Source organism: Electrophorus electricus, chromosome 2, assembly GCF_041902795.1.
Source record: "Electrophorus electricus isolate QZ-2024a chromosome 2, ASM4190279v1, whole genome shotgun sequence".
Lineage (NCBI taxonomy): Eukaryota > Metazoa > Chordata > Actinopteri > Gymnotiformes > Gymnotidae > Electrophorus > Electrophorus electricus.
The window spans coordinates 41,499,939-41,555,505 of NC_137498.1; the positions used below are offsets into that span (position 1 = coordinate 41,499,939).

A 55,567-nucleotide genomic window follows, 5' to 3' on the forward strand; every position below is an offset into this window, starting at 1 on the left:
ATTTACTGTGTCAAATGATTTGGAAATGTTCACAATGACAAAGAGCATTTCATGTTTCTGTACTTGAAGTTGCAGGTTACATACATTAAAGATGATGTCTACTGTGCTTCTATTGTTCTTGAATTCACACTGGTATTTCTGGGAGTGGCTCTGGGTTAGTGTGATGAAGGAGAGCTTCAAAATGTTCACTTCATCTTTGTCAAAATGGCCTATGTTCCCCACACATTTTCATGGCTTGAGTCATAGATATCCTTGACAACTGACCATTAATAACAACAATACAAACATCCCTGAGACTTTGAAACAAGAGAGTCAAACAGGTTCAGACATTGCCCGGGTCAATAATGTCCACATCAGATGATGGGGAACCAGGGCAAAGTAATAAAAAGCTACTGGAACAAATATAAGACACTCATGGATGAGAGTGGAGAATAGAGGACTATTGGAATGCTACTACACATGCAACCTCAGTGTGAGAGGGTATATGCAGAGGGTATGGATGCTTACCCTGTCACACCTAGAGAGTGATGAGTTAGAAGACAAATCATCATCACCCTCACACCCCAAAATTGTGAACCAAGATGCACATTGTCAAGGAACATTGTCATGGAGAAGGAGGTTGGAGGCCAAGATAAGGGCAACATGAAAATAAGCAAAAAGGTGTGATGAAGGTATTTGAAAAGTACAACAAGCTGTCCATAGCTGAGGCTTTGGAACGCACTGGCTGCCCATCTAAAGAAGTACACAAGAGAAGTAGAAGGCAGGAAAATATACAGGATGTTTTCCCACAAGCCATCCCGAGTGTACTCTTAGATAACAGCATAAGGACAGACCCACCAAAGATGGAAAATTAACAACACTGGAAAAGCATATGGGAGAAGGGGGCATCACACAACAACAACTCCTAGTGGTTACTGAATCTGAGACCAGACCACAGCAACCTTCCTAAAGAGGATCTAGTTACTGGAGCAGACATGATTCAAATATGAACAGTTGGACAGCTCCCTGATAACCATCAACATTTACTGAAGCCCTGTACCTTTTGTAGTTCTGCATAGCTTCCTGAACCCTCTCAGTGAAATGTTGAGGACAGCAACAAGTACATTGGAATCCTACAGACAAATAGCAATCATGAAGAGGCCACAAAGAAAGCAACTACAGCCAAAGACCTACAAAGAGAGGTGAGTCCTGAGAGGACAGCTGAATGAGGATAACAAGATCCAGGCTATCAACACCTTTACATCAGATACTCCACTGGCATAATAAGATGGCCAAAGAACGAGATAGAAGCCACTGACATCAAGACAAGGAAACTCCTCATGGAGGGTTTAATCCCAAATTCAGCACTCAGACTGTATACTAAGCAGAAGGAGGGAGGCCGAGGATTAGTGAGCATCAGAGCCACTATCCAACATGAAACAACCAAGATCCAGGTGTACACCAGGAAGATGGCCCCAAGTGATGAAGTGCTTAGTGAATACCTCAGACAGCAGAAACCCAAGAAGGATGTGAATGAGGAGGAACAAGAACCATCATATGGGGATAAACCCTTGCACGATCTGTATCACCAGCTAATATTGGAAGTGGCTGATGTGGAAAAATCCTACCAATGGCTGGAGAAGGCTGGATTGAAAGACAGGACAGGATCAAGCTCTGAATACATGATCGATAGAGGCTGGGATCTATCACACCAGGCAGGACTCCAGATGGAAGCTGTGCAAAGATGTGCCTGAGATAATCCATCAGAAAACATTGTGATGCAAGATGCTAGCAGGCAGAGTGTATATGGAACACCACAACCAAGTGGCTGGCATAGTATACAGAAGCATCAGTTCCAAGTTCCAAGATCAAAGTGGGAAGTTCCAAGATCAAAGTGGGATACGCCCTCATACATGGTGGAGAATGACTATACTAAGATCCTATACAACCCCAAGTAACAGGAACATCAGGAACACAGAAAATGAAAAGCTTGAGAAATAACAATGTGCAAGAGAAGAGCTGGAAAGATGTGGAAGGTGAAGGCAATAGTGGTTCCAGTAGTAATTGTAGCATTAGGGGATGTGACCCCCAAACTGGGAGAATGGCTTCAGCAGATCCCTACAACAACATCTGAGATCTCCATCCAGAAGAGTGCAGTCCTGAGAAGATACTACACATACAGTTAAGATACTATGCAAGACCTTGAATTTCCAAGGCCTTTGGTATAGGACCTGAGCTTGAAAGAAAAGAATGCATGGACGAGGGCAAGTGGTGAATTTTGTTTTTCAAAAATTAAATATTCCCCCTCTGGGTGGTCACTTTTTCCTTCTTTTTGCCTCATCAATCTCTAGTTGTGACAGCAGTTGCCACTTGTGGACTGTGACAACGGACCCATCAGCACTGATGGTCATGGCTGAACCCCGGCGTAGCACTGATTATGTCAGTGAGTTTACAGAGGCAGTAGTGGGGTTTATTGGAAAACTGGTGGACGACACGATTCCAAGAACCACCATCAAGAAGTTTCCCAACCAGAAGCCCTGGGTGGACAAAACCATCCACGAGGCTCTGAGCTCTTGCACTGCTGCCTCCAACACGGGTATCATCAGCGGGAACATGGACGAGTACAAGTCTGTGGCATACGGAGTGCGCAGGGCGGTGAGGGAGGCGAAGCGACGCTACGGGAAGAAACTAGAGACACAGTTCCAGCAGAGTGGCTCTAGATCCCTGTGGCAGGAACTATGGATGATCACGGACTACAGGAGCCCACCCTCTGGACTGATGAGTGCAGATGAGTCTCTGGCAAACGAGCTGAACACACTCTTTGCTCGCTTTGGGGCTACATCTAGCAGCGCTAATGCTAACAGCGTTTATGCTAAGAACGCAAATGGTGCTATCGGCACAGCCAACATCGCATGCGCAGAGCCCACCATAGAACAGTGCCCTCTCATCATCACGGAGAGTGACGTGAGGGGAGTGTTCAGGTGTGGGCAGCGGGACCAGACGGTATCTGCGGGAGAGTCCTCAAAGCCTGCGCAGACCAGCTAGCCCCCGGTATTCAGCAACATCTTCAATCTCTCCCTGATGCTCGGTATCGTCCCATCCAGCTTCAAGCGTTCCACCATCATCCCCGTACCGAAGAAACCTCCACCCTTCGGCCTCAATGACTACCGCCCTGTTGCCCTCACATCAGTCGTGATGAAGTGCTTTGAGAAGCTAGTCAGAGATTTCATCACATCTTCACTGCCAGCCTCCATGGACCCACTGCAGTTTGCATACCGCCATAACTGCTCCACTGATGATGCAATTGCACATCTGCTCCACACCACACTGATCCACCTGGACAAAGGGAGGGGTAATTATGTTAAAATGCTGTTTGTAGACTACAGTTCAGCATATAACACCATCATCCCCTCTCTACTCACTACTAAGTTGGAGGATCTAGGACTGCATACATCCCTGTGCGACTGAAACTTCCTAACAGACAGACCACAATCAGTATGGGTGGGCAACTGTGTCTCATCCACCCTCAGCCTCAGCACTGGAGCTCCTCAGGGTTGTGTCCTAAGCCCCCTGCTCTACTCACTACTCACGACTGCGCAGCCACTTCCAGCTCCACCATCATTGTTAAGTTTGCTGACGATACCATTGTCATGGGCCTGATCTTGGACAACGATGAGAGGGCCTACCTGGAGGAGATTAAACATCTGGAAAACTGGTGCCAGGAAAATAATTTCCTCCTAAACATCAGCAAGACAAAGGAGCTAATTGTGGATTGCAGCAAGAAGCAGAAGCGGCACTGCCAACCTGTGAGGATCAGTGGAACCACGGTGGAGAGAGTAGATAGTTTCAGGTACCTTGGTGTTCACATCTCGCAGGACCTGTCCTGGTCCCGCCACACCAACTCCCTGGCAAAGAAGGCTCGTCAGCGTCTTTACCACCTCAGATGCCTAAGAGACTTCAGACTGCCCTCTAAGGTACTGCGGAACTTCTACACCTGCACTATCGAGAGCATCCACATGGGGAACATCACAGTCTGGTTTGGGAACAGCACCAAGCAGGACAGACAAGCACTCCAAAGGGTGGTGCATTCAGCAGAGCGCATCACTCATACGGAACTTCCTGACCTGCAGAGCATCTATTACAAACAGTGCCAGACCAAGACCAGGAGGATTGTGAAGGACCCCACCCATCCCAACAATAGGCTCTTCTCTCTGTTGAGGTCAGGGCTTTCGCTTTCCCTGAGGCTTTTGCTCCCTGATGACCAAGACAGAGAGACTGTCATTCGGGCCCTGAATCAGGGAAACTGATAAACTGTGGGGACCACCACGACCATGCAACTGTAAATATTCACTTGTAAGCTGGAACTGTACATTGTGTACATACATTTATACATATCCATATATACATTGTACATTGTGTATATAAACATATTATACATATATTGTACATACATTGTTAATATATTTTGTAAAGATACAGATATATATTTCCCTATACACCCCTGTTTTTTTTCCTCAGTTTGGACAGAGCACTCTCAAACCATTTCACTGGGAGTTATACCATGTATGACTATGCATGTGACAAATAAACCAAACTTGAAACTTGAAACTTCTATTCTCATCCTTCTTTGATGATGTTTGAACACCACAGACGTCTGTGGATAAGGTGTGGCACATTGTTTTCCCCCCCTCCCCATAGTCGGCTCCAAGTGCCAGGACGGTGGCAACACGACACACCAACTGCAGCAGCCTTGTGCCTAAGTGCTATGGGTTGGGGAAAGACTTGGTGACCTACCCGTAAAACCTTCACCGTGAAACTCTATGGATCAGAATACATGTGCTTCAAGAATGGAACGTGAGAGGGATGAGCATCGGAAAGCTGGATACCATCAAGAGGGAAACGGAAAGGATGAGCGTGGACCTAGTGGGAGTCAGTGAATTGCACTGGATCGAATCTGACAACTATACCATTTACTACTCAGGAAGCGAGAAGAAAAGGAGAAAGGGGGTTGCCATTGTGGCCAATAAAAGGATTGCAAGGTGTGTAGAAAGCCCTAAATATGTCAGCAATAGGATCATGTCTATCTGCATCAGAGTGAAACCTCTGAACGTGACCATTATCCAAGTCTATGCACCAACAGCAGATGCATCAGAGCAGGATGGTGTCAGCAAGATCCCCATGCAAAATTGTCATGGACTGCTCCCGCCATGTGCAGGGGGATTCACAAATGTAATGTGTCTCTGTTTTGTAACCACACCCCCCGGGATTGCACACACATGTATAGGGTTTAATGTTAATGTCTTGTTTGTCTATTTAAATGCCTGTCCGTGTGTGCTCCCTTTGTTGGTTATTGTCACTACCAATGTCTCTACTTGAGTCGCTAATGTGAACTATAGCTGTAGCCTGTAACATCTGTGTTTGTTTTTATCAATTCGTGTTTGTGTATATCCTAAATGTTAAATTTTAATAATGTTCACCTTTATAATTGTGAGTGTCACTTGTGTTGTCTATGTTATATGTCAATAAATATCATGCATGAACGAGGAAGTCTGTGTGTCCTGCACCGCGCCCTGCGGCACTCGGGCCAGCAGCATTACAAATATGCAGTCGAAACAAGGAACATATTTGGGCAGAGATGACCCAGATGAACCGTGGGCAGAGATCAAGGAAATCATCACTGACATTGCTCAAGACACATACCATACAAGAAGCCAGTGCATGGTGGGAACTGGCTAACTGCAGCCACCCTCCATATCGCTGATAAAAGAAGTGAGGCTAAGCTAAAGGCTGGCAGGACGAGGTGATGTGACTCGATGTTGTCTTCCAAAGAGAAGCCAGGAAAGACAAGAACAACTTCCTGAATGCCCAAAGCACAAACTGCAAAGAAACCTATAAAAAGGGCCACAGCTGAGAATTACTTGCCACCGTGAAACATGTGAAGAAGTCTTTTTCTGTCCACCAAGCAACCATCAAGGACCATGATGGGAATGAAATCAGTGATCAGCAGGACATCAAGCAGAGATGGAAAGAGTACTTTACACTGGCACCAGGTCTGACTACTCAGAGGAACTTAATGGCCAAGAGGAACTGGAACCAGACCTTTTTGAAAGTGAAATGGTGTGGGCACTGAGGCAGCTGCCAAACAACAAAGCACCTGGCATCGATGGAACCCCTGCTGAGCTGCTCAAACGGGTCCCAAGAGCTGCACTAACAACACTATGCCGGAAGATATGGAGGACCTGTACATGGCAAAGGACTGGAAAAGATCCATTTTCATCCCGCTGCTGCAGAAGGGAGACACCAGGGATTGCACCAACTATAGAATGATTGCCCTGGTCCCTCATGCCAGCATGGTGCTTCTAAAGATCATCCAGAAGTGCTTGGGCAACATCGTTGATCGAGAACTTACTGATGTCCAAGCTGGATTCCACAAGGGCAGAAGGACCCGTGACCACATCGGAAATCTGAGATGGATCATGGAAAGGGCAAGAGAGTATCAGAAGAAGCTCTACCTGTGCTTCATTGACTACACCAAGGCTTTCGACTGCATCGAGCATGACAAGCTTTGGGTAGCACTGAGAGAGGTAGGAGTGCCAATGCACCTGATCAGGTCGATCAGGTCACTCTACGACAATCAAGAAGCCACAGTGTGAACCAGGTATGGGGACACGGAGTGGTCCAAGATCAAAAGGGGCACAAGACATACTATCTCATTTTCTTTTCATCCTCTATGCAGAGGTAATTATGAGGAAGCTGGACTTAGACAATTGGAGCACTGGGATGAAAGTAGGCGGAAGAACCATCAGCAATCTGAGATATGCAGACGATATGACCCTGTTGGCAAAGAATGAGAAGGACCTGAAGAAGCTGATCCTGAAGCTGAAAGAAGAAAGCTAGAGATGGAACTTCAGCTGAACATCAAGAAGACCAAGATCATGACCACCGCTGACAAGGAAGTCCACATAAAGATCAACAATGAAAATATAGAAGTGGTCGATAGCTTCATATTCCTTGGGACCCTCATCGATCACAGTGGAGGCTCGAGAGCAGAGATCAAGCGTCGATTAGCGCTGGGGCGTGCAGCCATGATGAACATGGACCAAATATGGAAATGCAATGATGTCGTGGTCACCATCAGGCAAAGGCTGATTACAGCCATCATGTTCTCAATTGTGACATATGGCTGTGAGATGTGGACACTGATGAAAACTGACAGAAGAAGAATTGATGCCTTCGAGATGTGGTGCTGGAGAAAATGCCTACGAATCCCATGGACAGCTAGAGTTACCAATCAAGCTGGAAGATATCAACCTAGAGGTGTTGCTGGAAGGCAACATAGCATAAATTTTTTGAAATTTACTTATGCATTAATTACAAAAACAAAAGACCCTCAATTAGAGGCCATAATGGAGTCTTTGCAATGAAAAACCATACATGTCCATTTACTGTTTTTCTACATTCAACAAAATAAAAATAATATAAAGGAGTAATGCAAGTTTATTTTTAAATGCCCACATGAAAGAAGTAAGGTATGTCATTTTAAGGTAATTTTAATGTAAAGGATGTACAAAATTAAAAACCTAAATAAGTGATTATGCAAAAAGGGGAAATTACATTCAACATCATTATGAAATCAAAAAAGTTTAAATAATGTGCATAATTATGTACAGTACATTACAGTACACTTAACCATAATCATATCCACACAGGTACTTTAGGACGATATCTGCAATCATGCAATTGTACTCTTTAGGACACAGACAAACCTACAGAAGGGCAATGAAATCAGATTTATCTTTACACATCTTATATCATATATGTATGTATGTATGTATGTATGTATGTATGTATCTATCTATCTATCTATCTATCTATCTATCTATCTATCTATCTATCTATCTATCTATCTATCTATCAAAAATAAATAGAAAAAACTGTATGTGTCTTTCTTTTTCAAACTATTATTTTAATCCTGTTCAGATTCTATGGCACTTCCATTCCATATTTAATGGGATTAATATATATGGAATATACAGATTCTCGACTGGCATTATCATAGCAATAATATTGGCTATATTTAATTCTAATCGCTATTGATAACTTCACATGAGGTGACTGACAGTGAGGGGGCCTCATGAGCCTAAAGATAATTGGGCTGCCACTACCCTCTTTGTCCTCCAGAGGGCACCTGTGCCTCTAATTTAAGTTTCCGCTAAGGTCAATCCGCAATGGGTGGAAACACGACACAACTCCTTAACTCAAGTAAAAGTACAAATAGTCTAGTGAAAATACTCTGGTAAACGTTGAAGTATAGTGTATTTTTTTTAACTCAACTGAAAGTATAGAATTGCATGCGCTTATATGTACTTACAATAAAAAAAAGTTAGAAGCCTCCTTTTATAAAAATGTTTCTTAATAAATATTTGAGTGTTTTTTGAGTGTTAATTAGATGTAAGCCACAGAAAACCTTGCAAATAATGATTTATACTAGACCATCTGCAAAATTTCATAAATGATAAACGTTTTAAATGATTATTGTTTTGAATTAATGAATTAATGCATGTGGATTTGGGTCCAATATGAACTAGAAAACTGGAGAAATACAGGGATTAATGCTGATGCCTAGAAATACAAAACACATAAGCTCTATCTTAGGCAATGATAAGTGCAATAAACAATAAGTACTAGTGTTTGTTAGTCAACATCAGTGTAATAAACAATACCCTACAATAAGTACTAGTTTCAGATAGTCAACATAGGAGCAGGCTCAGTGGTCATTTAAATATTTCACATATAGATGGGTCTTCAGTCTGTGTTTGAAGAGTGCAAGGGACTCTGCTGTCCGGACAGCCAGAGGAAGTTCATTCCACCATCTAGGAGCCCGGACAGGGAATAGTCTCACTGTTTGTCTTCCATAAGACTGGTATGGTATTTCAAGCCGAACTGTACTTGAAGTTCTCTGTACTCTGGCTCTGACCATAGACATCATGTATGGAGGGGCTGGTCCATTTTTGGCTTTGTAGGCAAGCATCAAGGTTTTAAATCTGATGTGTGCAGCTACTGGAAGCCAATGAAGGAAACGCAGCAATGGAGTGACATGTGTGAACTTCGGAAGATTGAAGACCAGTCATGCTGCTGCATTCTGGACAAGTTGTAGAGGTCTGATGGCTTAGAGGAAGACCAGCAAGTAGTGAGACACAGTTGTAGTCAGTTGCCGTAGTCTAGCATTGAGATTACAAGAGACTGCGCAAGTACTTGGGTATCTTCTTGCAACAGAATGTTCCAAATCCTTCGTATGTTACAAAGGAAAAATCTGCAAGACCAGGTCAGATTTGAAACTCGAGCTGAGAACAACAACTGGTTGTCCAGTGTTATGCCCAGGCTATGGGCAGATTCGGATGGCAGATGACAGTTTGGCAGCTTTAGCAGCATGAAGTTTCTCCGTCACTGCTGTGGGGCTGTTTCTGTAGAATGTGCCTGTTTGTAGCCAGATTGATTGGGATCATGCAGCTGGTTCTGGGTGAGGAAAAGAGATAATTATAAACTGCTTGTTCAAGGGCTTTTGAGAGGAAAGAGAGAAGTGATACTGGTCTGTGATTGGTAATGTTGGAGCCATTGAATGCAGCCATCTTGAGGATTGGTACCACCCTGGCAGTTTTGAATGCAGTTGGCACATGTGCAGATTGCGATGGAACACGTTGGAGAGGTATATTTGGTAAGAGAATGATGAAAATTTGGGATAGTATGAGAAAAAAGATTAGATGAGTTTGCGAGGTCCAATCTTAATGTAGGTGAGGAACTAATTGAAAAGCACAACAAAGCCTTTTAAAAGTGTTGCTCACATCTGTAGCAGAGTCATCCTAATTTAACAGTTCAATAAGTGCTGAGTCTGCTCCCAAATTCACACCTAAGGCCAAGGTGAAACTACACCTGCAGTGAGTAATTTCAGCTAACAGCAAACAAGCAACTAGGTTCAGACAAGAAGCCTTGAATTTAGTAGAATCAAAGGCAAAAATAAGTAATCACCGAGCTACCTGAACCCACCAGAGGATGATCCCAGAGCAAAACCAAAGCATACTGTGCTTTGTTTTTGTTTTGTTTTTTGCGTGTAAATGTAAATATAAATGCTGTAAATGTAAATTATTCAATCTTGATCCATCATTTTGATTTAACTGTGAATAAATGTTGAAATGCCAGCTGGGTTATTTTAATGTTACTGAAAAATGTTATTTTAACATGACTGCAAAAATGTTTATATGCTATTCATAGAATGTTTTATTTATTTTATTTTCATTTTAATGTTACTGCAAAAAATTAGTCAGAGAATGTTATGTTAGTATAACATTATATACCAAAACATTATTTTAATGTTATTGCAAAAACTTTAGTATATCATTAGATAGGGAAATTATTTTTAATGTTATTGCAAAAATGCTAACATTTTTGCAATAACATTAAAATAATTTCCCTATCTAATGATAGAGTTAGTCTGAGAACAATATTTTAACATAAGTCCAAAAATGTTATTTCAGTGTTATTACGAAAACATTATTTTAATGTTAATCCTGGAAGGTTAGTATAACATTCATCTGGGAATGTAATTGCTGTTGAATCTTTTTACCAAGTTTGATGGCTATAGCTTGTAAGTTTTCAAATAACAGGGTTTTTAGAGGAGGATGGAGGGCTGACCGAAAGGACAGAAGTGGTGGACATCCAAGTGGCATTGTGATGTTCAGTTTGTGCTATGGGGCATTTGGCTGTGTGGTACTTGGAGCTGAGGGGTTATTTAGCTGTTATTGTAGTTGCTGAAGACTATTGGGTAAATGAGAAGTGCTTGAGGGGTATTTTGGTGTGGGGCTAATATTGATTGAGAACTAATTGGATGTGGGGTGTCGAAAAAAGTAGAATTTGGCAAATTAAATATACAAGAATAAGAAGAAATAGAAGATCAGAATTTTGTCTTTGTCAAGACCACATAAAAAAGACTTTTACTAGTAATAAAAAAAAAAGTATTTACTAATTCTAATGACTAATTATAGAACACCCTTCTGGGTAAAACTCATTGTGTAATCATTCTAAAACAAAAGAGATGACCAGGCTGAAGGTAGCATTCACGCCCTGAAAGCTGAAACTCATTTCTTTACCAGAACATGTTTGTATCTGGATGTACCTTAACACCAGAACAAGGACTCCTTTGTTTCTCAAGTACATACCACCAAATTCTATGAAAATGTTTATAAGTGAAAATACAACATCTGGATTTTCCAGTGATGACTGACAAAAACAAGCCAGCTTGTTCAGCATATTTAACTTGCAACAAGTAACAGTATTTTTGGGTCCTTTGTCGGAACATAATATGAGCATATTTTTCAAATTCAGAAGAAATGTCAAATGTTGATCTTCATCATGTTAATGAAAATGTAAGAAACAGCATCATTTTAGTGTTTAGTAGAGGGCATCTGAAAAAGAGTGATCAGTTTCTGACCATAGTTTCACTCCTGACTGGATATTATTTGGATATCTGACCTCTTAACCAAGCAGTAATGTTGCTGAAGTTCAACTGGTGAAGTTGTTAAATGTGTCATTGTAACCCCTGGTTTGAGTGCTGTGCCAATAAAAAATATCCAGCTAACTTTTAATCAGAAATTGACTACTGATGAAGAGTTAAGAGGATGACTAATGGCACATCTAGGATACTTCTAATAAATAAATATTTATAGTAAAGTGTGGTGTGAGATTATGATTATACATTTATTGAATTATCAAATTGTGTGTGATGCAAATATACCTTCACAATTCATAAGAATCACCTACTAGGGATTTAAATAGTAAATAATATGATATTTAATAATATGTTGAAATTTAAAAGATACAGTAAAGTATCTTTATAATGACCAAGGTCTGGATTGTGCTTTCTTGTTTCTGGCCACAGATTACTCTCAGTGTTTTCAGAAGGTTGCTAACAAGTACAACACATCTGAAACTGCATACAGGATAATAAAAAAAGATAGAGTGGACTAATGACCGTATTATTCATATTCTTGTCCTAATTAGGTCCCTTGTTAATTTGTATAAATAAAAAAAATCCCTTTATTCCCTGTCTGTCCTACCAGCTTTTTATCTCTATAAAACTGCTTATTTCTTATACTTATTTACTTATTTCTGGATAGGTAGGAAAACTATCATCAGCAATAAAAATATTTAAGAGCATAGTATTTCTTCACAGGAAGTGTTGCAGAAACTCACATTGAAAATGTGATTTTTTTGTCAGAGAAATGTACTAATGGATTTGAAAAATAACACAAAATGTAACTTATTATGGGGTACCATCAAGTAAATATATTTTTTAAAACAAGCTTGGGCTTCATAATATGCACCTAAATTAAGCAGGTAAATTAAGTTAAAAGAAAAACTACATTTCAATGTTTTCTTGCAGGAACCAACATGTATGATCACTATAGCAACATTGATTACCAGAATTATGAAATTATTTTTCCCTTTGTAGAACTGAAACACATCTGACCACATTAAATCTAAAGGGACTTAATTACAATTGCTCTGATAAAGTTGTAAAGAGGCAATGCTTACCTCCTTTAGTAATTACAGCATACATTCACTCCTGAGATTAGTGGCCTAAGTGTCTCCCATGGGGTTGAGTGTGGACTGCTGCCTTTTGTCTGTAACAAACATGTTTACCAGTGCTTCATGATGTCATTAGTAATATTTTTGAGGGAATGTTGAAGGGTATGCATTTCTAAGGCCTTGTGTATCCAGGCCATAATCCTTGGCCACATTGTTCCATTGTCTGGACAATGTAACCTTTTTGCCTCAGCATGTAGAAGCTGGTGCTTCTTCTGTACATGCAGTAATACTATGTGATGATTGGCCACCTCTTAGCGTCTCTGTTTTATTATTTCCCTCTCATGTCTTTGTTTTCCTTTACTTCCTAGTTCCGCTCCTTGGTTTCGTTGTCTTCGCCCCTCATGTGTTCCTTCATTCCAGTCCGTGTTTTGGTTCTCCCTGTTCCCATGTTCACCTGAATCTGTCTAGGGTCTGATTGTCTTGGTTCTTTAAGCCCTGTGTTTTGCTTCTAGTTTGTTGGTTATTTTGGTAAGTTTGGTTCATTGTATTGTGTCTTGATTATGTTCGCCATATTTGTCGTCGACCATGCTGTTTGCCGAGTTCATGTATTACCTGCCTTAGTGTTTTCCCCTTGCCTCTGTTTATTTTGGCCTTCGTGTTTGTTTTTCCCACATTTACTAAACTGCCTCCTGCATATGCATTCTTCCTCTTGCCTGTTCCTGGTGGGATCATTACAGAATAACCAGCTTTAAAAGGAGAATGCAGCAGGAGGGCGATGTTAGGTCACATTGCGTTCCATCTGCATAAGCCCAGGCACCTTCGCACAATGGTTTGCTCCCAGATGAAGACATGGATTATATCAAGTCACTACTCAATACACTTGGAGACAGGAAACCTTTGGCTCTACCTTCACTTATGGCAACTCCTAGCGAGTGTAATAGGGAGGATAAGTCAGTTGGAACATTCACTATGCAAAGCCAAAATTACCTTCAACACCTGACCTGCCCTAATCCCCCGGGGTTTGTGAAGGTAGTGTTTTTGAAAACATTTCTCCGGGGTAAGGCACAGGAATGGGCCGCAATGGGCTCAGGAGGCTATGACAGGGGAGGGTTTTCTTCGGTTGCTCTCCACACAATTTGTTCGACCAAAACAGCCTGCTGTAGCTGCTTCCCAGACTCCTTATCAATCCCTGTTTCTGGTGTGAAAGAAACCACCCAGCCAGTTCCTGCCCCCAGCGAGAGAGATGCCGCCCAGCCATTCTCTGGCAAGAGAGATGCTGCCTGGCCAGTCACTGCCTCCGATGAGAGAGACGCCACCCATCGTGATCCGGTTACAGTCCCCGATGTGGGAGATGCCGCCCGTCCTGATCCGGTTACAGTTCCCGGAGCAGGCGACGTGGCCTGTCCTGATCCGGTTCTGGTTCCTGGCGCAGCAGACGGCACCCGTCCTGTTCCTCTTCCTGGCATGATGGATGCCACCAGTCCTGTTCCTGTTCCCGGCCTAGTGGTGGCCACCTGGCCTGTTCTTACCACCCAAGAGGTTTCTCAACCTGTTCCTGTTCCATGTATAAAGTCTGTACTTGTAGGTGCGCCCCCAGATATCCCTGCAGCACCACTGACCACTGCAGCCATGCCTCATGACCTCCTGGACCCCCTGCCGCTGAACGGCACAGCTGCACCTCCAGACCTCCCTGACCCACCGTTGAATGCCATGGCCACGCCTCCACTTCTCCCGGACCCGACACCGTTGAACGCCGCGTCACCGGACGAGCCAGTTCCTGTTCCTGGAGTGGAGGAGGCCACTCCACAAGTCTGTATGCCTCGTGTCAGGCCTGTCCCTGTGCCTCATGCCAGGGATTTACATTTATGGCATTTAGCAGACGCTCTTATCCAGAGCAACTTACAAAAGTACTTTGTCGATTACTCATAGAATATATCCTAGTACAGTATAGGTTAGAATCAAACATACCAATGAATTGTAAGGGTCCCTGTACCTCGTGCCACGCCTATCCCTGTAGTTGCTCCTCAAGACTCCTTTGTGCCCCGATTAGCTGCTACAGGTGTGCCTCCAAAGACATCTGGGACTCCTTCAGCTACACCTCGCAGTGAACCAGTGACCCTCAAGATTTCTCCATCGGCCTCCTGCAGCCCTACAATTCCTGTATCCTCATCATATACTCTTTCTGTACCTCCTCTGCTCCTTGAGGCTGCTGCAAGAGCCCCCCTTACTACCACAGAGTCTGCTTCTAATGTTTCCTCAGTTCCTGTTTTGCCTGCTCCTGTTCCCGGTTTCGTCTGTGTTCCGGTCCATGCCTGTTTGTGTTACCCTGGTGAAACCTGTTACCCTGCCTTGTGGCATTAGTGTTCCTTTGGCCGTCCCAGTACCTGTATCCATGCCAATTGTATATTTTATTCCTGTTCCTGTGTCTGTTGTGCTGAATGTACTTACCTCTGTCTTTGCTTCTGTTCCTACAACTGTTCCCACTACCAGCATGTCTCCTCTCCTTTCCTCTCCTGACTCTGTACCTGCCTCCTCTTCCAGCCTCGTTGCCGGTCTGACTCCCTTTTCCCATTCTACTTCCATCCCTCAATCTGCCCTGACTCCTGCACCTGTCCAGGGTTTAACCTTGAATCCCATATATGTCCCTGGTCCTGCCACGATCCCTGTCTGTAATCCTGCCCCTAGCCCGGCTTCCGCTTGTGTTTGTTCCGTGTGTCCTCCTGTCTGTCTCCTTTCCTGTCTCGTCATCCCTGGCTCCTCCTATTGGCCCTGTCTCTGATTCATACAGCCCTTTGTTCCCACTCGATGTCTTTCCTGATCTCCTGCCTCTGTTTCTGGGTCTTGTCCCTGCTCCACGTCTTACCCAGAGGGCGCTCCTTCCGAGCATGGCGGATGAAATGCTCAAACCACTGATGCTCCCCACTAGAGATTTTCCATATAATGCATTGAAGGATCCTCCTAGAGTGTATGGGCCCCCAGGAAAACATTTTGCAAAAATAAATAAAAAATGGTGGAATGCCTCACCAGCTGCATTGAAGCAGGCCAGTACTGACACATGGACCCAGGTCCCGGGGGCCTGCTGGTATGTATGTTTAGAACCCGGGGCTGTCAGTATTTTGTACCTGCTGCAATCCAGCTGGAAGCCAGTCTCATCAGTTATAAATCTAGAATGGCTGGTCCTTCAGACCATGTTCTTCTAGCGTGGATGACAGCAGGTCAAAGTACCTCTACACCATTTCTTTCTTAGCACACACTGCCCTCCCCTGGTGGATGGTGTCAGGGGTCCTCATGCTTAGTTCTGCAATGTGCCTGCCTCTTCCTGAAACAGTGTCACCACTTCTTCCCCAGTGGTGGTACATCTTCGCTTGGGTTCCTCCTCCTCCTCACTGCATCAGCGTATGCCAACAGCTGTGCCTTAGTGAGGGAGAACCCATGCTGCGCACAGTAAATACAGTAGCGCACCAGAGACCTTTCATCCTCTGGTGCCAGTATCTGCTTACGACCTATGAGACAGCCATGGCTCACCTGTCCACTCACCCGGTCCCCCAAGTTGTTATGGGGGACTTTGAACAGCCTGGCTGCACGTGGAATAGTCATGCCAGCGTAAACTTCCTCCAGTGACTGCACTATGTCCTCGTCCCTCCAGGTTTTTCTTTTTGCCATTTTTCTGTGAATATAAATGCTACAGTTCTAGCTTCTGTCTCTCTCTCTTTTTTAACTTTTGACTTATTAATAATAATAATAATAATAATAATTTATTATTATTATCATCTATCTATGATTATTAGAATTAAATTATTGCTAATATCAATATTAATAATACTATTAGTAATAATATTACGAATAGCAACAATAAGAAATCATAATAAATATTTGTAATACTGTGCGTTTTTATTAAAAATGCTTCAATTGATAGAACACAGCTCTTTTTGGCATGCCTGATTGTGCCTGTAAAATGAGAAATCGCCTTTCCGCATCGTTCTTGCAAGATTCAATGGTTTCCAATGAGATTAAGTTTGTCCTCTAGCACCCTTGCTCTATGTACATTACAACGGGGGGGGCAAATAATTCACATTAGAACAAAGAACACTAACGACTACTCTAACCAGAATAAAATAACTTTTTACACCGAGAGAAATAGACGTCCACGAATGAAAGTGAGTTCTGTCTTCCATGCTGTTTTGTACACGTAGAATTACAACGTTGTTGGCGACATTTAAATTCTGTTTTCAGATAAGATTTTTCTAAAACAAAGTTTAAATACCCTTCCAGGTCCGGGAGCTTAGCTATATGTTTTCTTAGGTGAGAGAAAGGGGAAATACGCAATAGGCACAAGAGGCATTACGGGGCATGATTTATTTAAGTTAGTCAAAATTATTTTATTTTTGTATATCCTCACTTGCAAATTTGGTTTTAAATTACTTTTTGAAATAACATTAAAAAGTCTTAAAGTTTTAAATCTGACTTTGGGATGCCTGCATACACTGAGATAGAAGCTAAAGGTCAGCATAGCCATCCATGAGCAGAATGCTGCCGAACCTTTTGCTGGGTGGTAGGAACAAGTAGAGTGTGAGAGGGTATTCACATGGTGCATGAGTGAAGATTTTCATCTTGGCCCAACATCTGATCATTTTAGGCTTAGAGACCTACAAGCCACAGTTGGTGATGATCTGGGGGTGCTTCCCCAAGGCTGGAATTGGGCAGATTATTTATTTATCCTTTGTCGAGGACGCATTAATAAAGCCACATGCAAGTTTATCTGGGAAAACAATGTTCCCCAACTTTGAGTATTTTTTTCTTCTTCCAGCAGGACACTGCCACACAGTATGGTAAATCAAGGTGTAGATGGAAGACCGCCAGATCAAGACCCGTGTCATGATCAGCCTAATCTCCAGACCTGAACGCCATCAAAAACAGATGTGTTGTCACCAGCCATCAAACAAAGCTAAGTTGCTTGACATGTCCCAGGAGTGGCATAAAGCAATGTGAAAGACTAGTGGAGAGCGCACCAAGACACATGAAAGCTGGGATATCAGGGATATTCCACAAATTATTGAATTATATTTAACTCTTCCCATTTTAAAATGTAGTGCTGTTAAAAAATTTATATGAAGTTGTTTTGAGTTATTCGAACTCAGACAACACTTCCTCTAATTGTACATCCCATAACAACCTGATGAAAAGTTTAGCATGTCAGAATTGTTTTGTATTTTCTCATCTACTTTAGCATCACCTATGATGTGTTGCTTGGAACTGACCAATAGGATGACAGATTGCTCTCAAGTGATGGCAAAGAGAATGAGAGATCACACCCAACTTCACAGTTCACCAGATCTGCTGCAGTTCCACTGTCATCTCCACTCCAACTCTCTTTCCAAAATCCTCTACCCCCAGGCCCAGAATTCCTTCAGTGTTATCTTGTCCAAGAACAAAGCTTGCCACCACAGAACAATCAAAACATACAGTTATTACCTCAATGTTACTTACAATAGCAACAGGAATTCACACCTGGTGTGGCCTTGATTACCTGGCCATTTGTGCTGGTGTAGTGCTAAAGTAATTAAATGATTTAAATCATTAAAACATGATACTTTCATAGATTAAAAATTGATAGTATCCGTCATTAATCTCTGTATGGAAGTGTTCAATGTATATGTCCTGTTTAAAGAGCTTATTTGGGAGTGAACACTTGATATCACACCAGGAACAGGAGATGAGAGAAGCACAAGGAGAAAATAGGGAATTAGGAAAGAGCAACTGGACAGGTGGCCAGACAGAGAACTGGGGAGCAAAGTGAGGGCCAAGCCTAGCCAAGGATAGGAAAACAGGGTGGACAGAAGTTCAGGTAGGAGAGTTGACAGAACGGGGAACAGCCTGGGGAGAAGGCCAAGATGGAAATAAGGTGATCAGGTGGTCAACAGATCCAGCAGGTCTGGAGATGCAGCAGCACCCTCTGGGGAGCAGGACATGATGATTCCCTCAGGAAATGTGCCTCCCACACTGGGGACTGGAGACAAGGACACACACAGGCAGAGAAAGACCTGAGTACCCACCTAGGCCAACAGTTTCCCATATGTCGGGCGAGGACTGGTTAGCTACAGGAGAGACTCAAGAGCATACTGCAAAAAGTGCAAAACTTTTACATTGTAAAAGTGAAAACTCTCGGCTCTTACCTGGGCTCCTGTTATACATGAAATCCAGTGGGGGAATTGCGGGACTTAGGGTAATGCCATGAAGAGGAACCCTTGTTCCCACAGAACCAGGGGTTTGGTTTTTCTGGTGTGGCTATGGTGGGACTGAGCTAACTTGAGCAACTCAGGCAAATAAGTTGTTTTTCCCATTGGAAAAGTAAAGCAAGAACACCATATACAGAAATGTAACAACACATCGAAATGAGAAAGTACATATGATGATGGGTAAACACAACAAACAGGGTCATAGATAAAGCAAGAAGGCAACTGTAAGGTGGAGGTTTAAGCAGGATGCAGGGACAAGTTGCAGATACAAGAACATACGTTTATTTGTACAAGTAACATATAGCATTTGGCACGCAGGCTAACAGGGTCAAACACTGACAACACAAACGCCTAAACGATAGACTTTTATACATGTATACTAATGACACACTGAGGAGCAGGTGTGAAACACAGGGAGGGTGTGGCCACTATGACGTGCACACATACATGGAGGTATTCGGGGAGGGGCTGTATCGTGACAGTAGCTACAGATCTCGAAAGGTCTCACAACAATGGAAAATATTAGAGTATGACAAATGGATATTTATACAGACATCAACTTTTGAAACAAAGAAGGAGTCTAACGAAGGGGGCTTGGCGACATGTAATGCACAGGGAAAAACAACAGTAGCATATAGTGACGTCAAACAAAAAAGAACAAACAAATGCCATGAGGACAGTACATCACTTAGAGGGGCAAGTAGCAAAAGGGAGTGTGACACTAGGATGTTGAGGGTCAAGGCCAGACACAAACGCTGAGATGAGCAATGTTTATTTCAGGCAAATCCATTATTCATAAACCACTGAACTGCCCAAAGCTGAAGAGCTGTGAGACAGATCAGAATAAATGAGGAACAGAAACTGGGAACAGAATGAAAAGGGTCTATCTCAAAACAGAATGAAACAGGAAAAACCAGGTAAATCATAAAACATGAACAGAGGTCACACAGCAAGTATAGACAACTTGAATAAAGACAGACAAACAAAGATTAAGAACATAAACGATAACTGCATAAGAAAATCAAAGCTAACAGTAGGCAGCTGGAACTGCTAAAGAATGGAGAGGAGCAAAATTTAAATGAAAAATACATGGATCCTAGTGCCATGGCAAATATGACACCAGCGCATGAAACCTTCACACGTGCACCTGATAGCCAAAAGATCAAATTCTATTGACATGATTCATTAATGGTGGGATAGTGATGATCATTTTTGCAGGGAAAGATTGAAGATGCTGAATTTTCAGTGGATAACAAAAAATATCCTATTATTGGTGCATAAACTATTGTGTCCACAGTGGTAGCTACATCTATTTAAATATTTAAAATGTATAACAATGCACTCATTTTAGCGCTTCACTTATTTGTTTTCCTTGTTCTAAACATCCTTATCCATTAAATATTCCCTAGTGTACAATCCCACTTGTATTTGCAGCTTAGATGCATTGTTTATCTCACTATAGTTACAGTCTTGAAATGAAGAAGGGCTTGACTTGGAATTCTCAACTAGCCAGGGAACAAGGAATGTTTATGTAACTATTTGAGAACATATAAATACCCCAAAGAGAGTGCCTCTATAGCTGTAGTTCATCTTCGCTTATGATTTAAAATTGATGATGCAAAACGATATCTGTTGAAATATTTTAGAGTCTGATCGGTTGGTTAAAGGAAACTCATGGATTATTCTAGAAATGTTACATATTTCACTCTGGAGGGGCATATAGAGTTGGAGAAGTACAGATATGTTTATTTTATAATTACTCTGATAGTCTATCTATTGATTATTTTTTTAAATTTTGTTGTCATTTATGTCATATTTACAAACAAATGTCTCCATGAGCCTATGTACATATTCATTGCAGCTTTGCTTTGTAATACTCTCTTAGGATCAACGGTTCTTTACCCTAAGTTACTGATTGACTTTCTGTCTGAAACACAAGTGGTTTCTTATGAAGCCTGTACATTTCAGTCCTGTTCCATTTATACAATTATGTCTTCAGAGTTTATGCTGATATCTGCTATGGCCTATGACAGATATGTGTCCATATGTAAACCATTTCAATATGCAACTCTTGTTAAAATTTCTACTGTCAAAAAAATTTTATTTTGCTGTTGGTTTTTGCCTACCTGTGAAAATGGTATAGCACTGATACTAACACACCAAATTAAGACATGTAAATTCAAATTAAACAGAATATACTGTAATAATTACGTAGTTATGAAATTAGGTTGTGGAGACATATCTGTAAGGAGTTCATATGGAGTATTTGTTATAATTGTTTCTGTATGTCCACCAGTAGTTTTCATAGTCTTCTCATATATGAAAATACTTGCAATCAGTTTTAAGAATTCACCTAATTTCAGAAACAAAGCTCTACGGACCTGCTTACCACATATTTTTGTTTTTATCTCTTTCACTGTCACTTCATGTTTTGAAGTTATCAGCAGCAGATTAGAATCAAATATACCCCAAATTATTGCCATGATATTGTCGGTTGAAAATTTTGTTATTCCACCTCTTCTCAATCCCGTAATATATGGTTTGAAAGTTCAAGAAATTTTGAACAGAATTAAAATAATATTTTGGAAAAGGAAAACAAAAATATATTTTTAGAGTTTAATCATTTGTTTTACTGGATATGCCTGTATAGATACAGTGATGATTTATTTATCACCACCTGCAGGGTTCCCTCCTTTTCTAAATATTAAAAGGAAAATATTTCTGTAGTTTTAAGAGCAGTTTTACTGCTTGGGCCCATAATGTATTGCCATTATGCGTGTCTATAGTGAGCATTTCTTCTGTTTGGATTGTTCTCTGGGTCTGACATTGTCTGGATTTGCCCTCTCTTATCTGTACCCTGCCTGTTATCAAACACTGCCTGCTCTGGTATATGCTGAAGAAACTCCCTGTTGGATTTGTTTGCTCTACTCTGGCATTGACTATTTTCATGTTTAATGTTTCCTACTCTGGATTGTCCTCTCATCAATAAAATTATTCCTTCACCCATGAGCATCTGTGTCTTTCTGGCCTCTCAAAGCTATTCTAGACACATTGTTAATATGGTGTTTCAAAAGTCAAAGTCAAATGTGACACCTTGGTTTTTGATATGGTGTTGGGCCTTAACTGACAGGGACTCCAGATAAGTTATTGTGACAGTGCGCTCACAACCATTCCTAATAATGATATATTCTACTTTGTTGTATTGAGTGGCAGGAAATTATGCCCCATCCAGAACTTGATGTCTTCTAGACACTTAAAAATCATGTCAATGGAACCCAGTGGCTAGAAGCATATATAAGTATGTGCCATCTGCATACTGGTGAAAGGTGATATTATATTTATTGAAGATTATGGCCATTAGAGGTATATAGAAATTAAGTAGTGCTAATCCCAAAATTGAGGCCTGGGAGACACCATAAAATGGTGCATTATGTTTAGAGGGACATAGCACTCATGACCAGCCAGATATGACTGGAACCAGATCAGAACAATCCAGCCTCTTAGTTGGTTTAGCAGTATAGAATGATAGACTATCACATGCAGCACTGAGGTCAAGAAAAAACATTTTAAATAGGTTCAGATGTCACGGTTTAGCATTGGATACTGGCTTTGGTTTAAGAGATTTCAGTGCCGTGATGAGCTCTAAAGCCAGACTGATCACATTGAATTATTTACTACTTTTATAATCTCGTAGTTGAAGAGAGACCACCTTCTGGCCCAATCACCCACTTATTAGTGATTATACACACATTCCTTGTTTGCCCTCTTTTGTTCTTCTTGCCATCTCAGCCCACAGATTCATACCATTGGTGCTGTGCATTGCCAGTCAACCTGTGCCTGAAGCCATCACAAAGTGATTAAAGTCCTCTTTTGCTATTTCTGATTGTTGTTTTGATTATATTGATTGATGATGCCATTTGTTCCTAAAGATTGCCAGTAATCCTGATGGAGGTGCTGATGTGAGACATTGTCAGACCATCTTATATGAGTTTCTAGGTGGCTAGCATAATGAGGGTTCTTTACCTTGGGTTCTTCAGGCCTCATGTTAGCGTGTTGAGTCAGTTTTGCTGCTCGCCATTCTCCCCAGGCAAATTAGGCTATGATCTCGGGTTTTGCAACACTGTAAAACACTTAAGCACCTCATACCTATTAGAGGAGTTAACACCATGCAAACAGGGTTTTCCTTGTTCTGATTGGGTCTCTTTGTTGCCTCTACTCCACTTTGCTAGTCAGGACAGGTGTTGAAGCTAAAAATACTTTTGGCTTAGCACCTTGCCTTAGCCACCTCAAGGACAATGACAAGTCACTGCTCAAACTGTTCCATGTTTCTTTAATCAAAGTGGCTCTTACTGGGAAGGCTAAGAATTGTGACTACACAGTGTGAGAGGAGAAGTTGACAGAAATCTGGCAGGGGTTTAGAATTCTGATGCTAGGCCATTTTCCTCCAATGTCTGCCTACTCCTTTGTCTTCTACTCATTTTGCTCCCTAATCCTCTGCTTATCCTGCTTCCCCATTTGCTGCCAGGCCAGTCTTTCAGTTTATTCGCTGGTTGATTCCCCAGTTTCTTGCCTGGCCACTCTTGTTCCTGCCTAGTTCCTGCTATTCTCCACCCTTTGTGTCAATCGCATCTCCTGTCCCTAGTCTAGTTCTTGTCCCAGTTCCTGTGTCAATTCCTGTGCCTGTTATTGTCACCTTGTTCATCACTTTATTGCCTTCAGTGTATACATTCCTGTACCCGAGAATGTTTATCTATCAGTCCTGCAGCTGCCACGGATAGCTATTTTCTTTTTATTATCAGAGCTTTAAAAAAATAAACTCTTCTACAGTAAATTAATTACCTACTCCCCATCACCAACCCCATTTTCCAACATGGATGTCCTTTTATTCTAATAGAAATAATTTAGCTGCCTCGACCAACACAGATACAAATACAAATACTGGGGTCTCTGTACATCTCTAATGCTGAGTGCTTAGGGTGAATGTTAGGAACTGGACAGTGCTGTCAGTTCATGTTGAATGCTCACTGGGTTTCGGCAGATCAGGGTTGGTCATGGCCATATACGTCTAGCCTCTGTTGGACTCTTAAGAAGAGTGACAGAGAGGTATATCAAATTAAAATATTTAAATGTGAAACTGGATGGAAACAGAATCTCCAGAATAACACCCAGTCACATTTACTTGATGCTGCCTTTTGGTGTCAACCAGTTATCCTTTTGAAACAAATAGCAGTTTAATGCAAACGGCTGTCAGCTGTTAATAGTAGGTCACACAATCCTGTGTGAAATCACAAATTTTTAATGTGTTATGGTAAACAGATAATTATTGCTTGTCAACAGATTTGCTTACCAACTCCTTGGTTACAGTCATTTCTAGTGGAAAGGATTATAAGAGGGGACACTTGTTCAGGTGTGTCTGGTTTTACCAAGTAATACAGACAGGTATTTAACAGATAAAACTTAGACCTTGGGGGAAGAATGGGAGAGAAAAGCAGTGTTTTATTGCTATATTGCCTCTTGTGGAGTTGTGAAGCATGTCTCCTTTGTCAGCTGGACAAATTGTGTTCTTGTGTTCTTTTTTTCTTTCCTAAGCCCATGTGTTGGAACATGTGATATTTTAGTTTCACCTCTTTCTCAGAAATAATAAAGTTAAAATTATTCATCTGAGAAAATCTGGCCTCCTGCACTTTCTACCACCTCCTTTGGCCACTCTGCGACCACACTATGATGTAGCTTTATTTAGGCAAACACTGATGAACCATGAGGGCATCTGTATGCCTTCATAAATTGTATTGATTTATTCAGAAATGAAAGTCCTCAGTAACAAGAAGCAAGTAACATTATATCAGTAATACATACATATATTTGAAAGTTTCACTAAAATTACTTTTCTAAATTACTTAGTATATAATAGATGTCAACATTTTATCTTATATTATCACTGGTGCTCTAAGCTAATATCTAGTACAGTCAAAGGTTTTTAATGTTTAGGAAAAGAAGGAAATATACAGGTGCTAAATAAAATCAGCATCATCTATATGCAGACAAATACAGGAAAACAAAAAACACTGTAATAAAATATATATTTGAGTTTATCTTTTCCAGATGATTCTCTTAATCCTGTTCAGAATCTCTTTGACATTTAGTCCATATACAATAGGATTCACCAGAGGTGGAATAACCATATTTTCCACTGACAGCAGCATGGCAATAACATGAGGTATGTTTGAATCTAATCTGCTACTGATAACTTCAAAACATGTGGTGACAGTGAAACTGCTAAAAACTAAAAGATGTGGTAAGCAGGTCCGTAGAGCTTTGCTTCTGAAATTCTGTGAATTCTTAAAACAAACTGCAAGTATGTTTACATAGGAGAAGACTATGAAAATAAATGGTGCAAATATAGCAAAAATTATAAGAAATACTCCATATGTACTCCTTACAGATATGTCTCCACAACTTAATTTCATAGCTACATTATTATTACAGTATATTCGGTTTAATTTGAATTTACATATCTTAATTTGGTATGTTAGTATCAGTGCTATACCATTTTCACAGGTAGGCAAAAACCAACAGCAAAATAAAATCTTTCTGACAGTGGAAATTTTTACAAGAGTTGCATATTGAAATGGTTTACATATGGACACATATCTGTCATAGGCCATAGCAGATAACAGCGTGAACTCTGAAGACATATATGTATAAATGGAAAAGGACTGAAATGTACAGGCTTCATAAGAAACCACTTGCGTTTCAGACAGAAAGTCAATCAGTAACTTAGGGTAAAGAACCGTTGTTCCTAATAGAGCATTACAAAGCAAAGCTGCAATGAATATGTACATAGGCTCATGGAGACATTTGTTTGTACATATGACATAAATGACAACAAAATTACAAAAAATAATCAATAGATAGACTATGAGAGTAATTATAAAATAAACATATCTGTACTTCTCCAACTCTATATGCCCCTCCAGGGTAAAATATGTAACATTTCTAGAATAATCCATGAGTTCTCATTAAGTAATCTGTCAGATGATAAAAACTCTCATCTGAGTTGTCATGCATCAACAGTTAGAAATCATAAGTGAAGATGAAATGTGGCTATACAGGTGTGCTGCTGAGGGTATTTATTCACTCTGACATAGTTACGTATTCCTTCCTAGTTTACTGCCTAATGAGAATTCCAGACCTTTTTCATTTCTGCTATAGGTGAACAAATAATGTTTGTACACTTCAAGTAGAACTGGGACTTTTACACTGTGGAATATGGTTATTGCATATTTACTATAAGTAAAATACCTAAAATGATCTCAACCATATAAGTTTGGCATGCCTGTATAAATGGAAATAGTTAGCCCCGTGAGCTTTGTTTCATCAATAGCTTATGCCTTAAAAATAAGATATAATTCTGTTTGCCATAATATTTATAAGAATTTCCATTACTATTCTTCCAGGAATGAATCATATCAAATTTCAATTTGATCTTTGATTATCAGGCATGTGTGCAACATTTTTGTGAGTTTATCTAGTTTTGGCTTATCCAGTTTAATATATCCAGTTAACTCTCTGGTGCCCGAGAATTCTCATATAATAACAGTAGAGGTGAGGTTTTAATAGTTACTCTCTAAAAAAAGATTACTAAAGTGGATTATAGGCTATATAGTGGACTTCTATAAAATTACGTAACTACTATGAATAGTTATATAATTATTATACAACTACTACATTTGTTTAATTAATGGGTCAAGTTTTAATGAATTTTGTTGACCTTGTTACACAGTTAGTGAAGCACTGAGACACTAGAAAACTATTGCCAGTTTTGGGGTTGCCAGTACAGTACTGTGAAATTGTCATGACACCAGATCCTGATGCTGACTACAGTACCCAGCAGCCCATTCGTCACCCATTCAATGACACGACCAATCAGAGACATTTAATCAGATCTGTTTCTCCAGAATATTGAAAACACCTGTATCTCTTTAATTTTAGTGTTTAAGAAGGTTTCAGACTCACAAGTCTTTGCAAAGTATTGCCGACAGCTTTCTCTAAGCATATCGGGTGGTTTTTGGATAAGCCTTTTTGTGTATCATACCCAGTCTTCGTATTCCTAGTGTTTGTCTTTTGCCTTCCCCTTTTGGATGTGTTGCCTGGCTTTTTTTCTTATTTGGTTTCTGAACTTGGACTGATTTTTCTCTACGTCTTGGATTGCCCCTTTAGTACCTCAGATTATTCTCCTTTCCCTGTACTATTAAAATATTCCCTCCTTTTCTCATATCTGCAAGCATGTGGTTTGCCTGATCCCTTACAGAAATGTAATGTAAATAACATACAGTCATCTATAAACTACTATAAACATGTACATATACAAGTTATTACTGTATATTTTTCAGTATATCCTTTGTTTCCAGTGATATACTTTATGTATTTTGGTAAATAATTATGGTAAATTACTGGAAAATGTATTAACATTGCAATGGTAAAAATGATCTACCAATGGCCAATACCTGTTAAACAATTATATTAAAGCATAAACAATAGAAAAAACAAAATCACTATTTCAACATGCTTTTTAAAATGTGGAATGGATGCTAACAAACATGGCTATTAGTAGATGTAAGTATGGATATCAATTAGCTACACAGCTATAATTAGCACAGATGTACAGATATATCCACCAGTTCAACACAAATTAAATGCTTCCTTTTGAAAAAACAAAAGGCAGACCTTAGTGAAAATTATGGAAATTAATGTCATGTATAAAATGCCTGCACAAATGTATCCACCTTTTTCAGACAATCCACTAATGTCAAGACACCTTTACCATCAATGCACATTTGAACTAACCTGCACTAAGAGGCAATATTCAATGCTTGACTAAGCTGAAGTTTTGAATAGTTTTTAATAGTTTTAATAGCAGATTACACCATGGAGTTTCGGACACTGGCATCTGGGACAAACTGGAACAAACCAGCATTAGTGGATGCTTTCCTCAGAGGTCTGCAGGGAGAATTGCAGTCTGAACTAGCCTGCAAGCAGGAGGCAGTGACCCTGAATGATGTGGTGCATCTCGCCATCACTTACAACCAAGAGAGCAAGAGAGACACCACTATCTCTGCAGAAGGTCTCCTCCATGAGAGCCCACTCCACCAGTGGAACCAGCTGCAGCTGGGCAGAACCCATGCAGCTGGGCAGCACCGGATTTAAATGCAAGAGAGTGGAGCCAAAGAGAAAAGGGTGATTTGGCGAATTGCTTTTTATGTGCAGACAGCAAACACTGCCAGCACAGCAATAGTCTCACCATGTTTGTTAGATCTAACGCCATATTTGCAAGAAAACCTATGATGTAGCAAAAAAACCCACAATGTAAAAACGATCTATAAAAAAAAAAAAGTTTGAAAGTGTGTGGTGTCATTCAGAGCAGATTGTGTAGTGGGGGACACTGAAGACTAACAAGACTAAAATAAATCGGTGAACAATGTTATTTTGTGTGGGGTCTCTCATATTTACAACACCAGTTAGGATTTTTAAAATCCTGTAGTGTGGTTGAGGCATTATATTACTAATCTTTTTCCCTAGGTCTATAGCCCATCTCCATCTCTGATGCTCACTCTAGATATTTTGTGTTCTCTCAGGATCAGCATCAGCATCTTGACATGCAGAGCATCACCATTAGAGCATCCAATTAAACAACAATTATCCAGCTTTTTGTTGGATTTTTGCAGCAATGGGTGCTGATGAGCAATTATTCATGAAATGACCACAAAGTCTGTTTAAATGTCATTTTTGTTTTCTTTGAATCATGAACTTACATTAGCAAGCTAGATAGCTTACTAACTAGAACAGAAATGAACTAAGAATAGTTTTTATCTTGTTTATCTTACACATAAGCAATTACAGACAGGTATCTCTTTCTTCTCAAAGGTTCTTGAGCGGCTCCATGATCCCACTCAATTTGGCTGCAAACCAGTGCATTCAAGAGAAATGGCCCTTATAGCAGTCACAGAAACTTCATGCTACCAAAGCTGTCAAACTATTATCTGTCTTGATTCCTCTGGACCTTTTGGCAGCCCAACATCCTCTTCTCTGTCCTCTCCAGCTTTGGCATCCCTGGCTCTGCATGAAAATGGTTCCAGTCCTATCTGGAGGGCTGGTTGTATCAGGTAACATGGAGGATCCACAGCCAATCCATGTAGACTCTCCTCTGGTGTCTGCCAGGGCTCAGTGCTAGGTCCTCTTCTCTTAGTTTAATCACTGTTGACATGCAACCAATTCTTTCCTTTCTACCTTCTGACACTTGGGTTTCTAGGCTCATCTCAGCATGCTTGACTGACATAGCTCCATGGATGACAGCCCATCACTTGAAGCTCACCACAGGAAAATCAAGCTTCAGTACAACCCAGGACCTCCTAATCCTCACCATGACCACACTGTTTCTTTCAAGAACTTCCAAATATCACCAGCTGAAGCTACTCATACCCTGGGCAAACTGGACATCCAGTTGTCATCAACTCATGTTTCAAACCTGACCCGATAATATAGATTTCTCCTTTGCAATGAAGGATTCCCCTCAGAGTCATGACTGATGCTTTTCATGACCCTCTGCAGATTGCATATAAAGATAACAAGTATGTAGATAATTCCATTAATCTGGTTCCCTCCTACATCCTCAAAACCTGGACAGCCGTACCTCTTATGCCCATGTGTTGTTTGTGGAATTTATCTCTGCTTTCAACACCAGAATTCCTGACCTCCTACTAGATAAACTGTGGAAGCTCAATGTCCCACCATCCATCAGCAACTGGATCCTTAACTTCTTATCTAACAGGAAACTGTGGCAGATTTCAGACTCTCTCTCTCCCTCAGCATTGGTGCTCCACAGGGCTGTGTGCTCTCTCCCCTGTTCTACTCTAATAACCTGGAGCTGAACACACAGAAAACTGTGAAGTTGATCATAGACTTCAGAAAGAAACCCATTCACATCCTCCACTGGAAATACATTGGTCCACAATCAGCAGACCAGAGTCCCACACATTCCTGGGCACCACCATTCAGCACATTCTCAAGTGGAACAGACACAGCACTGCAGTGACGAAGCAGGCCCAGCAGTGCTTATATTCCCTGCATCAACTCATGCACTGCTGGACCAGTTCTACACTACTATAATAGAGTCAGTCATCATATCCTCCATCTCCATTTAGTTTGGCCCTGCATATTCTCAGACCAAGTGCATGCTGCAACGAATGCTCTCACCCTCAAAGACCTCTACAAAGCTAAAATGGAAAAGAGGCAAGGGAAGATCATGGCAGATGCCTCACAGCCTGGTCACTCTTTGTTCAAGCAGTTTCTATTACAGTGGAGATCAAGAGTGAGAGCTTCTTTCCCCAGGCCATCCACCTCCTATTGCACTTTATTACATACAATATAATGTACACAGCCACTGAATATCATATCCATATGCTATATTTATATTGTTGCTCAATTTTCTTGCCTGTACATATCATATACACTGTGCACAGTTATTAGTCAAGAGAGTATTTTGACCATATCATCATTTTTATGCATATAAAATGATGTGAATTTGTGAAATGAAGGAGGGGTGTGGCTTAAGGAGACTCTGAAAAGTCAAAAATTGTAAAGTCTTTCAGAGGGATGCAACATTCTTAAATTTCTAGGATATTGGGGTGTGATCACAGAACCATCAAATGTTTTGTTGCAAATAGTCAACAGTTAAGGAAAAGTCTGCATCTTTCAAGACAACCATGAATTTTATGCAGGATAATGCTCCATCACATGCATTGAAGTACTCCACTGCGTGGCTAGCCAGTAAAGGCCTTAAAGATGAAATAATAATGACATGACCTCCTTCCTCACCTGACCTAAACCCTATTGAGAACTTCTGGGCCGAGTACATCATTCTCACTTTAACAGTGTAAAGTCAGCCCAATTGCTAAAGGGCACGGGGCAGAATGCACAGACTCCCTTGATGTGGTGAAACATTTATTAACAAATAACATAAAAGACAATGGTGGCAACTCACGTTCAATATCAACATTAAACACGAACACACTTAAACGGAACATTAACACGAACACGCAAAAACAGTTTACATTTACACTAACAACGACATAAGCATGGTACATTAACAATGACCAGTGAAGAGGCACACACAGATGGGGGTTTAAATAGACCGGACACCAAACCCTGTGCAGGTGTGTGCCATCGTGGAGGGCGTGGCTAAATATACATGTAAACCCCCCTGCATGCGCAGGCCATACCACGTGACTCGTGGGGAGGGGGGGAGTGTCCCTTGACAAACAGATGAAAATAAACAAGTGAGATGAGAAAATGTCCATTTTTCATTTAGTTGCATAATAATTCTGCACACTAATAGTTGCCCAATTAATATTCTCCTAAGAAAGCCAAAACCTGTCTTTTACTTTCTTAAATATTCAGGTTTGAGGTTTATTAACTGTAGTTGTTCAATAATAAAATCAACCTCAAAAATACAGCTTGCGTAATAACTGCCCACAGTGCGTAATTACCTCGGCATCCCACTACTTGGCCTCATCTGTACCAATCACAAACTACACATACTTTTACTTGCTGTTCTTTGCATACTTGTCTTTTATGTTTATATATTGTTTATTATATATAGCATACATATAGTTTTATATATATATATATATATATATATATATATATATATATATATATATATATATATATATATATATATATATATATATATATATATAGTCACGGTAGACCGGTACCCAGAAGTGGGGGACACGCCCCTGCAGGACCAGGACTGTGTCATGCACTTTCCTCGATCACAATCACCTGTCTTCTGACAGGAGACACCTGCATCTCATTGACCTGCACGCGTATTTATACACGGTTTCTGTGTACCGTGTATTTATACAAGGTATTTATGCCGGTCTCTGAGGACAACACCATGGTTCTGAGTATCATGGATCGGTTCTCAAAGATGGTCAGGTTCGTCCCTTTGGTAGCCCTGCCCACCATATGGGAGATGGCCGATCTACTGTTCTGCCAGGTCTTCAGGCAATTCGGCCTGCCCGAGGACATCGTTTCAAACTGGGTTTGCAAGGAATTGCTGGGCAAGGTTTGGAAGGAATTGCTGGGCAAGCTTAACATCACGGTTAGCTTGATGTCTGGCTACCATCCTCAGGCCAATGGGCAGGTGGAATGGAACAACCAAGAGATGGGTAAGTTCTACTGCCTCTATTGCAACCACGACCCAGAAACATGGAGTACGTACCTCCCATGGGCAGATTACGTGCAGAACTCCTTGCGACACACAGGAACTGGCCTCACCCCCTTTGAGTGTGTTCTAGGCTACCAGCCGCCTGGAACGTCCTTACATCACACCAGCCGGAAGTGAAGAGATGGTGCCGGGAGAGTGAACGGACCTGGGAGGAGACACACTAGAACCTACGTAGGGCGATCGCTGTCTACAAGAGGAAGGCCGACAAAAAAAAGAGGGGAAACCCCCAAGTACGAGCTCGGGCAGAAGGTATGGGTCTCTACCATGGACGGCCGAGCAGGCACCACAGGCAAGCTCGAGGCGAGGTATGAGGGCCCCTACTCCATTACTGGCCGGGTTAATGAGGTGACCTAGCAGGTAGGCCTGGCGGGGAGTAGTCGGGCTTCCTGGGCCTTCCACGTTTCCTCGCTGAAACTCGTGAGGGAGGACCCCCTCGCGGAAGAAGAGAATTCCCTAGAAATTCCTCCCCTGCCTCTGGTGACAGAGGAGGGCCCAGTGTACAGGGTATGTTCTCTGCTGGACTCCCGTAGGAGGGGCCAGGGCCTCCAGTACCTGGTGGACTGGGAGGGATATGGTCCTGAGGAGCGCTGTTGCGTCCCAGCCTCCCAGATTTTGGACCCCGTCCTCATCGCCTCGATTCATAGGCGGCACCTGCTAACGCCTGCCCCGAGTCGGCGGGGCCAGCCGCAGGCCGGGAGCTGGTCGGGGCCTTTGGGGGAGGGTTCTGTCACGGTAGACCGGTACCCAGAAGGGGGGGACACGCCCCCGCAGGACCAGGACCGTGTCACGCACTTTCCTCGATCACAATCACCTGTCTTCTCACAGGAGACACCTGCATCTCATTGACCTGCACGCGTATTTATACACCCACAGGTCCGGAAGGACAGGGGTGCAGATTAGTAGCTGAACTATGAGAGCCTACTGGAGAGAAGCTACTCTGCTCGTACCTACCCACTAGACTCGGAGACGCGACGTGGAAAAGTATGAACAATCAAGAACTAAATGGAACTTCGCCTCTCACTTCCTCTCTGCCACCCCAGTCACATATACACACACACACACACACGCACACACACACACACACACACACACACACACACACACACACACACACACACACACACACACACATACACATACACACACACACACACTATATGCAGCCTGGATATATATATATATATATATCCAGGCTGCATATAGTGTCTGTAGTCTACAAATAGTTTATATAAAGTTTATCTTTCTTTATTGTTCCAGTGCTTAATTTTATTTTTACACCTGCACCAAGAGCAATTCCTTGTATACTTCATACTTGGCAAATAAAAAAATCTGATTATAATTCAACCACATTGATTAGGTTTCATTATCAAGTGGTAACTTGCAAGTTTTAGTTTTTCATTAATTGTTTGTGATGAGTGACTGGAAAAATGTTGGCCAATCATTAGCCAGCTATTTAATTTACTCATATAAGGGACCAGCAAAACATTGTTCATGGCCTGGCATGATATAGAATGTTGTTCCTTGACTTGTGAAAACCTGGAGCAGTTTTAGAGAAAATAGCACAGCGGATTTGAGAACCTGAGTGCAGCAATTCCCCCACTTGATGTTCTGGTGAATGTTTGCAAGTTTTCCTAGAAATTATTTCCTATGTAATCTGGACCAGTTGATAACAGCTCTGCGTTCTGTGATTTAAGAAATGCAATGGGACTGCCTAGATGAATTTGCATCAATCTGTTTAATCTGCAGAAAACATCTTAATGATATTTAAGTTATTAAAACAAAAAACTTGCAAAATTAGTGATGCATACATGAAGAATACGTTCACAATAACAGAAAGGAAATTAAAATGAGACTGGTAGGTCTACCTGTCAGTTAAAATCAGTGTACTTATAATTCTGCTTTTCTACAGTAATAATAAGGAAGCGAAGGCTTCAAATGTAATTAATAAATTTTTAGAACAAGCTTTTATAGTGTAAAATAAATTAGCATGTATTATCTGTTGGGAGGCTCACATGCCTTGCTCTTGTTAGTAGCCTACTTCACAAGCAACTTAAGACAATGCTGTACTCTTAACAGGGATAGCTAATGAAATACCAAACAAAATACATAAAGTCATACACCAAGCTGCATTATTATTATTATTATTATTATTATTATTATTATTATTATTATTGCTCAAATAGGGACTTTCTATCAGTTTACAATCAACTGTATCTCACAAAAAGTGATGAGTAAAAAGAGACGTGTGTTTAAAAAACAGGTAAAATCATGCAATGCAAAAAAAGATTTATTTATCTAGAAGGATATGGACATCTTTTTTCTGATAATATTATTATTTAGGCTGTGGGAAATAATTACGTGGTTTATAAATTGTGAAAATTACTTCTATATTATCAAGTGTTGACTTTTCTTAACTGATTGAGATAGAAAAAAATCTGATGAACACTGACTATACATAAAGTCATACAGCAAGTTGCATTATTATTATTATTATTATTATTATTATTTTTTTTTTTTTATTTTTTTTTTTTTTTATTATTATTATTATTATTATTTATCTAGAAGGATATGGACATCTTCCTTTTTCTCATAATGCTCTTAATCCCATTCAAAATCTCCTGCATTCTCATTCCATATATAATAGGATTACATATAGGGGGAATAACCAAATTTATAACTGATATTATCATGGTCATAATGTGAGATATGTTTGCTTCTAATCTGTTATTGATAATTTCAAAACATGACAAGACACTGAAAATAATAACAACTAAAATATGTGGTAAGCAGGTCTGTACAGCTTTTCTCTTGAAATCTTTTGAATTCCTCAAACAGACTGAAAGTATTCTAATATATGAGAAGACAATGAAGAACAGTGATGGAAATACAACAATAGCTAGAAGAAACAGTCCATATGAATTATTAACTGTTATGTCACCACAGCTTAATTTAACAATTGAATAATTATTACAGTATATTCTGTTCATTTTTAATTTACACAGCTGAAGTCTGCATGTTAGAATCATTAATGTAGAATTTACACAAAAAGGTACAAACCAACTGAAAAGTAAAATCTTTTTGACAGTGTGCATGTTTACAAGAGTTGCATACTGTAATGGTTTACAAATGGACACATATCTGTCAAAGGCCATAGTGGACAACACAGCAAACTCCACTGTAGCATATGAATAAATGCAAAAGGCTTGCAACATGCAGGCTTGATAAGAAATAACTTGGTGTTCAGACAGCAAATCAATAAGCAGTTTAGGATAAAGGGCAACTGCTCCAAAAAGAGAATTCAAAAGCAAAGCAGCAATGAATATATACATGGGCTCATGGAGTCTCTTGTTTTTGACAATAACATATATAACAACAGTATTACAGCAAATGATAAATATGTAAATGGAAAGAGTACTTATAAAGTAAACATATCTGTACTCCTGCAGTTGTACATGCCCCGCCAGACTTAAATATGTTATATTCATAAAATAATCCATGGCAAAGAGAGCATTTACAAGCAATCCATAAATAAATATGTAGATAGGTTCACAGAAACTTGTGCTTGTGTATAGGGCAAAAAATGAAATCAGTGTTACAGCAAATGATGAATATGTAAACTGCAAAAGTAGTTATAAAATAAAAATATGCATACTTCTGTAACTCCTCATATCTCTCCAAGGTTAATTATGTAACACTAGTAAAATAATACATTAATTTGTGTAGTAATTAATCAATCTTGAGCAACAGAGTTGCTGTTCTGTTATTGGTCAATGAGGCAAACAGCTTTGTAGCCATTTATACATTTTCTTCTGAATACATATTCTTCACTGATTTGCTGACAGTAAAAGTAAACATTTAGAGTTCCCACCCCCTTTTTGAATTTCCCTCATGTTTTACTGTCTGTGAATAATATCTGTGATCAGTTAATTTGTTTACAATCTCTAAGCGTCCTTACTGACTTTCTGCCTGTAAAAATACCTGTAAATTAAATTAAGTCTCAAATTTTTAAATCTGAAAAAATCTTCCTGTTTTAGTAAAGTGAAATTAGTATTTTAAAAAATTCTGTGGGAGTGGGAACACAATTAACTTCACCCCAACCCAGACTTTTGCCTCCTGCACCCAGTTAGTCCATTATGTAATTTTGTAGTTTTTGTGTTATATTTTCCACCAACCCTTTTCTGTTTTATTAGGACTATTTGTCTATTGACCTCCTTTGTCCATTTAAACCTGCACTATAAAAAAGGCAACTAATGAATAGTCTCTGAACAAATTTAAATTTGATGTAAATAGGAATGTAAATTGAACTAAAAAAGTTTGTAGGATGTGGTCATATATTTTACCAAGTAAATTCAACAAATTCAGGTCAAATGATTTACAGTGACTTAGTGTTTTATTGATCTCACTTAAATATTTAAATATATGATCCAGAGTGCTAAGTTTTTTTGTTAACACATGTACACGTTTAGTGTTTCCAGTTAGATATGGGGTTTCCTGCATTTCTTTTGGACAGCATAACCTGTTTGCAAGTGCCATAGGTAGCTTGTTAACAAATTTGTAATGAGTAGCTACTTTGAAATATTTTATACTATTTTATAATATTCTATAATATTTGAAATATAAAATAATGTAAAATAATATTTGGGAACACATTCCTCGAGGTACATGAAAATGATTGGCTGTTTGATTCTGGAATACACACTTTTCAGTGTCAGTTAACTAGTAAACTATCCTAACGTTATCTCAAAATGATGCAGTTAGTGAAAAATAATGAGCTAGCTAGCTAGTTATTATTAAAGATATTGGAGTGTCACACTTCCCCTCCAATAGAGTTGTAGTCCACTTGGTAAACTGTTCCTTGTGTTCTTGTTTTGCTTTGCTTCCCATTTTCCTGGTTTCTAGTCTCCACCCCTTACTAATTCCAACTGTTTCTTTTTAACCCTTGTTAGTCCATATATTTAAGCCCTATGGTTCCTATGTTACATTGCTGGTTGTTGTCTATGTCTAAAGGTTAGATATTTTCCTACTGTTATGACAGCGTTTACTTTGCATGCTACTTTGTGTTATTAACCAGTGTTCTGTGTTTTCTGTCATTGTTCTTGGTTCAGTTTAAGTTCCCTGCCTATATTTCCATGTTCTGTTTATTTTCCATTATGCACACACCTGCAAGGGATTTAGTTTTAAGTGTTTTGTCTGTATTTAAGTGTATTTAAGTTTAAGTGTTTTTGTCAACAAGGGAGTGTGTGCTCCCTTGTTGGTCATTGTTTATGTAGATGTTTACTGATGTATGTAAAATGTTTGTGTGGTCACTGTTAAATGTTGCTGTAGCCTGTGTCCAGTTAAATGTATAATCATGTCTGTCGTTAATGTTGTGTGTGAGTGCTACCTTCATAGTATGTGTTCTATGTTAATAAATGTCTTTCACTATCGAGGGAGTCTGTGCGTCCTGCTCCACGCCCATCGGCCCTTGGGCCAGCAACAACGTTACAATTAGTATATTTTAGTCTAACGTTGTTATGAAATTATTAAGCACAAAAATGTTCTGAGTATTTATACCTTGAAAGACCATAGTGATTATTTTGATGGTTGATCACATATCGGTGGGTGGTGTTTGCTGTTGCTACATTTGTCTACCAGTCATTAATTCACTTGGCTCTTTCTATCTGGTCAGAGGTTTGAGGATGCTAACTGATTTGAAAGCACAGTTGCATTACCTCAGCAGTGAAATGTGCCCATCTGTCAGAGTTGACATGGCTAGATAGTCCAAATCTAGAACTGATGTGGTTTATCAACAAGTAAGCTATAGTGAGTGTAGTGTCATTTGGGGCAGGCAAACATTCCATATATTTAGCGACTGTGAGAAAATACTTATTACTTCTTGTTGATTTAATGTGTGGCCCCAACCAGTGTAGTAGAAGGTCTGACCAGGGAAAGGTATTTCTCATTTCTCTTTTGTAGTGGGTCTCTGTATGTAAGATTGGAGAGTTGAAATTGGCAGCATACTAAGCAGCCCTTGATGTTTATTATGCATGATCACTATGCTACCTGTTGTAGTGCCTGGTGTGTTGCTTTGACCCCTGTCTGACCTAAACATGGAGAATCATTACAATGTGGCATTGATACTGATTGATCTCAGGCGAAACATTCTTTTGCATTTGCAGTATCTCCCCTAGAGTAGTCTTGGCTTTTGGGGATGGGGAGAGATGGTCACCACAGGGATCAAAATAGATTGGAATTTTTAGGGAATTTTGGGCCCAACTCATCCCTGTCAGGGACTACAGTTGCCATGATAACCGGGACCACCTCCTCCAGGATTTTAGGTAGTGGTGATATTTGTTTTTAGGAAAAGTTGATATTTAAAGAGCTTCACCCCATCTGTTCTAATCTGATAACTGACCTGCCTTATATGCCATGTTCCCTCAAAGGGTTCTTTCCTCTTGGCAAGTAATTTGGAGTTCAACGTTGGGAGCAATAGAAGGACTTTATCTCCCATAGTGAATGTATACAGCTAGGTGACCCAGTTATAAGTGCTGGTCTGGTGTTCTTGATGAGCAAATTCTCTTGTGTTAAGTGTCCTCATTCTCTCAGGTTGATAACATACTGAATTTCATTTACTATAAGAAGGTCCTTCCACCACATTTTTGTAAATGATGCATGCAACATCACATAGCTTTTGCCTGCACAATAAATAAAAGATAGAGAATTCCATGGAGCCTCGTGGAACCTCTTGTGTTGCAAACAGAAATGCATCCAGCAATATACCCTTCTGCATGACCTCCCATATCATGTTCTTAAGGATTTTTTTAAAAGCATTTGCCCAGTCAATCTGTCTGGGGGTGAGAAATTGATTGATCTCATAGAACACCACATTGAGACCTCCCTGGGAGTATTTGTTCACAGCCATCCCTATAGTTTCCTGAAAAAAACAAACAAACAAGTGGTTCAGGAATGGATTCAGGGCCATGTTGAACATAGCATAGATAAAACAGTTAAGCAGTGACTACACCAGTCGTATAGTGCTACTTTCCAAGCCTGATGGGTCTGTTCACTTCTGTTTTGACTTCAGAAAAGTAATGGAGTATCTAAATTTGATGCATACCCATACCCAAACCACATATTTACAAGATGCTCGATCGGATGGGCACTGTTAGCTTTAATTTGATACTGGATATAACTAAGGGTTAATGCCAAATCCTCTTGACTTCAGCATCTTGTGCATTTTGTAATTTCTCCACCCCTTGTGGTTTGCACCAGTGGCTCACCCTTCTCCAGACACAAGAACGTCAGTCCAGCACTTAGAACTTGGGCGCCTAGCTGTATAGATTCACTATGGGAGATAAAGTGCTTGTATTGCTCCCAACATTGAATTTCAAATTATTTGCCAAGATGTCGGGACCCTATGACACGTTCCAGCATCTCATGGACAGAATCTCTGCTGATTACTTGGATGACAATCATCTACATCTTCTTCTCTCTCCTTTTTCTCTTATAGAAGGACATATCCAACCAAGGGATGGGAGCTGTTCTGTCTCAGAAGATCAAGGAGGAAGATCATCTGGTACTGTACATTATTGAAAAGCTGTCCATGCAGCAAACAAAGTGTTGGTATCGGCCAATTTAGCCCTTCAAGTTCATGTTGGCCCACTGGCCAAGGGCTCTGATTGTTGTGGCCAATATCCTCCTCTCGCCACCAGGTGGTAGTCTGCAGCCCAGCCTGGGTCAAATGGTGAGAATATGTGGCAACCAGGGTGTGGTCCAGTGTCATCTGAGGGATGCAAATTGTGTCAGAGCGGTTCAGTGGTTGATTGAAATTGGACCCACTTAAGCCTTGTTATGTGTAGCCTACTCATATTCTGTTTCTTTTTCAGTTCCCCACTGACAGGGGGCTGTTGTAGCTCAGTGGTTAAGGTGCTTGACTAGTAATCAGAAGGCTGCCAAAGTTCAAATCCCACCACAGCCAGGTTGCCACTGTTGCTTTGGATAAAAGCATCAGCTAAGCCAGAATGTAAATGATGCTTGAGAAAGAGAGTTACTTCTCTTATTTATATTCCCTGTATGTTGCAGCAAGACACTTGCTGAGATTTACCATTTTATTTGTTTATGCCTAGTAATAAAAAATGTTTTCCTTCCAATCCTGTTAGCAATCCATCCTGCTAACCTGCTGCTAGTTCTCCTATGCACCAAACAGTGCAAGTGCATGTTTCACTGGCCTCAAAGATGAAAAAGATCCAGAATACTTGGCAATGTTCTTAATGTCGGAGACCACTAAAAAATATTGTACATGCACACATTGCTCTCACTATGAAGAGTCCAATCTTTATAACTAGATCATTATGGAATTCTATTTCTTATATTAATTCACTATTTTGGCACATTTTTATTTATCTAATGTCTCATTGTGTGAAAAACACTTTATTAAAGAATTTCTCATATTAAAATGAAGAATTATATGAGATCTCAGACAAAATACATGAAGTGTATTTAAGATTCATCATAAAGTTAATTGTCACACAGCCACCCCAAGTTCATGACTGCAATTCCCGTCTTCCCTGGCAAAACCTCACTAGATCATCATCACCAGATTATTAATGGCACCTGTGTATTATCTTTGCTATGATATATATTCTTTCATGTTCTGTTTATTCTCTTCAAAGTATTTCCACTGTTCTGTAGTGTGTCCTGAGTGATTCTCACATATTCTGACTGTTTGTTACCGGGCCTGTTTTGTTTCCCCGGTGCTTCTTTATTCGCTGGCTCTTTTGGATTTGTCTGCCTCCTTTGATTGTCTTCTGGTTTGTACCCTGGATTGGTTTATCTCTGTGATTCAGGTTATCCCCCTTGGATTTGAGCACCTTCTGCTCTGGCTTTGACCCTCACCTGTTTTGCTTTTACAATTGTGGATTACTCCCCTGTAAATTAAAACTCTATTTTATCCGCAAGCATCTGACATGTTCGAATATGTCACATTAATATAATGGAATATTTTTATTCATTTTACTATTGTTAACATTCCAAAAGTAAAACTGTATATTTAATATTAATTTGAAAAATTGAAGTTTTTTTTTTTTATTAACAAGAACAAATATTCATGCAGTTGCATATAATGAGTTTTAATAATTCCAGCTCACGTTTTACACAATTTACATGAAGAGACTTGACCAAAACACCGGCCTCTCTAGGGGTTACTGCTTGATAAGGGCACATGGGAATTGTTTCTTGAAGGATAGTGTGTTTATTTGTAACCAGTACAGCCATCCTTTCCCCATGGGTCCTTATGTAGGGCAGCCCCACATGGCTTCAGTTTCCATTGAAAACAACTCCTGCTTTACCTTTAGTAAAAGCACGTTTGTGTAGATGTACAATCATCAAGCCCATTAAAACTTATATACTAAACCCACTGTCTGAGAGCATGGTATCTCCTTAAGAATATTCTGAAACCCGATGCTTCTCAGTTTTTGGCCCATTGTTCTTCTCACATGGGTCCTTATATAGGGCATCTCGCTAGTTGATTCAGTTCCGAGGTAAAGCAATCTGTATGCTAGTTTAATACTGTCAATTTTTTAAACAAATTTCCACCTTTAACTATTACCATGGAAAAATAGAATCCACACAAAAGAAATTCAGTTAATATTTTTTCAGTGCTTTCAAAGTCAAGGCATAGGCTGTGCAACCAAACCAGCATTTACAGATATCATATTTAAACAATTCCTGTGACAACTGTGATTGGCTCTGCTGGGTATGTGAAATCCAGCCTTACAAATCATATGTGAAATAAATTATAGATACTTACAAAGTAGTTTTGAACACCAAGCAACAGAAGAGAAAATACTTGTAGAGAACAAAACAAAACAATTTGCAGAGAAAAAAACATAACAGAAAGAATATAAGTGTAAAAAATTTAATCAACTCCAATTTCATAGTTAATAAGGCAAGGCTGGGATATTTAACAAGACAAGCAAGAGTTACAACCTTTCTAACCAGCAAGTAACCAGATCTGAAGCAAAATGACAATTCCAAGGGAATGTAATTTCCAGACAATTACAAGCAGAATGACAATTCCAAGGGAATGTTAAAGGAATAATAACTGCCAAATATGAGGCAGTGGGCAGAGGGCAGAGATGATGGAAGGAATGTGGCCCTTCACAATATGGTCAGTGCTTACCATGCATACTCCTGCAGCATAACAAGAGGGTCTTAAAATTCTATAATAATAATAATAAATAAAAATGAGCGAGAGAGTAGTGCCGTCTTTGTAGTGGTGCATCTCTGAAGCAACCTTCCTTGTCAGCATCAACCCCTGTTCATCCCTCTCACTGCTTTCTTGTCCCCATTCCTCTGCAGGTTTCAGTTTCTGTGATTGTCAAAGTCTCTGTCCCTGTGCTCCTGTCCCTGGTACCATGTGCCCAGTCTATTCAGTGTCCAAACCAGTCCATTTCCCAGCCCTCTGTCCATCAATCTATGCAAGACCCTGCCCGGTGCACGGTGTCATCCCAAGTCTCAGCTTCCTCTCCAACTCCTCCCCAAGCCATGCATCCATCCTTTCCTCCATGCCTTTTCCAGGCCATGCCACCCCTACCTCAGGTGCCCCTTCTGGCCTGTCACGTGCCAGGGTATGATGTTTGAATGTGGGGTGAGGGTCCCTGTAACAGGTGCCCCTCTCTTCTATATTACCGCATGTCACCATGTGATAGTTATTATTAATATAATACAAATCTTCAGTGGTCACCATCCCAACAGTGTTAATGACTTTTCCAGGACATTTTTAATCCAAACAGGAAGATCTGGCAACCTATCAGCAATGGCAATACTGGTTGCTGGTTCAAGCCCCACCTCTGTCAAGTTGTCACTTTTGGGCCTCTGATCAAAGCCCTTAACCCTCAATTAACATTTACAGCTAAATGCCACAAATGTAAATTAGGTCATTAAAAAAACTAAGTACCACTGGTACTGATGATAAGAAATAAAATATCCTATGCCATTAGAGCTTCACATAGGAACCTGTTTACTCTCTTCATTCTAGCAACCACAACATCATGTAGGCAAATCCCTTCTTCAGTGTTTCATTAAATTTAAGCCCAAAACACCTCCAGAAAGCTCAAAAGTGAGGTCTTGATGTCCCAGCTTCACCCCCCTCCAAGCTCGGCCTATAAAGCTCACACTAAAATGCCTTGCACAACTGATAGTAACTTATTTCTTTTGAATTGTCTTGTCCACAATCTTATCAGTGGACCAAATTTCAAAGCTGGTCTTGGGTGGTGTTGTATATAATGTTTTGGTTTCTGACTATTTGCTGAAAACGGTGATTTTCTTGATTCTATATACAGCAAACAAACATATTTTACAAATTGTCAATGTAAAAAACAATAGTATTTTATTGTTACTGAAACTGAAGTGTTCTGTTTAAGATTCTAAGTGTTTTAATGTCATGTGGTGGTTCATTGTGTTGTTCATGTGCATTTATTAATTCAATAATCTACCTCCTTAGGAACAGTCATGACGTGGGGCATTACTTGGAAATCTGCAAGTTACTGCCATTGGTGTGCCACGGGGTGTGTTTATCCAGTGTGTCCAGGTGACAAAGTATAAATGCACACATCTGATTTCCCCATTACAGCAATACATCTCCACTCTTATGAACCTACTTAATGATTCCTGATCAAATAACATAGACTGAGGAGTGATCACTACCAGATAATTTATATAGCTGCAGAAACTGATAGAAGACTTAATGGAAACTCATGGATTATTCTACTAATGTTACATATTTAACCCTGGCAGGACATGTGGAATTGGAGAAGCACAGATATGTTTATTTTATAATTACTCTCATAGTTTACTTGTTAATTATTTGTTTTAATGCTGTTGTGATTTATGTCATATACATCAACAAAAGTCTCCATGAACCAATGTACATATTCATTGCTGCCTTGCTTTTGAACTCTCTCTGTGGAACAACTGCATTTTATCCTAAACTGCTAAATGATTTCCTCTCTGAAAGACAAGTTATCTCTTACCAAGTCTGCACATTCCAGGCATTTTTAATTTACACATTTGCTACTTCAGAATTCACTCTGTTATCTGCTATGGCCTATGACAGATTTGTGTCTATATGTAAACCACTGCAATATGCAACACTTATAAAAATGTCCACTGTCAGGAAGATTTTGTTTATTTCTTGGTTTTTGCCCTCATGTGAAAATAGTGTTGGGCTTATATTGACATATCAACTTAAATTATGTCAATTCAAATTAAATAGAATTTACTGTGATAACTATTCAATTGTTAAATTAAGTTGTGAAGACACACTTGTGAACAATGTATATGGACTATTTGTTTTAATCATTGCTGTAGTTCCACCAGTGGTTTTCATAATTTACTCATACATTAGAATACTTGTAGTCTGTATAGGGAGTTCAAAGGATTTCAGAAGAAAAGCTCTACAGACCTGCTTACCGCATCTTTTCATTTTCATCAATTTTTCTATGAATTCATGTTTTGAAGTTATTAATAACAGACTACAATCAAGCATCCCCCTGATAATTTCTGTGATATTATCTGTTGATTATTTGGTTATCCCTCCTCTTTTCAATCCCATTATATATGGACTGAAACTGAGAGAGATCCTGAATAAGATCAAGATGCTGATTTCTCACAAAAACAATACAAATGTATGTTTTTAAAACTTTTTTAGCTACAGAAACATGTCTGTTTTGCTGTGCAGAAATAATTATTTAATTACAATTGGATTTGGTGATATTGTTAGTGTTGTACTTTAAAATGATGGGGCATTAATGCCCCTGATGAATGCAATCTAGTGTAGAAGTGAATAAATTAATTTGCTAGTTTGGTAGTTTTGTGAATGTGAATAATTGGTTCCTCTGTGATAGGTATTTCTGTGAAATTATCCCTTAGTGGATGGTTCATAGAGTTGTTAAGACCTCACTATCTTTATAAAATGTTTTTCTTTTTAGAATGAAGTATGCACAGTATTTAAATTAACTTCTATAGTTGCACAAATATAATAATTTTCATCTTAGTGTCATAAATGTAAGAGACTACAGAGAGTTTAATAAGACAATGTGCAGTACAAATCAAGAACAGTTCAGAGTAAAAAAAAATTGACAAATAGGAATATATGAGGCAAAAGCACAATAGATTGATTAACAGTGAAACCAGGTATGTCAGAGGTAATCCAAAGCTAAAAGCCAAAACTAAGGGCAAAAATCCAAGAAAACAAATAACATGTTAAATACTAGCAAAAGGCTCAGAACTCAAGTGTGGTATGAAATAATTTGAACTGGAAGAGCACAAACTCAGTTCTTAAGTAGGGCAGGAAATGGATAACAGGTGTGTGGGGCTGTGACCAGTGATTAACTGGATGGTGATGCTGAGTGTATTAGTTCATGGGGGTGTTCCAGAAATCAGGTTTAACACACCTTACACTTAACCTTGAACTCTGAGTTGACTTACCTCAGCATGTCAAATCCAGAGTTCTCCATTCCAGAACAGCTGATAAGATAACTACTTAATGTTCTTAATTGTAGACTAGCTAGGCAGTGCCTACATTTGATTCTGGCTCCGTAGCTAATAATAAAAAGGTTACACACAACAAGAGGGGGGCCACCATCACCACCTTTCACACAGGCCAAAGAGCAGGACTGTGGCCAGCCTATAACTGACAGAATGCCTGGAGAAAGCTCATTGGAGCCAACTACCCACCAGGATACAAGTGCCTGTGTTCATTAAGTTTAATTTATATTATCTTGGCCTTGAGGATCCCTATGGTCATTTAAATCCTTGCTCTAATTTTGCAGTGGGCCAGGTTGTACCCTGACTGTAGTCCAGGTTTAGGGTCAAGATAGGGTGTTTTTAGATAGGGCAGGGAAGGATACCCCATCTGCAATGAGGAGGCAGTCATATTGTCCTGTAATCACACAGGGGGTTGCAATGATAAAAAACAACATTGCACACAATGTGAACCACACTCCTAGCAAAAGTGCCACAGGCCTAACCTGATTAAATTGGTTATAGAGTGTAGACTTCCAAAAAATCATGGAAAAAGCATGGCCATTTAGCTTCAACATTAGTGATATGGGTAGTATCAGATATAATCTTGTGAACAGTGAGTTGCAGTACATTATTAAATGCTCATTTTTTATCAGTTTTAATGAAGGCCATTATAATGGTCACTACCTGTACATCATTTGATGTTCACATAATCATCTTCATCTTCTGAAGCTGCTGTGATGGGAATGTGGGATCCATCCATGCAGCCAGTGACTCCTGGAAATCGTGAAAGACTAATGGTATGGAGGTATTTATCGATTGCTTCCAAATTATGTTTTCTCCTTTTTTAAATTCTATGTCAACAAAGACAAAACTGCAATTCTGTGAGATTCCTCTTTGATGTCCAGTACAGGCTTGTGCCCAGGGAACACCACAAAATTGTGCATGAAGCATTTAAATGGCAGGAATTCTCGTCAGATGGACTGCCATATAGTTGCCTTGCCAACATGTTCAGCGTCTCCTATGTTGTATAGAATTCTTCGCGGCAAAAAACAGAGAGTAATGCATAAAACCTGCTGAGAAGTGAGAGCTGATCCATGATGTGTAATGTTTGAAGAATGTTGATTAGGTTTAAGAAGGTTGTTTAGGTAGATAACTGAGAAACAGTAACATTTGCAGAGATGTTCAACAGAAAATGACAGGATGTCTAATTGGGGTCTAATGACATGTTCCTGATGAAGAGCTCTGTGAATAATTTGAGCTCCCATGTCTGCTGTGTCCATGAGAAAATGACAAGCCATGGGTGTATCCTTGAGTTATGGTTAAGTAAACCTTCTAGAGGGCAGGTTAGGTTCACAGTGTATGAAGCTAAACTAACAGCCATATCAGCTAACCAACATTTACTCCAAACCCAGTTGTTGGAAAGGAAAACAATGATTTTCCACAAACTCTGAGTTAACAGATCCAGGTTAGTTATTTAAACCCCTTTCTAGAATACGTCTCAGGAGGAGATATAACACGATATGTGAAACTGTATTAATTAAGGTTGTCAGCAGTGGTGGCTGGTGAAAAATATACTAGGTGGGGACAGTTTCAGCAACCTTTCAAATGCCATAGCACCCTACCTTGGCCAGCTTCCACTGGTTGTCAGATTATGGTTGTCATAAATAACAAGACCTCATACATTGCATCTCACAAAATTGAAGCAATTGTATTAATACAAAAAACACATCTAAAAAGGAGTGACAGAATATATTTTCTATGTTCAGTAACTACTTTGATGAATATTATATGGTTTTACAAGCATCTAAACTCTCAGGGCTCATGGCTGAAATGGGGGTTAAAGATGCTAAATGCTGCATTTTAATAATTCTAGGAGACTTTCATGCATCGTGTTATGACCCCATCTAGGCTGTGAGACCATAACAGGGAAAAGGAATGATGATACATAGCTAACGGAATGGATAATATAACTGTTAAAGAAAAAATAACAGTAAGATAAATTATAGTCCTTTTCATCTATTAGTGTATAATACAGAGGTACAGAGGTAATTATTTACAAACAAATAAACACACTGGTGCAATTGCTTCAGGAGAGTCCCAGGCCAAAACAATAAACAAGACCCACACTACTGAAATAAAATACACAGTATGTAAACAAAAAGAAACATACAAAAGACTACCCTAACTACTTAACACATAAACAGAGGCAAAAACCCACACCCGACAAAAATGGCACCACTCCCTACCACCCGTATCCAACACCAAAGCATCATACACCAAACAAGATTCACACTATCTAGACAATATATACCACAGCAACCAAAGTAGGAGGACTGGAGCTAAAGTTCAAGGTCCAAATGGGAAAACAAGGTCATACACATAAATCATACCAATACAAAAATAAGCCAAAACCAATCTCTGCAATAACCACCACCAACTGCCTTCCTACTTAACTGCCTCCAGAAGGGACCTTTATATAGGAGGGGCAAGCAGGCTGGAAGACCTGGAGAGGAACAGAATAGAATCAAGGTGAAAAAGTGAGGAAACCTGGCATCGGATCTGGAAGATTAAATACAGTTAGGGAACAGAAACACACACACACACACACACACACACACACACACACACACACACACACACACACACACACACACACATATATGGTAATAACAGTTTACTAACATTTAATTTGATGAACAGAAAATAAAATTCACCTGCACCAAAACGTGTGACATGTAACATTTACCCATGCAATGGTGTTTTTTAGTTTTGCCTTAAAACAGCACTTCTTATCAGACTAGGCATTATAGTGGCTTAAATTCTTGCTTTCTTGGTAGGGAGACCCCCTATCATTCAGATCCTTTACATTGTTTAACTATGCTGTGGACAGATATGGTGCTGTTATTTGAAAGTGGATGGACAGTTTATTTTATAGAGTTTACAATTCCATTTGAGGATGCAGTTGTTTAAGCTGGAGTATGCTGTCTGTTCTTGACAACATTCAGAATATAATTGTTTCGCTCCAGATTTATCCAGTTAAGACTGAGGTGGTGTGAGTAAAGATGTCTAAGGAGCATGTGGAGGATGTGTGCAGAGGGAGGTGGAGGGGAGGGGAAGAACAAGAGAATAACAGGCCACAGATCTCCGGAGATGCACATGGGCCATTCACGTGGAAGTGGAATTCATACTTCCCCCTTAATGTGCAGTTGATTGTCAGCTGGAAGACGACAAGGAAAATATATATTGGTAGTTCCCAGGTCAGGGGAATACACTAAAATACATCAATGTAGGCTATTATAAATCAGCCGTTTAATGAAGGACTAATTGAATGCAAATGGTACTCAAAATTTCCACTCATAGTATCATGTTGCCTCCATTTGTCGCCCTCCATTACCTTGACGAGGTTGTAGATGCTCATAAGGTCTAATTGGTGAAATATTTGGCCCCCCAGTGCTGCTCCAGTGCAAACGGGAATAGTTGTCATGGTTAATGGTATTTCTAAGTGATCTGACTGAGACTCCCACAATCTATGTAGGGTCCTACTTTCCTACACCAACTAACCAGCTGCTGCAGGAAAGGTGTAAGGACAAATAAACCCCCGGGCTTAGGCCTTCTGAGTGTATTTGTCCATGGCTTTCTGTTCTGCCTGGCTCAAAGTGAAAGTTCTGGATCTTGTGAAATAACTTTTGTCATATTTTCCCCAACTCCTGCCCCCTTTTCCAACATTGATGTCCTTTTATTTGAATAGCAACAATTTTGTTACCTCTAAAAATACAGCTACAAATACAAATACTGGATTCTATGCACATGGAAAGAATGGTTTGGGTGAATTGCTGGGGGAGGGGTTGGTGGAGAGGGGGTGCACCTGTCAAAAATTAAACCTATGACCTAAAGGTTATTAGTCTATATAGCAGTAGTCTATATGTAGTCTATATAGCAGTCCTGACTGATCTAATGGATGAATGCACTCTTGGCTAAGACATGCTGGAGGTCCTCAGAATTGTCACCAACACCAGACAATATACTTTAACTGTGCTAATAATATGTGCCGGGTTGATTGCAAGACTGCATTTACATTTACGGCATTTAGCTGACGCTTTTATCCAAAATGTTTTACAAATTATGACTGAGTACAACTTGAGCAATTGAGGGTTAAGGGCCTTTCTCAGGGGCCCAACCTTTTGATTACAAGTCAAGTACCTTAACCACTGAGCTACCAATGCTTACAGGGACTACAGGGATGCAACAGTCCTACGAGGGTTGTGTGTGTGTGTGTGTGTGTGTGTGTGTGTGTGTATAAAGTAGCCAAAGATCAGACCGCCATCAATAACTTCTGTGTTTATATCGATCTACTTGTAACAATATAAACAGACATCAGTGGCAAGAGCACGTGGTTCAAGGAACGAGAACAAATCTTGGGAGTGGTCAAGAAGAACGGGTGGACAATCTGAATGGTGCCAAAGAAATGAAAATAATAAAACAGCTTCCCTGCCTTCCATATACCTTTCCTGACTAACAGTGCTACAAAGTGGCACCAGCCCCTGATCTACCACTGATCTACTATACATTGAAATCGCCTGTAACCATGTTACCTAACTTGCCCACACAGAGAGATAGGGGAGACATAACAGTAATCTCATAAGTAAAATTAAGATCAGTTGCGTTCACTCATAATGGCAAGATGCCTTAAATATACATAGCCACATGGAAAGTATCTTTCACCCCGGAAGGGGCGGCTCCTGATGTCCCAAGGCCAGCTGCACGATCCTGCCGCAAAGCCCGAATGCGGTCACGGTCCAGGATGTGATGGGAGGGGACCCAAGACCGCTCCTCAGACCCATATCCCTCCCAATCCACCAAATACTGGACCCCACCACGAACCTGCCGGATGTCCAAGTATGCTGGTGCACCGTCCACCATGTGCGGGCCCGGCGAGTTGGAGGGGCACAACGAGCACAACACTGGCCTAAGCCGAGACACGTGGAAAGTGGGGTGGACCCTCAGTGATGGGGGAAGGACAAGTTGATAAGAGACAGGGTTAATGTGGCAAAGGACCTTGAATGGCCCAATGTACTGAGGAGCGAGTTTGCGGGGATTCCCACACAAAGGCAGATCTTTGGCCGAGAGCCAAACCTGCTGCCCAGCCTGATAAGTTATGGCTGGTCGCCGTCTCTTATCGGCGTAACGTTTCTGAGCAGCAGCGGCAGACGAAAGAGCCCTGCGTGCACGTCGCTAGGTGAAGCAGCAGAGCCTGACTGTCTGCTCAGCAGACCGAACACCCACATCGGCCTCTTGGTCAGGAAACATGGGCAGAGCATAACTGTACTGGCACTCGAATGGTGACATGCCTAAGGAGGAGTGCCACAGGGTGTTGTGGGCAAACTCCGCCTATAATAGGTGCTCAGAACAAGAGGCTGGACAGGAAGAGGCCAGCCAGCGGAGGGTGCGCTCCAAGTCCTGATTAACCCTTTCGGTCTGGCCATTGAATTGGGGGTGGAAGCCGGAGTACAAGCTAGCTTCCGCCCCCAACAACCAACAGAAGGCCCCCAAGAACCGGCTGGTGAATTGAGGCCCGCGGTCTGACATGATGTTCAAGTTCAAGTTCAAGTTCAAGTTCGGTTTATTCGTCACATACATAGTCATACACAGTATAACACGCAGTGAAATGGTGGAGAGTGCTCTGTCCAAACTGAGGAAGAGAAACAGGGGTGCATAGAGAAAAAAGATATATATATGCAGATAAATATATATATTCTATGTATGTACAAAAATATATTAACAATGTATGTATAATATATGTATATTATGATTATATACACAATGTACAATGTATATGGTTGGGTATATATGTACACAATCTACAGAATGTACAGATCCATTTTGTATAATACCATATCTACAGTTGTTGTGTAACAGGGTAATTGAGTATAAATCTAAATCTATATATACAGATGTACAGATATACAGTCATCTCCACCGTGGTTCCACTGATCCTCACAGGTTGGTAGTGCCGCTCCTGCTTCTTGCTGCAATCCACGATCAGCTCCTTTGTCTTACTGACGTTTAGGAGGAGATTATTTTCCTGGCACCAGTTTTCCAGGTGTTTAATCTCCTCCAGGTAGGCCCTCTCGTCGTTGTCCGAGATCAGACCCACGACAACGGTGTCGTCAGCAAACTTGACAATGATGTTAGAGCTGGAAGTGGCTGTGCAGTCATAGGTGTACAGTGAGTAGAGCAGGGGGCTTAGGACACAACCCTGAGGAGCTCCAGTGCTGAGGGTGAGGGTGGTTGAGGAGCAGTTGCCCACCCGTACTGATTGTGGTCTGTCTGTTAGGAAGTTGGAGATCCAGTCGCACAGGGATGTATGCAGTCCTAGATCTCCCAACTTAGTAGTGAGTAGGGAGGGGATGATAGTGTTAAATGCTGAACTGTAGTCGACAAATAGCATTTTAACATAATTTCCCCTCCCTTCGTCCAGGTGAGTCAGTGTAGTGTGGAGCAGATGTGCAATCGCATTGTCAGTGGAGCGGTTGTGGCGATATGCAAACTGCAGTGGGTCCATGGAGGCTGGCAGTGAAGATGTGATGAAGTCTCTGACTAGCTTTTCAAAGCACTTCATCACAACTGATGTGAGGGCGACAGGGCGGTAGTCATTGAGGTCGGAGGAGGGTCGAGGTTTCTTCGGGACGGGGACGATGGTGGACCGCTTGAAGCTGGAAGGGACAATACCGAGCGTCAGGGAGAGATTGAAGATGTCGGTGAATACCGGGGCTAGCTGATCTGCGCAGGCTTTGAGGACCCTCCCGCAGATACCGTCTGGTCCCATCGCCTTCCTGGTATTCACCCTTTTAAACACTCTCCTCACGTCACTCTCCGTGATGATGAGAGGGCGCTGTTCTATGGTGGGCCCCACGCATGTGCCACTGGCTGCGCCGATAGTGCCATTAGCACTAGCGCCGTTAGCATTGGCGCTGTTAGCATTAGCGCTGTTAGCATTGGCGCTGTTAGCACTAGCGCCGTTAGCATTTGTGCTGCTAGCATTAGCGCTGCTAGATGTAGCCTCGAAGCGAGCAAAGAATGTATTCAGCTCGTTCGCCAGAGACTCATCCGCACTCATCAGTCCGGAGGGTGGGCTCCTGTAGTCCGTGATCATCCGTAGTCCCTGCCACAGGGATCTAGAGCCACTCTGCTGGAATTGTGTCTCTAGTTTCTTCCCGTAGCGCCGCTTTGCCTCCCTCACCGCCCTGCGCACTCCGTATGCTGTGGACTTGTACTCGTCCATGTTCCCGCTGATGATCCCCGCATTGTAGGCAGCAATTCGAGAGTTCAGAGCCTCGCGGATGGTTCTGTCCACCCAGGGCTTCTGGTTGGAAAACTTCTTGATGGTGATTCTTGGGATCGTGTCGTCCACCAGTTTCCCAATAAATCCTACTACTGCCTCCGTAAACTCGCTGACATCATCAGTGCTGCGCCGGAACATGTCCCAGTCCTCGTCATCCAGAGCGTCCTGCAGAGCGGCCACCGATTGGTCTGTCCAGCGCGCGACCTCCCTCTGAACCGGAGCTTCCCGTTTCAGCCGTTGTTTATATTTTGGTAGGAGGAAGATGGCGGTGTGGTCCGACTTACCATGTCGCTAGGCAGCCCATGAAGACAGACCACCTGGGTAAGCAATACCTTAGCTGTCTCCTTCGCCAATGTTTAGGCAGTGCAAAGAAGTTTCGAGCCTTGGAGAACCTGTCTACAACCACCAAAATCACCATGTTGCCCCTTGATGGGGGCAGCCCTGTAATAAAGTCGAGTGAAAGGTGAGACCAAGGGCGCGAAGACCATGGGTGCAACAGACCAGTGGGCCTTGTTCTGGGGTCCTTGCACTGAATGCAGGTGCGACAGAAGTTCACAAACACTCGTTTGTCGGGTTCCATGCGGGGCCACCAAACCGCCGACGGAGAAACTCAAGTGTCCGTGTGACTCCTGGGTGCGCAGAAAAGGGTGATGCATGTCCCCACTTGAGGACCTGAGCTCTAACCGCCTTAGGGACATACAGCCGTCCTGGCGGGCCTCCACCCAGGTCTGGCTCAGTAAGGAGAGCCTCACGTACTGCCTTCTCAACCCCACACTGGGTTGGCGCTACGACGCGGGCCCCGGGGATAACAATTGAGGGCAGAGCAGAAGGCGGTGAGGATTCCCACTGCTGAGAGAGGGCATCCCGTTTAATGTTCTTAGTGCCCGGCCGGTAAGATATGGTAAAATCAAACCAGGCAAAGAACAGTCCCCATCTGGCCTGGCGCGGATTAAGTTACTTGGCCTGTTTTTGTGGTCCATTCAGACCAGGAAGGGGTGTTTTACCCCCTCCAGCCAATGCCTCCATTCCTCGAGTGCAAGCTCGCCCACATCGTAGTTCCATTCCGCTGGGGACAGACATCGAGAGAAGTAGGCACAGGGATGCAGTTTTTTGTCCTCTCCGGACCGTTGGGATAGAATTGCACTAACGCCCACCTTAGATGCGTCCACCTCAACGACAAATGGAAACTCAGCAACAGGGAGCTGCAGAATATGGGCCTTGATCAGATGCCGTTTCAGTTCATCAAACGCCTGCTGGGCCTCGGTGGACCAGCAGAACTCACCCGATGCCTTCCTGGTCAACGCGAACAGTGGGGCTGCAACTGTGCTAATGTTCTTAACGAACCTGCGCTAAAAATATGTGAAGCCCAGGAAGCATTGGACCAGATGCACGGAGGTGGGTCTAGGCCAGTTCTCTATAGCCCGCACCTTGGCGGGGTCCAAGCACAATTTATTGTGGGAGACAACAAATCCCAAAAAGGAGATGGTACAGGCATGGAACACTGACTTCTCCAACTTGACGTGTTTGTCTACCGTTTGGCTGTATATTAGAATGTCATCCAATTAGACGAACACGTATCTGTCAAGGGTCTCCCTTAGGACCTCACTGATGTACTGCTGGAAGACAGCAGGTGCGTTCATCAACCCAAATATCATAACCAGGTATTCATAGTGCCCAGAGGGGGTGATGAACGCAGTCTTCCAATCGTCTCCCTCTCGGATTCTCACCAGGTTGTAGGCGCTATGCAGGTCCAAGTTGGTAAAAATTGAAGCCTGTTGCAGCACCTCAAATGCTGAGGTCATGAGGATAATGGTCTTTGACAGTCATCTTGTTATGGCCCCGGTAGTCTATACAGGGGCGTAACCCACTGCCTTTCTTCCCGACAAAAAAAAAAAAACCCGCACCAGCCAGAGAAGCAGATGGCAGGATGAATCCTAGGGCTAAGGCTTCCTGGGTATATTCTTCCATTGCCTGACATTCAGGACCTGAAAGGGAGAACAAGTGGCCTCTAGAGGGACTGGAGTCCGGGAGGAGGTTTATGGCCATGTCGTATGGCTGGTGGGGGGGCAGTAGTTGGGCCTTCTGTCTGCTAAAGGCCTTCCTAAGGTCCCAGTATTCCTGGGAGACTCGAGACAGATCCAGACCATTGGGGTTGCGACCAGCCCCAGAACAGGGTTTGGGTAGCTGCAGGCAGGAGGTCTGACACGTCGAACCCCATGACAGCACCAACCGGCTCAGCCAGTCTACCAGAGGATTATGTTGCTGAAGCCACGGGTACCCCAAAATCAGTTGCAAGTCGGGTGCATGGATAATGAACAGTACAATGTGTTCAGTGTGTGCTCTGACTTGCAACGTGACTGGACGGGTATGATGACTAACAACCCCTGGCTCAAGGGACCGGCCATCAATGCCAGCAATGGCAAGGGTTTCGTCCAGTGGGACCAATGGCAGGGCTAAATTGTTGGCCAACCCAGCGTCGAGAAAGTTGCCTCCTGCCCCAGAATCCTTGAGACGTGTTTCAGATATTCCCCAAGCCATTGTGGTGCTGAGGAACAACCCCTGAGCTTGGGGAGAACTGATCGAGTCCGTCAGAGGACCTCCCTCACCTGATCGACGTTTGCCTTTTCCCTG

At 41.2% G+C, this 55,567-nt stretch overlaps 4 protein-coding genes across 4 annotated transcripts; 2 read left to right on the forward strand and 2 right to left on the reverse strand.

Annotated features, from left to right (window-relative positions):
• Positions 1-20,393: 20,393 nt before the first annotated feature.
• On the forward strand, positions 20,394-21,789 carry LOC113585702 (olfactory receptor 51E1-like). Its single transcript, XM_027023364.3, has one exon. It carries the CDS (start codon positions 20,472-20,474, stop codon positions 21,408-21,410), a length of 939 nt encoding a protein of 312 aa, XP_026879165.2. The 5' UTR covers positions 20,394-20,471; the 3' UTR covers positions 21,411-21,789.
• Positions 21,790-24,127: 2,338 nt separating this feature from the next.
• LOC113585705 (olfactory receptor 51E1-like) lies at positions 24,128-25,870 on the reverse strand. Its single transcript, XM_027023369.3, has one exon. The coding sequence runs from the start codon at positions 25,805-25,807 to the stop codon at positions 24,887-24,889; it is 921 nt and encodes a 306-aa protein (XP_026879170.2). The 5' UTR covers positions 25,808-25,870; the 3' UTR covers positions 24,128-24,886.
• Positions 25,871-33,915: 8,045 nt separating this feature from the next.
• LOC113585701 (olfactory receptor 52B2-like) lies at positions 33,916-35,585 on the reverse strand. The gene has a single exon (XM_027023363.3). The coding sequence runs from the start codon at positions 35,583-35,585 to the stop codon at positions 34,647-34,649; it is 939 nt and encodes a 312-aa protein (XP_026879164.2). The 3' UTR covers positions 33,916-34,646.
• Positions 35,586-43,642: 8,057 nt separating this feature from the next.
• Positions 43,643-45,013, forward strand: LOC113585685 (olfactory receptor 10J4-like). Its single transcript, XM_027023344.3, has one exon. The coding sequence runs from the start codon at positions 43,824-43,826 to the stop codon at positions 44,763-44,765; it is 942 nt and encodes a 313-aa protein (XP_026879145.1). The 5' UTR covers positions 43,643-43,823; the 3' UTR covers positions 44,766-45,013.
• Positions 45,014-55,567: the final 10,554 nt, after the last annotated feature.

What these genes read in the sequence shown, in the direction of transcription:
- LOC113585702 (XM_027023364.3), top strand. Translation starts at nt 20,472, where the DNA reads ATGGATTATTCTAGAAATGTTACATATTTCACTCTGGAGGGGCATATA.
- LOC113585705 (XM_027023369.3), bottom strand. Translation starts at nt 25,807, where the DNA reads ATGGATTATTCTAGAAATGTTACATATTTTACCCTGGAGGGGCATATA.
- LOC113585701 (XM_027023363.3), bottom strand. Translation starts at nt 35,585, where the DNA reads ATGGATTATTTTATGAATATAACATATTTAAGTCTGGCGGGGCATGTA.
- LOC113585685 (XM_027023344.3), top strand. Translation starts at nt 43,824, where the DNA reads ATGGATTATTCTACTAATGTTACATATTTAACCCTGGCAGGACATGTG.